This window comes from Pseudochaenichthys georgianus, chromosome 3 (genome assembly GCF_902827115.2).
Source record: "Pseudochaenichthys georgianus chromosome 3, fPseGeo1.2, whole genome shotgun sequence".
Lineage (NCBI taxonomy): Eukaryota > Metazoa > Chordata > Actinopteri > Perciformes > Channichthyidae > Pseudochaenichthys > Pseudochaenichthys georgianus.
Genome location: NC_047505.1, coordinates 3,217,789 through 3,289,877, shown reverse-complemented (window position 1 = coordinate 3,289,877; position 72,089 = coordinate 3,217,789). Strand labels below are relative to the sequence as shown.

General features: G+C 45.4%; 4 protein-coding genes across 7 annotated transcripts in view; all 4 read right to left on the bottom strand.

Moving 5' to 3' along the window:
- The window catches only part of celf1 (cugbp, Elav-like family member 1), a 31,443-nt gene extending 2,853 nt beyond the window's left edge, over positions 1-28,590 (bottom strand). The window contains exons 1-17 of one of the 4 annotated variants that reach the window (XM_071205973.1): positions 28,419-28,590; positions 23,958-24,080; positions 19,851-19,970; positions 17,420-17,521; positions 16,246-16,433; positions 15,648-15,730; positions 15,037-15,085; positions 14,582-14,716; positions 12,114-12,193; positions 11,862-12,023; positions 11,710-11,779; positions 11,371-11,487; positions 11,028-11,141; positions 9,991-10,176; positions 9,455-9,475; positions 6,065-6,208; positions 729-884 (exon numbers count right to left, since the gene is read on the bottom strand). In XM_071205973.1, the coding sequence (XP_071062074.1) occupies positions 757-884; positions 6,065-6,208; positions 9,455-9,475; positions 9,991-10,176; positions 11,028-11,141; positions 11,371-11,487; positions 11,710-11,779; positions 11,862-12,023; positions 12,114-12,193; positions 14,582-14,716; positions 15,037-15,085; positions 15,648-15,730; positions 16,246-16,433; positions 17,420-17,521; positions 19,851-19,970; positions 23,958-24,061 (1,803 nt within the window). In that variant the 5' untranslated portion in view covers positions 24,062-24,080; positions 28,419-28,590 and the 3' untranslated portion in view covers positions 729-756. The remainder of the gene's footprint in view (positions 1-728; positions 885-6,064; positions 6,209-9,454; positions 9,476-9,990; positions 10,177-11,027; positions 11,142-11,370; positions 11,488-11,709; positions 11,780-11,861; positions 12,024-12,113; positions 12,194-14,581; positions 14,717-15,036; positions 15,086-15,647; positions 15,731-16,245; positions 16,434-17,419; positions 17,522-19,850; positions 19,971-23,957; positions 24,081-28,418) is intronic. The other 3 variants (XM_071205976.1, XM_071205980.1, XM_034104310.2) reach the window with 3 other exon arrangements.
- Positions 28,591-30,496: 1,906 nt separating this feature from the next.
- LOC117442972 (methionyl-tRNA formyltransferase, mitochondrial-like) lies at positions 30,497-35,389 on the bottom strand. The gene is given in 9 exon segments (XM_034078935.2): positions 30,497-30,795; positions 32,077-32,150; positions 32,676-32,754; positions 32,837-32,928; positions 33,006-33,081; positions 33,148-33,250; positions 33,338-33,460; positions 34,696-34,893; positions 35,076-35,389. Coding segments are annotated over 9 exon segments (1,074 nt in total). The 5' UTR covers positions 35,234-35,389; the 3' UTR covers positions 30,497-30,624.
- Positions 35,390-43,681: 8,292 nt separating this feature from the next.
- LOC117444148 (methionyl-tRNA formyltransferase, mitochondrial-like) lies at positions 43,682-48,564 on the bottom strand. Its single transcript, XM_071205971.1, is given in 10 exon segments — positions 43,682-43,980; positions 45,870-45,948; positions 46,032-46,073; positions 46,075-46,124; positions 46,204-46,258; positions 46,260-46,280; positions 46,348-46,449; positions 46,538-46,661; positions 47,871-48,068; positions 48,251-48,564. Coding segments are annotated over 10 exon segments (894 nt in total). The 5' UTR covers positions 48,409-48,564; the 3' UTR covers positions 43,682-43,915.
- Positions 48,565-55,201: 6,637 nt separating this feature from the next.
- Positions 55,202-71,171, bottom strand: gpt2 (glutamic pyruvate transaminase (alanine aminotransferase) 2). Its single transcript, XM_034109170.2, has 11 exons — positions 70,732-71,171; positions 68,962-69,051; positions 66,710-66,818; positions 66,164-66,297; positions 65,467-65,710; positions 64,651-64,730; positions 62,107-62,243; positions 61,346-61,520; positions 59,490-59,645; positions 58,460-58,572; positions 55,202-56,246 (listed from the first exon to the last, which is right to left on the bottom strand). The coding sequence occupies exons 1-11, from the start codon at positions 71,032-71,034 to the stop codon at positions 55,547-55,549; spliced, it is 2,241 nt and encodes a 746-aa protein (XP_033965061.1). The 5' UTR covers positions 71,035-71,171; the 3' UTR covers positions 55,202-55,546.
- Positions 71,172-72,089: the final 918 nt, after the last annotated feature.

Genomic DNA, 72,089 nt, shown 5'->3' with positions numbered 1-72,089 from the left:
GTTTTAGGACTCACTCCTGCACACGCTATCATATCAGCAATGTTTGATTACAGCTCACACACACACACACACACACACACACACACACACACACACACACACACACACACACACACACACACACACACCACACACACACACACACACACACACACACACACACACACACACACACACACACACACACACAGGACTGATATGTCTAAACTCTCTAAGCATGTTTGAGTGGAGCTCCTCCTCTAATGTAGGCGCATATCACACACACTGTCTCTATTTTAAGAGATAATACAAGTGTTTCATATAAAAGCAGGTTGGAGAAAATGTAAAGTGAACGTAGTTATGATTTCTGTTCATCGGCCTGTTTTCAGGAGCATACTGCTCAGTCTGGGTGGGGGGGTGAACAAGAAGGACACAAAGATGGATTTGGCACGGCTCTGACCACACTGTCAATGTGCAACACGTCCTAACAATCAACTCATATGTATATAAAGTACCACAGCAAACTGATAACATTTCAACTTAAAAAAAAACACCCGTCTGTCTTATTAGTGAAAGGAAAACAAAGTGCACAAACCACAACATAGCACATGAACAATCCAGTGCAGCCTGAAAGCTCTTCGTCATGTGACCCGCTGGACATGTGAGTGCCCAGAGGCAGAGCAGCGTCACCCTGTAATGCATAGACCAGTTCTGAGTGGGCCAGGCTCCGTTATTCATACTCCACTTACCATAACAGCACCCTGCCTAGCTAAGTGTTCAGTACGGCTTGCTGTCGTTCTTTGAGCGCTTCAGCTGCACCTTCAGCCGCTTCATGCCGATCTGGAAGCCGTTCATGGACTGGATGGCGGCCTGCGAGGACACGGGGTTGTCATAGCTCACAAACCCTACAGGAGAGATACGGAGGAGAACAGCTTTAAACCCTCAGGGAATGTGCAGTCTGGTAAGCTGGGTGTGGCAGAGCGGAGGGAGCGCTGTAGCCCCATAGCTCACACTAGGTTATTAAGGTTAGAGATTTGTATTACACGGGTAATTGAATTACTCGCCACATAATGACCGTTGCTATGGAGGATCAAGGGAGAGAAAGAGGTTAAAAGACAGGGTGTTGGACGTCAGAGAAATCACCAGAAGAAGACAGACAGGAAGTAAACACTTAAGGGAACAGCAGAAGAAGACAGACAGGAAGTAAACACTTAAAGGTGACATGTCATGCTTTTCCGGTTATTACCCGTCCCCTTGTTGTTATTTAGGTTTTTATGCATGTAAACGGTCTGCAGAGTCAAAACCCTCAAAGTACACCATGTAGGGAGTAAAACTCTAACACAGAAAATACCTCCCCAAAACGCCTCGTTGCAGATACGTCACTGTCCATTTGATTCTTCCCGGTACATCATGATGTCATGTCGTCCCCGGAACAAAATGGACCAATCCGTGGAGCCGTTACGTTACATCCGCGCAGCTGTTACGTTAAGCCCCCGCTGATTGGTCCAAATTGACCAATCCACGGACTTCCTCACACACTCAGTGCAGGCAGCTCTGCTGATCTCTCCTCCCTGGCTGCAGGCTGATAACAGACCGTTGGGATCGCGGCGAAATTCTCTCTGCAGACCCATTCTCTCAACCTTTTTCTTACTCAATATCAAGCCACACTTATTGTTTTTACTTCGGCTGTGACTTTGTGTGTGCTCAGGGTGAGTTTGGCTGTGTTTCGCTGTGTATCGCTAAACAAGGAAATCACACCTCCACGGAGCTCAGCGCGATTCACAACGTCCCGACTGGTCCGACCAATCGGAGCACACTGGGCTCACAGAGAGGGGGGGGGGGCAAGAGCTGCAACGAGCCGTTTAGTGGAGAGAGTGAATACTGCTGAATACACATACTTTACAGAGATGCTGTGCGAAACCAATGTGAGTTTGGAAAATTGCACAGTATAAATCTATTCTAGTAGACCTCAACAATGGAATTATGATCAGTGGAAATGGCCATGACATGGGACCTTTAAGGGAACAGCAGAAGAAGACAGACCGGAAGTAAACACTTAAGGGAACAGCAGAAGAAGACAGACCGGAAGTAAACACTAAAGGGAACAGCAGAAGAAGACAGGCAGGAAGTAAACACTTAAGGGAACAACAGAAGAAGACAGGCAGGAAGTAAACACTTAAGGGAACAGCAGAAGAAGACAGACCGGAAGTAAACACTAAAGGGAACAGCAGAAGAAGACAGGCAGGAAGTAAACACTTAAGGGTACAGCAGAAGAAGACAGGCAGTAAGTAAACACTAAAGGGAACAGCATAAGAAGACAGACCGGAAGAAAACACTTAAGGGAACAGCAGAAGAAGACAGGCAGGAAGTAAACACTTAAGGGAACAGCAGAAGAAGACAGGCAGGAAGTAAACACTTAAGGGAACAGCAGAAGAAGACAGACCGGAAGTAAACACTAAAGGGAACAGCAGAAGAAGACAGGCAGGAAGTAAACACTTAAGGGTACAGCAGAAGAAGACAGACCGGAAGTAAACACTAAAGGGAACAGCAGAAGAAGACAGGCAGGAAGTAAACACTTAAGGGTACAGCATAAGAAGACAGACCGGAAGAAAACACTTAAGGGAACAGCAGAAGAAGACAGGCAGGAAGTAAACACTTAAGGGAACAGCAGAAGAAGACAGACCGGAAGTAAACACTTAAGGGAACAGCAGAAGAAGACAGGCAGGAAGTAAACACTTAAGGGAACAGCAGAAGAAGACAGACCGGAAGTAAACACTAAAGGGAACAGCATAAGAAGACAGACCGGAAGAAAACACTTAAGGGAACAGCAGAAGAAGACAGGCAGGAAGTAAACACTTAAGGGAACAGCAGAAGAAGACAGACCGGAAGTAAACACTAACGGGAACAGCATAAGAAGACAGACCGGAAGTAAACACTTAAGGGAACAGCAGAAGAAGACAGGCAGGAAGTAAACACTTAAGGGAACAGCAGAAGAAGACAGGCAGGAAGTAAACACTTAAGGGAACAGCAGAAGAAGACAGACCGAAAGTAAACACTTAAGGGAACAGCAGAAGAAGACAGACAGGAAGTAAACACTAAAGGGAACAGCAGAAGAAGACAGGCAGGAAGTAAACACTAAAGGGAACAGCAGAAGAAGACAGGCAGGAAGTAAACACTTAAGGGAACAGCAGAAGAAGACAGACAGACAGGAAGTAAACACTTAAGGGAACAGCAGAAGAAAACAGGCAGGAAGTAAACACTTATGGGAACAGCAGAAGCAGACAGACCGGAAGTAAACACTTAAGGGAACAGCATAAGAAGACAGGCCGGAAGTAAACACTAAAGGGAACAGCAGAAGAAGACAGGCAGGAAGGAAGTAAACACTTTTAAGGGAACAGCAGAAGAAGACAGGCAGGAAGTAAACACTTAAGGGAACAGCAGAAGAAGACAGGCAGGAAGGAAACACTTAAGGGAACAGCAGAAGAAGACAGACAGACAGGAAGTAAACACTTAAGGGAACAGCAGAAGAAAACAGGCAGGAAGTAAACACTTATGGGAACAGCAGAAGCAGACAGACCGGAAGTAAACACTTAAGGGAACAGCATAAGAAGACAGGCAGGAAGTAAACACTTAAGGGAACAGCAGAAGAAGACAGGCAGGAAGTAAACACTTAAGGGAACAGCAGAAGAAAACAGGCAGGAAGTAAACACTTAAGGGAACAGCAGAAGAAGACAGACAGACAGGAAGTAAACACTTAAGGGAACAGCAGAAGAAAACAGGCAGGAAGTAAACACTTAAGGGAACAGCAGAAGAAGACAGGCAGGAAGTAAACACTTAAGGGAACAGCAGAAGAAGACAGGCAGGAAGGAAACACTAAAGGGAACAGCAGAAGAAGACAGGCAGGAAGGAAGTAAACACTTAAGGGAACAGCAGAAGAAGACAGGCAGGAAGGAAACACTTAAGGGAACAGCAGAAGAAGACAGACAGACAGGAAGTAAACACTTAAGGGAACAGCAGAAGAAAACAGGCAGGAAGTAAACACTTAAGGGAACAGCAGAAGAAGACAGGCAGGAAGGAAACACTTAAGGGAACAGCAGAAGAAGACAGGCAGGAGAGTAAACACTTAATGGAACAGCAAGAAGAAGACAGGCCAGGAAGTAAACACTTAAGGGAACAGCAGAAGAAGACAGGCAGGAAGGAAACACTTAAGGGAACAGCAGAAGAAGACAGGCAGGGAAGTTAAACACTTAAGGGAACAGCAGAAGAAGACAGGCAGGAAGTAAAACACTTAAGGGAACAGCAGAAGAAGACAGGCAGGAAGGAAAACACTTAAGGGAACAGCAGAAGAAGACAGGCAGGAAGGAAACACTTAAGGGAACAGCAGAAGAAGACAGGCAGGAAGGAAACACTTAAGGGAACAGCAGAAGAAGACAGGCAGGAAGGAAACACTAAGGGAACAGCAGAAGAGACAGGCAGGAAGGAAACACTTAAGGGAACAGCAGAAGAAGACAGGCAGGAAGGAAACACTTAAGGGAACAGCAGAAGAAGACAGGCAGGAAGTAAACACTTAAGGGAACAGCAGAAGAAGACAGGCAGGAAGGAAACACTTAAGGGAACAGCAGAAGAAGACAGGCAGGAAGTAAACACTTAAGGGAACAGCAGAAGAAGACAGGCAGGAAGTAAACACTTAAGGGAACAGCAGAAGAAGACAGGCAGGAAGTAAACACTTAAGGGAACAGCAGAAGAAGACAGGCAGGAAGTAAACACTTAAGGGAACAGCAGAAGAAGACAGGCAGGAAGGAAACACTTAAGGGAACAGCAGAAGAAGACAGGCAGGAAGTAAACACTTAAGGGGAACAGCAGAAGGCAGACCAGGCAGGAAGTAAACACTTAAGGGAACAGCCAGAAGAAGACAAGGCAGGAAGTAAACACTTAAGGAACAGCAGAAGAAGACAGGCAGGAAGGACAACACTTAAGGGAACAGCAGAAGAAGACAGGCAGGAAGGAAACACTTAAGGGAACAGCAGAAGAAGACAGGCAGGAAGGAAACACTTAAGGGAACAGCAGAAGAAGACAGGCAGGAAGGAAACACTAAAGGGACAGCAGAAGAAGACAGGCAGGAAGTAAACCTTAAGGGAACAGCAGAAGAAGACAGGCAGGAAGGAAACCTTAAGGGAACAGCAGAAGGAGACAGGCAGGAAGGAAACACTTAAGGGAACAGCAGAAGAAGACAGGAAGGACGGAAACACTAAAGGGAACAGCAGAAGAAGACAGGCAGGGAAGGAAGTAAATACTTAAGGGAACAGCAGAAGAAGACAGGCAGGAAGGAAACACTTAAGGGAACAGCAGAAGAAGACAGGCAGGAAGGAAACACTTAAGGGAACAGCAGAAGAAGACAGGCAGGAAGGAAACACTTAAGGGAACAGCAGAAGAAGACAGGCAGGAAGGAAACACTTAAGGGAACAGCAGAAGAAGACAGGCAGGAAGGAAACACTTAAGGGAACAGCAGAAGAAGACAGGCAGGAAGGAAACACTTAAGGGAACAGCAGAAGAAGACAGGCAGGAAGGAAACACTTAAGGGAACAGCAGAAGAAGACAGGCAGGAAGGAAGTAAACACTTAAGGGAACAGCAGAAGAAGACAGGCAGGAAGGAAACACTTAAGGGAACAGCAGAAGAAGACAGGCAGGAAGGAAACACTAAAGGAACCCGGAATGGGCTCTGCAGTGTTGAAGGACTGGTTAGTGGAACAGAAACTGTGAACAGAGTTGGACAGTTACAGAAAACATTGTTCAGTGTTGCTGTCAGTTTAAATCACGTTGCTGTTGTCTCAGTTCCAGCCGTTGGTTCGTGAACAACTGATCATTTTTTTCTTAGCAGAAGAGATATGATCATTTTTAAGTCAATACAAATTCTTTCAAGTCGTTAGTTATTTAGAATGTGGCCATGTAATAATAATGTGCATCAAGGCGGTCACTAATGAAAAGAGAACACCCTTGCTGAACATTCTCCCTTACCTACAAGGGGTCTGACTCAGATATGATATTGATCAAAAGCTTATCAGCTGAAGTACTTTGCGTAACTCACCAAAACACTTGCTGAGGTTTGTCTGTTTGTCGATGAAGACTTTAGCAGAGATGACGTTTCCAAAGGGCATGAACATCTGGAGCAGGTCCTGGTCTCCAAACTCCTGCGGCAGGTGGTAGATGAACAGGTTGGCACCTTCTGGACCTGCCAAGAAAACAGCAGTGATCAGTTAACTCATGACTGACGGGAAACCTGTGTAAACTTCATTTATCTTTCACCACCGTCCCAAACCAGTACACCGTCTACTGCGCTTCATTTGTAGGGAAAGATCTGTTCATTTTCAAATGTGGTTAGTACCTTCCTGTGTTATTAGATGACTATGAGGTGTAATTGTTTGAAAGGGTGATGTGAAATACTTCACTAAGGAGTTCATGCATGTCGAAGGTTAAGAAAACCTGGTCTGAATAAGAAACTGTAATCCCTCACTCCAGATAGTGACTCTATCAACACAACACATGTCTCTGTTTCACAGTCAAACTGTATGTTCTCTAGTCATCTGAGAGGGTATCAAACTGATCATCTGGAGCTTTGAAAAACATTTCACAGCATAAATATATCAAAAACAATCTGACAAGTAAAAACGTTCCAAGAAGTACAAAATATATAGGTTCTTCTGTGAGACATGGAGTACAGTCCTCACAGTAGCTGCTGATACTTTAGTTACTTTGTTTTATAGAAGATTACTCTCAGCTTCATCATCACATATCTCTTCACAACTAATGCTTTCTTTTTTTCCAACAACAAGTTCCCTCCGTCAATACTGTCACCCGCACACTGGGCTGTGTAGAGACTGTGTGCTGCCAGAGAGTTGGGACTCTCCCAGTGTAAAGAGCCATAGAGCGAGCGACATGGCTTCTGAGCAGCTGAACACAAGACAGTCCTGAGTGGCTTCTGAGCAGCTGAACACAAGACAGTCCTGAGTGGCTTCTGAGCAGCTGAACACAAGACAGTCCTCAGTGGCTTCTGAGCAGCTAAACACAAGACAGTCCTGAGTGGCTTCTGAGCAGCTGAACACAAGACAGTCCTGAGTGGCTTCTGAGCAGCTGAACACAAGACAGTCCTCAGTGGCTTCTGAGCAGCTGAACACAAGACAGTCCTGAGTGGCTTCTGAGCAGCTGAACACAAGACAGTCCTGAGTGGCTTCTGAGCAGCTGAACACAAGACAGTCCTGAGTGGCTTCTGAGCAGCTGAACACAAGACAGTCCTCAGTGGCTTCTGAGCAGCTAAACACAAGACAGTCCTGAGTGGCTTCTAGCTGCTTTGCTTCCAGCATGTCCAAGAAACTAAGCTTTCAATTGGAAGAAAGTCTTTTGCAGATGTATAGATTTATAGATGTATGTATGTATAGATTTATAGATGTATGTATGGATGTATAGATGTATGTATGTATGTATGGATGTATAGATGTATGTATGTATAGATTTATAGATGTATGTATGTATAGATGTATAGATGTATGTATGTATAGATTTATAGATGTATAGATTTATAGATGTATGTATGTATAGATTTATAGATGTATGTATGTATAGATGTATAGATGTATGTATGTATAGATTTATAGATGTATAGATTTATAGATGTATGTATGTATAGATTTATAGATGTATGTATGTATAGATTTATAGATGTATGTATGTATAGATTTATAGATGTATGTATGTATAGATTTATAGATGTATGTATGTATAGATTTATAGATGTATGTATGTACACAGGAGTGGGCACATTTTTCAAATATTGCCCCAGACAAGCTTTTTTCAGTTTTTCCTGAAAAATCTATTTCAACTGTCTTTATTCAACAACTTTAACAATTCTCAATCTTATGCTTTTACTTTTATACATGAATCAACACAATGCATTAACTCATATACTCAAATGTTGAAATGACACAGTTGGCAAAGTTGTTGTATTGAAAATAAAGCGCCGCTTTGGTGTTAAATAAGGAGGTGTGTTTATTTGTTTGTTTGTTTGTTTGTTATCCATACATAGTAATAGTAAATAGTAGAGTTTATAGAGAGGCTTCAAACTCTGGCACAGAATACAGATGAGTGACAAAAGGAATCCCCTTTAGTATAGTTTCTTGATGAAAGTCATTATTGCCTAGGTAATGTGTAGCCTAGGTAATGTGTAGCCTAGGTAATGTGTAGCCTAGGTAATGTGTAGCCTAGGTAATGTGTAGCCTGAGTAATGTGTAGCCTAGGTAATGTGTAGCCTAGGTAATGTGTAGCCTAGGTAATGTGTAGCCTAGGTAATGTGTAGCCTGAGTAATGTGTAGCCTGAGTAATGTGTAGCCTAGGTAATGTGTAGCCTAGGTAATGTGTAGCCTGAGTAATGTGTAGCCTAGGTAATGTGTAGCCTAGGTAATGTGTAGCCTGAGTAATGTGTAGCCTAGGTAATGTGTAGCCTAGGTAATGTGTAGCCTGAGTAATGTGTAGCCTAGGTAATGTGTAGCCTGAGTAATGTGTAGCCTAGGTAATGTGTAGCCTAGGTAATGTGTAGCCTAGGTAATGTGTAGCCTAGGTAATGTGTAGCCTGAGTAATGTGTAGCCTAGGTAATGTGTAGCCTAGGTAATGTGTAGCCTAGGTAATGTGTAGCCTGAGTAATGTGTAGCCTAGGTAATGTGTAGCCTGAGTAATGTGTAGCCTAGGTAATGTGTAGCCTGAGTAATGTGTAGCCTGAGTAATGTGTAGCCTAGGTAATGTGTAGCCTAGGTAATGTGTAGCCTGAGTAATGTGTAGCCTAGGTAATGTGTAGCCTAGGTAATGTGTAGCCTAGGTAATGTGTAGCCTGGGTAATGTGTAGCCTGGGTAATGTGTAGCCTAGGTAATGTGTAGCCTGGGTAATGTGTAGCCTAGGTAATGTGTAGCCTAGGTAATGTGTAGCCTAGGTAATGTGTAGCCTGAGTAATGTGTAGCCTAGGTAATGTGTAGCCTAGGTAATGTGTAGCCTAGGTAATGTGTAGCCTAGGTAATGTGTAGCCTGAGTAATGTGTAGCCTAGGTAATGTGTAGCCTAGGTAATGTGTAGCCTAGGTAATGTGTAGCCTAGGTAATGTGTAGCCTAGGTAATGTGTAGCCTGAGTAATGTGTAGCCTAGGTAATGTGTAGCCTAGGTAATGTGTAGCCTAGGTAATGTGTAGCCTAGGTAATGTGTAGCCGTCACACAGAGTACCTACAGCCAGTTTAGCAGTGTCATTCTAAATATAGAAAATGGTTTTGGACAGAGAGAGAATGGAATGTATATGGACTTACTTTAACACACAAACAAACGTATTTGTGTGTTAAGGTTAGCTCTTCTACATTCCATTCCTGTTATGGACTCAAGCTATAAGGTGGAGCAGTGACATGCTGCCATGAGGCCGCGTCAGAGAAGGTGGAGACGTCTTACCGGTGCTGCGACTGTCGCCCGCTGACGCAGCAGATTTAAAACAAGACACAATGCTTAGAAGAAGGTCAACACACATCACACACACACATCACACACACATCTGTACCAAACAACACAACTTCAAATCAAGTCAGGAGACAAGCACGGAGTATGCTCCCACCCTGTTAGCTCTCTTTCTGGAAGCATTCTCCATTAACTCATATTTCAAATGTGGATAACTTTGAAGAATGCTCATACATTAAATCAATTGAATAGTAAATATTCCACCACTCTTTGTAAGTGGTGTAAGAAAATATTGTTGGCGTATAGTATCGCAATATTATGTTGTGTGACTGCACTGATTCTCAACAACACTATATCACATTTGATCCAGCTTAATCTGTTTGAATGCAGAACATCAAATGTAACAGTGTTCCATATATTTGATTTTTGAACATGCAATGAACCTTCTTGAATCAACCCCTCATGATAACCTCACTTTAAGCCTCTGCAGCCCTTCCTCTGCCCCCCCCCTCCTCTCAGCCCCCAGAACCCACCTTCCTTCTGGCTGCCTGCGGCGGACACGCTCTGCTGGGACAGCAGGCTCTGGTTGTAGAGGCTGGGCAGGGCGGCGGCGGCGTACTGCTGGATGCCGGAGTACGCCTGGCTCAGAGCCTCCATGGTGTTTCCTGAGCCGTTAGACAGAGCTCCAGAGCCCAGGCTGCCATTCAGAGCTGCCATGCCTGCATCAGGGACAGCAGCCAGAAACCAGTCAGTCACTGCAGTCACTGTCCATGTTATGGATATCAATGTTTAGGTCAGTTGTAAAAATTCATAATAACAAAAATGTAATGTATAAGGCAGTTTTGAGGATACTCAAAGATGCTTCACACGAATGAAATAAAAGGACTTCAAACACAGTACAGGCGCACGGACCGGTATACCTGTGATGTTAGACAGCTAATAACGATACCAGCAGACAGTGTGGAGTCGAGTCCATATCGCTGTCCTGTCCTGGCAGCATACATGTGCATGTGGAGCTACAGGCAGCTAACGTTCACATCCATTCCACTGGAATTACACTCACAGGGCAACCTCTACATTGCCCCCCTCTGGCTGGCAGAGAACACCTCACAGGGCAACCTCTACATTGCCCCCCTCTGGCTGGCAGAGAACAACTCACAGCACAGAGCTTTCTGTTTTCCCCTTGCAATAACCCTGAACTATTTCTACATATTATTACTCCCACTGCCTCACTGCATGTAGACTGCTAATGTAGATATCCTATGTTTACAGTTTCTCTCAGTGGTAGGTTGGTCGATATAGAGTGTGTTCGGACTGTCTTTAATTCTATTCACTCACTTTATGTTTCTCATTTTTATATTATTTAATATTTGTACGTTATTCTTTGTTTAATTGAGGTGCAATGCTGCTGTAAAAAAACAATTGACCAATTGGTGATCACTAAAGTATTTTTGATATTTATGTAATCTTTAACCCTGTCTGCTCTGTAACTTTTAGAGTTTCACATCAAGCGTACTTCCTGTCCGTGACCTAAGCAGTGCAGATGGACGGCTCCAGGGTAGGTCCGTACCTGCCAGGGAGCCCATGTTGAGGCCGGCTCCAGCCCCAGCAGCGAGGGACTGCAGGGCCCCCAGAGAGGCCATGGGGTTCAGTGAGGAGTTACTGCTGGAGGTGGGGGAGGAGCCTGCTCGGGGAACATGAACTGTTAATGCTGGAGCTACACATTATACTATGTTACAGCTCAGAGATAAACATTCTCACCGCGTCACTCTGACCTTTGTTATTCACAATACAAAGAAATCATAAAATATCAATCTGAGAAAAGTAGAGTTTGGTTTCCTGGACTCATTTGGATGTACCTTGACTATGTAACAGTATTGTATCATGTATTATTGAATGTCATATTGTTTTACCTGAGCTTGTTAGTGCACATAGTGGGCTACTAGAGGTTGTCATGGCGCTGGAGCCTGTGGGCGTGGCCTGTGTGGCAGCTGCTGCTAAAGCAGCCAGGTTCTGCATGGCATTAAGACCTGACAAACACACACACAGATAGTTCAACATGCAGCCCCCGTCCTGGGATCCCTATCAGCTGTGTTCTCTGGAGCGTGCTCAGTACAGGGTTGAGGCTGAAGCAGCATGCTCCTTATGACACCAGGGATCAGTGTTAAACACATATACATTCAATTGTACATGACGGCATGATAGTTCATATTGGACAGTGTATGAAGGCGTGTGTGTGAGTGTGTGTGCACCTGAAACTGGGTGCAGGTTGTTGAGAGCGTTCCCCTGGGAGGCTGACTGCTGCAGCAGCTGTAAGTAGAGCTGAAGGAGAGAAGGGAACACGCTGAGGGGGCAGTGGAGTTGGAACAGGCTAGTTGCACATGTTGCAGTAACACACACTCACTGCCAGATACTGCGGCCCCAGGCTGTTGAGGCCGGTGAGGTTCCCCCACATGGAGGCAGCACTGAGCTGCTGCATCTGCTGCTGCAGCTGCTGAGCCATGCGCTTCTGCTCCTTGTCCTTCTGAGTGTCTGCAAACTTCACCACAATGGGCGATGAGCAGCCCTGAGCACACACCAAGCATATACATGGGTTATTTGCAACTCAAGAGCATGTCTGATAATTGATGCTTTCTAAAAAGCAGTGCTGCTTTACCTCCATGGTCTGCGACTGGTGCATGGACTTGATGGCTGACTGGGCCATCTGTCTGGCTGTGAACGTCACAAATGCACAGCCTGGAAGAGAGAAACAAAAGGTGTCACAGAATTCTCAGTGCCTTGATTCAAAAGTGACGTTTTTACCAGCCCAGATAGCGATCACTTTCACCGTGTGCATCTGTGTGTGTCTTTGTGGGCAAACCATGATGTTGCAACAATGCAAGATGCAGGCTTCTTCTTAAGTTTGAATATGTATGTAGGCGCCATTCCCTTAGTTTGTATTCATTTATCATTTACACCATGAATTGTGTGGTGTGAGTTATTGAATGAATTAGTGTGTTATTAGTGTGGTCAGGTTTGCAGCATAAAGGAGAGGTGCTGCCGCCTAGAGGCGCGGCTGATTGGAGCAATACAGCCTTGAGACCTTGCTTCGTTGGCAGCGTGTGACAACTTGGGTCCTTATTGTGTTCGTTTGTGTTTAGAATACCAAAAAGTTTATTCAGGAAATCATTTATTTGAAAACGTTAATTTTCTGGACATTCCTTTTTTCTCAACAGCACGCGTCTACTTATCAATCAGCCTGCGTGCATCACCAAGAGAAGAATCAGACACATGCATATTGTGGTCACTACAGTTGAGCAGGGATTCCCCTTCCTTTAATGTTGGAATCCCTTTCTCCTGAGGTCAGGCCCATCGTCCGCCCTGATGATATACATGTGCACTACACGTATATCATCAGGGCAGGCCGATCGTCCGCCCTGATGATATACATGTGCACTACACGTATATCATCAGGGCAGGCCGATCGTCCGCCCTGATGATATACATGTGCACTACACGTATATCATCAGGGCAGGCCGATCGTCCGCCCTGATGATATACATGTGCACTACACGTATATCATCAGGGCAGGCCGATCGTCCGCCCTGATGATATACATGTGCACTACACGTATATCATCAGGGCAGGCCGATCGTCCGCCCTGATGATATACATGTGCACTACACGTATATCATCAGGGCAGGCCGATCGTCCGCCCTGATGATATACATGTGCACTACATGTATATCATCAGGTCTAGGCCCATCGTCCGCCCTGATGATATACATGTGCACTACATGTATATCATCAGGGCAGGCCCATCGTCCGTCCTGATGATATACATGTGCACTACATGTATATCATCAGGGCAGGCCGATGGTCTGCCCTGATGATATACATGTGCACTACACGTATATCATCAGGGCAGGCCGATGGTCTGCCCTGATGATATACGTGTACACTACGTGTTATTCCACTATTCATAAACATGCCGGATCCTCTGCTCTCCTCCTGATTCCTTCTCTCAGTGTGCAGAAGCCTAGAGTTACTATCTGCATTGCATGAAGGCTTTCTAAACTCCAGGTGCTTACTCTTGGAGTTGTTCTGGAGTTTTGTGAGCAATCCTAATGAACCTCAATATATTTGAACCACAGACATGTTTGTGTGTCTTTTGTGGCACCATTGTTGATGAGGTTGCTGAACAACCTTGGTATAACATTCATCTTACCCACCTGTATTCTACAATTGATTGAATGTCGTGTTTGATCGTTATCCAAGGTGCTTGACGACAGTTTGTTGAGATGGAGAGTAGTTCCATTCAATAATATGTGTTTTCTATTTATGTTTGTTTTGTATGTTGTTGTGATTTGATCCCAAATAGTTACAAAAGACATTGAGAAAAAAAAAGAAAAGACTAATTCAACAGCAAGAGGAAACATGTTCTCTCAAAAACATCTACATTGTCAGCAAACAGACCAATGATGTTCTTTCTTACACTTTGATCTACTTCAGATATTTATTTTGCAATGCAGCTTTCACTCGTGGCTCAACATAAGGGGCCAGGGAGGGTTCGTGGTAATGGGATCAGTGAAGTGGCATCGAGTCTTAAAGACTCTCCCATTAGACTCATCGGTTTGAACCTAATATTTTCAGGTATAACATTTGGAAATGTCCAACTAACACAATCAGCAGCATGTTCTGCATCAAGGCTGACAATGTAGCTTTAGTGACGTGTGCAAATGTCCTGCAGTGTGGAGGGCTTGGTTACTGCTATCTTAGATGTGATGGCCCTCCTCATCAATGCATGAGGTCAAACTGGAGTTGGTCTTCAGTCTCCTCATTTTCTCTTTTCTTCAGCTTGATTTCTGAGGTAAGAGTTCTCTACTGTGTGTCACAAGGCAGGTCAAGGCCCTGAGGGCGCTGTGGAGTACAGCATGTGACAGGGTTGCTCAAATCCCTCTATAATGAATTCATTGTGTGTGTGTGTGTGTGTGTGTGTGTGTGTGTGTGTGTGTGTGTGTGTGTGTGTGTGTGTGTGTGTGTGTGTGTGTGTGTGTGTGTGTGTGTGTGTGTGTGTGTGTGTGTGTGTGTGTGTGTGTGTGTGTGTGTGTGTGTGTGTGTGTTTAAGAGGAATGTATGCCTCACCCCGGCTGAGTCCGTCTGGGCCCCTCAGTATCCGGCACTCCTCTATCTGTCCGTACGGAGAGAACATCAGCCGGATGTCGTTCTCGTTACACTTCTTGGAGATCATTCCAATAAACAGCTTTCTGTCTTCCACTGCTGTTTTCAACACAACACAACATCAAACACACCTGCTCTGTGTCAAGGTACATGGTGCCATATTGAACATGCATACATGTTTTATTATGGCTTCTTTAGCAAGCCATGTTATGGACTTCAAAGCGCTCAGTTGAGGACCATGTCTTCTAACAGCTGAGCAAGGATGCTTATTGGTCATTCTAAAGACTGAAAGGTGTTGCTGGCTGTAAGCATTCATCCTGCTCGTCCCGAGCACCAACACATCCGTATCAGTCTGGATGCAGCCACTAAAGTCAACGGTAGTGTGTAATAAAGCAAAGAGGAGGATGTCAAGTCCTTACCATTGTTCTTCTCACTGTCAGCGGGCTTCATCTGGATTGGGTGGTGCATCTGAACAGGAGCAGATGACACATTAGTCTTTATTCAGAGTTCCACGTCTGGACTACAGGCCAGAGAGTAAAGTGCGAAGAAGGACACTTGTTCTTGACTCAATAAACACTCATTTGTTTTTAGGAAACAAAGGACAAATAAAAGAATGTTGGATTGTGACGAATAGCCGCCTGTGGTCAGATCCTGCGGGACAATGCTTTCACAGTATGCTATCTAGTGTTATAACAAGCATGTTGAGTGTGTTCCTGGGGTCCTCTGAGAAGACAGCAGGGCGCTCATGTCAAGTCCTCTCCTCTGAGTCACACACTCGTTCCGGTGGTGATGTTCAAAGGGATGTTGTGTCCCCATGTTCTCTCTATCTTTCCAAAATGTCCTGACTCCAGTTTTTTAAAAGTTGCAAACAAGACCATAAGCAACATTAAAGCAACTTGTTATTCCTTAAATAAAACACTTAACATCTACATTTAGTCAGATCCTTGAGTGCAACAGTTTCCATTGTCGACACACACTTTGTAAATGGTGTTGAAACAGTGCGGGGCACAGAGAGCAGGCGTCCACTCACCCCGGGGAGGATCTTCATGTTGTGCAGTGCATTCTGGGCTTCCAGGGCTGATTTGCGAGTGTAGTACGTTATGAAACAGCAGCCTGCAGGGGAGGGAAGAGACCTGAGTCACACACTCACTGCGTGCCGTGTGCTTCGTGGGCAGCCGCAGAGATCTGACCCAACAGGTGTGCTCCTCCAGGCACTCCCAAACCCTTTGCATCGCCAAGTGAAATGAAGGCTTCTCATGTCGTCAGGTGTTTATGTCGGATCATGCATGATGCAATATCCGCCCAGATGGTGTTGTGACTAACTCAAGAAGATGGCACACATATTCACATCGCAGATATACAAATGAAAATACAGAAAAACAAATCGAAGGCAAGTATTTGTCTGTGAGTAATAAAAGAATACGTGGAGGTTTCCATCGTGTGTCAAGGATCTGCTGGGCTGCAGTTAAGCTAGCAAACCAAGAGTCTGTGTGGATGGTTTAAGGTTACAATAGAGAAGAGACTCATCGTCAGCATCAGGCTGTTTGGGAGGCGTGTGAACCCCAAATGGCATGCTCGACTCCTTCAGACTGAGCGGTGTGTGTGTGTGTGTGTTCCTGAAGGCTGACCTTTGCTCTGCGGAGGGTTCTGGCTGCGGTCTCGGAGGACATTAATCTCGTAGACGGCTCCGTAGGGCTCGAACAGCTCCCGCAGCTGCTCCTCCGACCAGGAGCGAGGGATCTGCCCCACAAACATCTTGATGGCATCAACGTCCGGCTGGTCGGGGTGATCCAGAGAGCCGTTCATCTTCTTCCCACTGGAAAGACACATGTCCGTTAGACGCAACACCATATCAACTGATACTGTATTGTAACTCCAAGCACTATATCCTCCAACAGCCCAATGGGTCAGAACAGTCGGCAGGACACTGATTAGAAGGCAAGTAAGGATGCTCATAGTGTTCTTCTGTTATGAAACTATGATGCTGAGTATTAACGTCAGATACTAATCATCACGTATTGCACTCATTATGTCTATGACCTGAGTGTATATCACAGAGGCAGGTATTCCTATAGACACGATGGAGGTGGTTTCTCTGTGCACACGCCATGGTATCTATGAATACCCACACACTGTGACATGGAGGCGGGTGGAAACGATCTGTGATGGGATTATAACAGCAGAAGATACACGTTGGTAAGACTTTCTTTGAGTTTGACGCCACCCCGCGGTAACATGTCCAAGTGCTCTGGACGATATACTCCTGTCTTAAAGCATTAGCTCTGGCTGCGCAGTGTGCAGACAGTCATGTGACACTGACTACCCATACCATGGTTATGGATGAGTAAGTGCATGTGCTAGGACACGCACTGGTATATATAACATACATCTGCATGGCGCTGGCACAGACAAACTAAACCCTCTGATACTCTGCTGAAAAGTCAAGAGGAGACAATGAATACAGACAGATGATGGATGAAGAGCTGCCGTCAGAAAAGCACAGAGGGGTCAGAGGTCAAACACACTCATCATCCGATCAGAACGATCCCTCTTCCTGACGGGTCCGGGGAGAACTTGGCTCATTCAGCTGAAAGCAGTGAACTATGGCATAAAGGGGCCTACAGGGGGCGCTGATGATGTGAGCCCACCGGCTGCCTGGGGTCAGGGTCTGCAGGGCAGCGGGCTCAAACTGAGCCGTCCACTGCAGGCTAAGTCCGGTCCACTGGATGACTTTGCAAGAACATCTGAGATATGTCAAACTGGACCATACACACCCACAGGGGGCTTCCACTTGTTACTTACTATGCATAGGCTGGAGCAATGCTACCGTTAACGTGCGCATTCACTTCAAACCCCGAGAGGCTGCGGGGCTCGCACATGTCGACCCGGCACTGCAATTTGTTCCTATACAAATACAAGAAAGCTGCATCACTCTTCTGTCTTTCACAGCATGGTAAAAGCCATTCACTCGTAATGTACATGTCATTGCACTGTTCCTGTACCCGTTCCAAAGTGGATCTCACTTGGTGAAGTGTAATGTCACATGATGTGGCTTAACAATGTGTGTTCAGCTCTGGGATCACTTCCTCTAGGCTTAAAGTGGGTGCACAACAAACCAATGGGCGGTACGGTGAGGCGGAACATTCACACTACCAGGACCAGGTCAGTTCTGTACACGGATTGGACATCATATAACTTGTATATAATAGAACTTACTGGCTGCTTCAGTCACACATGGGTTTCCTATGATGCACAAATATAATATATACTGCTGTTTTATTGTATTCATAGATGTTCTGTGTGCAATCCCAACCAGCCTTTTCCAGGCACTACATCACCACTGGCAGAGAACGACCGAAGACCTCCCTGAGGAGACCGGGGTCTTGTCTGCAGGAACACATGCTGATTGCTCTGATCGGTTAGTACGATGACAGGTCAAGTGATGTGAGAGCGTTCAGGTGTCATCGTCACATCAACCCAACTCGTAATCAGTCTACTCTCTCACACTTCAAATAGTCAAATGCAAGATGTAATAGTCACAGAATGCATTTGGAGAATCAAACATGAAACGTTGGAAAACATTTAATAAAGTTAAGAAGGATTTGAAAAATGATCAATGAGATAATCCGACTGGTCCCGCAGAATATGGCTGTATATGCTTCCAGTGTGATGTGTGACAGGGGGGGAGCGGTGCCTCTCGATCAGAAGCTGGCCTTCACTGGTTGCCATGTTACAATGATGTATTATCATTCTAATGATGGCCCACGGAGCGACAGAGAGGCAGCAGAGGGCGGTTACACCACAAGCAGACATGGGCCCGTCTCATTTGAGAATAGGACACGTTTAAGTATCCAATACATCCAGCGCTCAGAGAGCCTTCACTATCCCTAGTCTTCAATGCATGGAGGTACTTCTGATGTGCTTTAAAGCGTATGACGAGTAGGTGTAGTGTTATGGCCGAGCGGTTCATTTCCTCCACGCTACATGTTGAAGCGGGTCAGCAGCGGCTTGATTCAGCTCTTGCCTCCCGCACGTTGTCGTGCCGTGCACCACAGAACCTCTGCCACACCGACAGGCCCTTCAGCAGAGCTCATCATTCTGGATGAAATATTTGCTGCATTTGTACCATTTATTTCCAGAATTGAAATGTTCAGTTCTGCTCTAATGGTGTTTTATTGATTTGGGCACTGCTTAGGTGCCAGAGCACGACGTAGCACCTCCACACGGAGGCTGGGGTGTGGCTGTCACAACGCCACCGATGCCAGCTCAGAACACAAAGGCTGAATAACTCCTGTGCCTGTTATACATGTGCATGCTAACTACGCACCATCCCAATGTCCATGGCTTAGACATTGAATACACTCAACAATGTAATCTTGCTTTTGTCAACATTTTGTTTTTCAAAATGAATCCTCTAGAGCCACGGTGTCAACACGCTTCACGCGGCGATGCTTCTAGTGGCAGAAGAGTGTTCTCCTTTGAGAGCTAGCCAACGCACGGCATGCCAGCCACAGAGGGAGCCGGGCCCCACATGTCAACACGCCGCAGAGCTACATGGTTTATACATGTGTGTTGTGTGTGTGTGGTTCTTTGGGTTACTTCACTCCCTGTGATGTTCCTGGTGTGCTTCCCTCTAAAGTGTGCGTTACGCCCGGCTCAGTGTTACGGCTGAGGCACTCGTTCAAAAGGCCCAAAGGTGGCAGTACCAGCACCAATCACTGGAGACTAAATACTTCATAAGCTGACATTACTGCAGGCTTGACAATCAATGTTTCTGATCAAATGAGCTTTTTCTGAAATAAAGACTGATAGAGTTATCACAACGAGTGCGAGAGGCATTCATTGTTTGGGGTTATTTCTTGAGCACATAACCCTTCGTGTAAAGAATAACAGACAGGTCTCCCTCCGAACAGCAGCCTGGTACCATCTGAGCTGGATCCACAACCAGTCAGAATAATACATCGCCTAAAGAAAGCTGTAGGAAGTCACTGCAACGCCTCTTCTTCACTGGAGCGCAGCGTGGAAGAACGTCTGACCAACTGGAGGGCTTCACCCCCACACACACACACACACACACACACACACACACACACTGCAACCCCGCTGCCCATGACCAATGCTGCTGCCACTCAGAACAAAGCCCTTCACATACACAAATCCATCAAACTGATTCCAGAACCAGAGGACAGCCCTAGGAAACATGAATACTCAGTGATCAGAGCGAGCTACTTACACAGGACTAGAGTTCAAAGAGCAGTGGTCCACCATCATCTCAGGGAGGAAGTCCAACTTAAAGGAAGCCATGACGCCAAGAGGTGTTTCCTTCTCCGTTGGACACAACAGGACAGCGGCACTAAACGGACGCACAGACCAGGTGATGGTGGTAAACTCCAGGTGGTGCACTTATTGGTAGGTCCCTGGCGAAGGGTGTAATAAGGGCAGTGCACAAAGGGAAGAGAAAAACAAACTAATGCACACGGAGACCCGTCCGGTGGAACACAGACACACACACACAGAGTGGCTGCACCGCCTTGGTTGCGATGGAGGAACAAATGACAGACAGAGTGACAGGCCTTCAGGTCGGCAGGTTCTGGGAAGGGGACTGACCGCTGCATGCAGACCACGGGGGCTGCTGGGATCACGGGGGCCAGAGGAGCAATGGCCAGTTGGGCTCCCACAATCAAAGTGCTGATGGTCCACGGCCTTTGTGAGCGTTTCTCCTAGGCCAGCAGATCTGGCTGCAGCGTCAGATAAACATGGTGTCAGATTGATGGTGATAAGGCCCAGTGCGCAGGGGGATGAAAGAGGGAGTGCATAGTACTCCCCAGCCAGTAGCTAATCCCTGGACTAGCCACACCAGGGGCTAACAATTAGGTTCCGGCCAGAGGGGGGGCCGTGTTTACCCTGTTGTCCTGCGGCCTGCAGGGGTGTGTGTGGGATTCATGTGTGTAAAAACAGAAGGAAGCCCATGTCAATGACTCTGGCTTTTGTCTCTGTGCGACCCACAGCACACACACACAGACCCCACACCTTCGCACTGAGATCAACTCTGCACTGACACCCGGCTTCAGGTGGCCGGTGGCTGGACTCGACCCCTTTGTTCCATCCACACTGGAGCCTTTTCATTCTGCAGCACAACCCAGGGAAGCACGGTGCTGATAAACAAAGTCTGTGAAATAACAAAACCATCTTTAAGATCTTTTCAGATAAATGAGATGGATAACTTTATCCCTTAAATGAGATGGATAACTGTATCCCTTAAATGAGATGGATAACTGTATCCCTTAAATGAGATGGATAACTTTATCCCTTAAATGAGATGGATAACTTTATCCCTTAAATGAGATGGATAACTTTATCCCTTAAATGAGATGGATAACTTTATCCCTTAAATGAGATGGATAACTGTATCCCTTAAATGAGATGGATAACTTTATCCCTTAAATGAGATGGATAACTTTATCCCTTAAATGAGATGGATAACTTTATCCCTTAAATGAGATGGATAACTTTATCCCTTAAATGAGATGGATAACTGTATCCCTTAAATGAGATGGATAACTTTATCCCTTAAATGAGATGGATAACTGTATCCCTTAAATGAGATGGATAACTTTATCCCTTAAATGAGATGGATAACTGTATCCCTTAAATGAGATGGATAACTGTATCCCTTAAATGAGATGGATAACTTTATCCCTTAAATGAGATGGATAACTTTATCCCTTAAATGAGATGGATAACTTTATCCCTTAAATGAGATGGATAACTTTATCCCTTAAATGAGATGGATAACTTTATCCCTTAAATGAGATGGATAACTTTATCCCTTAAATGAGATGGATAACTTTATCCCTTAAATGAGATGGATAACTGTATCCCTTAAATGAGATGGATAACTTTATCCCTTAAATGAGATGGATAACTTTATCCCTTAAATGAGATGGATAACTTTATCCCTTAAATGAGATGGATAACTTTATCCCTTAAATGAGATGGATAACTGTATCCCTTAAATGAGATGGATAACTTTATCCCTTAAATGAGATGGATAACTGTATCCCTTAAATGAGATGGATAACTTTATCCCTTAAATGAGATGGATAACTGTATCCCTTAAATGAGATGGATAACTTTATCCCTTAAATGAGATGGATAACTTTATCCCTTAAATGAGATGGATAACTTTATCCCTTAAATGAGATGGATAACTGTATCCCTTAAATGAGATGGATAACTTTATCCCTTAAATGAGATGGATAACTGTATCCCTTAAATGAGATGGATAACTGTATCCCTTAAATGAGATGGATAACTTTATCCCTTAAATGAGATGGATAACTTTATCCCTTAAATGAGATGGATAACTTTATCCCTTAAATGAGATGGATAACTGTATCCCTTAAATGAGATGGATAACTGTATCCCTTAAATGAGATGGATAACTTTATCCCTTAAATGAGATGGATAACTGTATCCCTTAAATGAGATGGATAACTGTATCCCTTAAATGAGATGGATAACTTTATCCCTTAAATGAGATGGATAACTTTATCCCTTAAATGAGATGGATAACTTTATCCCTTAAATGAGATGGATAACTGTATCCCTTAAATGAGATGGATAACTTTATCCCTTAAATGAGATGGATAACTGTATCCCTTAAATGAGATGGATAACTTTATCCCTTAAATGAGATGGATAACTTTATCCCTTAAATGAGATGGATAACTTTATCCCTTAAATGAGATGGATAACTGTATCCCTTAAATGAGATGGATAACTGTATCCCTTAAATGAGATGGATAACTGTATCCCTTAAATGAGATGGATAACTTTATCCTTAACCCAACCGTAACGGGGACCTGCTGCTTATCACAGCCTTATCTCCATGACAGCGCACATATTGTGATGGCTAGCACAACGTTGCAAACTCGTCCTGCCTTTGAATGGCGTACCGATGATGGTGTTGCAGCGTTATTCAAACTTGCAGTAGTGGAGGCCATATGATCACACCGCTGTGATGACAGACGATATGAGAAACACCGACACTGCACTTAGCGAAGCGTGCTCGCCCTCCATATCCGATCTGACGCTCTGCACTACAATAGGAGCTGTTGTTAGAAGAAGCAGAGTGGTCTATTCCTATATTTAAACAGGTTTGAACACAGGAAGTGGAATACTTATCATTACATCACGTCGTGCCTCTAGCTATTCAGTGGGAAGTATAAAGTTAGAGATGATGATCATAAAGACATTATAGCCTGTAGACTGTACAATGTGCCATGTTAGGCTTCTACTAAGTGTAAGCTAGTTGGATGGCAGTCTGAAGAGGAGTCCCACGTCCAATGGGGAGTGGGGCTCCCCTCCATCTTCCCACGGAGTGCAGAGGGGACCCTCTGCCGCTCTGAGAGGAAGCTGCTCTGACTATCTGGATGGAATGTTCCAGCACTGCTCCGAGTTTCCCAACAGGCCAGTTCGTCATGCGTCATGCAGGACCGTGAGGTTAATACCAACACACACACATCTCTGAGCAACAGTCACAACCCCCAGGCCTACTCCATTTGGAGTTTTGAGTTTGTTTTAAGCAATAACTACAACTCATTTGTAATGTAGCAAAGGAGTTGTATTAGTAAGACGCCATGACGATCAGCTATCAGACCATGCTACCTGGGAGGTCTCATTTGGCATTAGGTTACATTTGTACTTGCTGTGGCTGAGAGCTGTTGGTATGCATGTTGCTGTGTGCAGATGTACGGACCTGATATGGAGTGATGAAGAAATGAGTCCTAGAACCCAGACATGAGTTAGCATGTCAGCGCGTCGGGTTACGTCGCCTGAAGTCAGTGTTTTCTGAATTCGTTTTTTGATAAATGCCTAAAATAAGATATGTGGTTCACACAAGCTTAACAGATGTTCATGTTTTGTATTACATAAGTGGTAAATGTTGAAACCTTTTAGTGGTTGCTACAAGTTTAAATGATTCTACTAAAGGTCATCATGCTGAACATTAGCCGCCTTTAGCTTGGGAGTGGTGACGTGAGGTCCTGTGACCGTGCTGTAGTTTGTTTAGAACCGTTCAGTACATAACAGCACTTGGTGTGCTGCTAATATAAGAGATTCTTTTCTGTAATTTCCAACAAAAAAAAAAAAAAAAGGCTGAAAAATCTCAGAGCTTTTGTGGAGGGAGCCCTTGCTAACTCACGGTGGCTCCAATAATCTGTCAACACGTCCCTCTATTGACTGGGAGAGAGATACATGGCTGCATGGTGTGGGCAGGGGGTCCTGGGGGTCCACAGATTCTCCATAACCCCCCCAAATGGCTGTTGGAGCTTCTTACCCCCCTAGTGCCAAGTTGGAGACATCGGAGGTGGGGAGGGTGAGGTGGGGCTGTCCCGTCTGCTCTGGAGACGCATACAGGCTCTCAGGGTCCAGGCTGTCCATCGAGGGCCTCGCACTACGACTAATCACACACACACACACACACACACACACACACACACACACACACACACACACACACACACACACACACACACACACACACACACACACACACACACACACACACACACACACACACACACACACACACACACACACACACACACACACACACACACACACACACACACACACACACACACACACACACAACAAAGAAACACACCACAAATGTTTGCACATGTAATGAAGCTTAAGTGGAACACACATGTGAGAGCTGGGGGGTGGGTTATTTTGAATAAGGGTACATCACCACACCCCTGTGTCCTTTCAAAGTCGACAATACTATAAGGACCTCCTGAAGTAGACATTTTAACACAAGCCTTCCTTCTAAATTCAGATCATTCATGTTCATTTTGTGAAATATCCTTAAACGAGACGCCACAGCGATGACAGTAGTTTTCATCATCAGTGCCCAGTAAGAAGGTTCTGCCTGTATTTGACATTTGCATCGCTGTCGTTTAAAAGATTTGAAACAAATGTAGGTTTTGAATAAGCATCTGAATAGGGGTGTGACCAAGGTATTTGTGCCAAGACGAGGGCTCTGAATGTTTAGACGACTGTTGTTCCTCTCTGCGCTCTCTCACTATCTGTGTCAGCACCCGCCTACCTGCAGCTGTCCGTCACCTCTCTCCTGTCTGCGCTCTCTCACTATCTGTGTCAGCACCCGCCTACCTGCAGCTGTCCGTCACTCACCTCTCTCCTCTCTGCGCTCTCTCACTATCTGTGTCAGCACCCGCCTACCTGCAGCTGTCCGTCACCTCTCTCCTGTCTGCGCTCTCTCACTATCTGTGTCAGCACCCGCCTACCTGCAGCTGTCCGTCACTCACCTCTCACCTCTCTGCGCTCTCTCACTATCTGTGTCAGCACCCGCCTACCTGCAGCTGTCCGTCACTCACCTCTCACCTCTCTGCGCTCTCTCACTATCTGTGTCAGCACCCGCCTACCTGCAGCTGTCCGTCACCTCTCTCCTCTCTGCGCTCTCTCACTATCTGTGTCAGCACCCGCCTACCTGCAGCTGTCCGTCACTCACCTCTCTCCGCTCTCTCACTATCTGTGTCAGCACCCGCCTACCTGCAGCTGTCCGTCACTCACCTCTCTCCGCTCTCTCACTATCTGTGTCAGCACCCGCCTACCTGCAGCTGTCCGTCACCTCTCTCCTCTCTGCGCTCTCTCACTATCTGTGTCAGCACCCGCCTACCTGCAGCTGTCCGTCACTCACCTCTCTCCGCTCTCTCACTATCTGTGTCAGCACCCGCCTACCTGCAGCTGTCCGTCACTCACCTCTCTGCGCTCTCTCACTATCTGTGTCAGCACCCGCCTACCTGCAGCTGTCCGTCACTCACCTCTCTGCGCTCTCTCACTATCTGTGTCAGCACCCGCCTACCTGCAGCTGTCCGTCACTCACCTCTCTGCGCTCTCTCACTATCTGTGTCAGCACCCGCCTACCTGCAGCTGTCCGTCACCTCTCTCCACCCTGGTGGTTGGTTGGCTTTGTTGCAATATTTGGGCAAGTTGCGCCAGACTGAGAAGGGTTCAATCTTTTTACAGACAGACAACAATCCGATCAGGTTTGTGGTGTTAAATTAATGACTTCAAATCAACTGGTTCTCCTGCATTACTGAGCACCAAGTCCTTTGTTATCAGTTCAGACCACTTTAGAGCAAAAATGAAAACATGTTCGTCTTTAAAAAAGTTATCATACAATTTAAATCAGCATCTAGAGACCCATCAACACTCGCAACATTGTAATCTGTAAGGCCAAGTAGGACAGGTTTGAGACAGCCCTTTCTAAAGCTTCCCAGTCACAATGTAAATGAGGACTGATCTGTGATGACACTACAAGGATGTAGACTTCCTTCAGGAAAACATATGAGAGTGGAATCAGTTTGATCAGTCACTGTTTCTATATAACATCTCCACATTAATATACTGGCCTCTTCTCCTCCCATCTTGTAAAAGGTATGAAATAAGTAATACCAAAAAACCGATGGCCGTCACGTTAGCACATGTCACCTCTTTCTTTCAGAATGAGGCGAAAAGTATTAAAAGAGGTGAAAATCACTCCAAGTCTGGCCGTGTTGAGAACTGTGCATACACACAAGGGGAGTTAGTCGGTTCCGTAAGAGCCAGCATGCGGGACCGGCTACAAGGTGTTGGTGAGTAATACGAGTGTAATGTGTAACGTTAATGTACGCGACTCTGGGATTTCTAGTCTTTGTGGTTGCGTATTTTCCATAGTCTTATATTTCAACAGTTTTAAGACAAACTGTGACTTTTTGACATGGAAATGATTTTTTTAAGATTGACAAACATCATGTGTGTAATTCATGGCACAATTCAAACGGGATCGAAAGATGAGTTTCTCTCTCCATTGACTTCAATACATAATTTTTCAGAAATAAGGTCCCATGGGGCGGAAGTAGATGGGCGTGACTTCACCACTCTATACTACGAATCAGGATTTTCGTTTAGCAAGGTAACTTCAGGGATTTCCGGTCCTACGAAGCTGGTACACTTTTTAGCGGGCTAGATAACTTATGCTGAGCGGCTAGCCTGCTCTGGAGCAGGATAGGTTCCAAGATAAGAGATCGACTCAGTGAAAGCACCGCCTGCCAGAGGGGTGGACTCGAGTCACATGACTTGGACTCGAGTCACAAATGTGATGACTTGAGACTCGACTTGACAAAATCACACAACACTTGCGACTCGACTTGGACGTGAGCACCAATGACTCGGGACTCGAGCCTTCTGACTTGAGGTGACTTGATCATTTAATCCAGAGGTCTCCAACACGCCGACCGCGAGCTGCCGCTAGAAGAGCAGACTCCCGTCGGGGAGAGCAGACTCTCCAGCCGCTTCTACTCTTGCTGAGAATCCTTGCAGGCAGGGGCGGGTCTTTATTTAGCTTGGGCCACCATGCGGCCAATCATATGCGAGGACACACGAGGATCATACCATTATGTGAAAGAAGGGTGGGGGGCACAGCAGGTGTAGTGGCACAGGCCAGCTGCACAGAGCGACGGGGAGACGGATTTAAATGTAAGCGCGTCGGAAAAAGTCAAGAAATGAGCGAAAACCGAAAAAAGAAGCAGCACCTGCTGCTTTTCAGTGATACTGCAGAAAGCTAAGCTGAGTGCAGGATTTCTAAAATGAAAATAACCTTTTTTGGTTACTTTTTTTTGGTAACCACTCAGGATTTATTATCAGAGGTGGGAGAAGTTCAAATCTTGTACTTGAGTAAAGTACCAGAGTGTAGGAATACTCGGTTACAATAAAAAGTTCTGCGTTCAAAATGTTACAAGTAAAAGTACAAAAGTATTAGCATCAACATATAGTTAAAGTACCACCTGCAGAGGGATCTAGATGCAGGTGTTCTCTTCCCCATAGAGCCGCCTGGCTGCACATTATCCCTGGCATAAAGATAGATAGTGGGTCCCTCACAACATGTTGTACACAGTGGAAATAAACATTCTGTCACCTCTACAGCAGGGATCTTATCCACTAAACTCCCTCTGAATCAAACTGTCAGTAGCCTTACCTTACGGTCCCTCTTAAAATAGAAAAAACACGTTACTTTACCAGCAGAGAGAAAATGGATTATTAAATTATGAATGTGACTAATAAAGAGTGGTTTGATTATTACACTGAACACAAATATAAATGCAACACTTTTGTTTTTGCTCCCATTTTTCATGAGATGAACTCAAAGATCTAAAACATTTTCTATATACACAAAATAACAATTTCTCTCAAATATTGTTCACAAATCTGAAAAAATGTGTGATAGTGAGCACTTCTCCTTTGCCGAGATAATCCATCCCACCTCACAGGTGTGGCATATCAAGATGCTGAGTAGACAGCATGCTTATTGCACAGGTGTGCCTTAGGCTGGCCACAATAAAACAAGCGGCGAAGTGTTTAGAAAGTGTTTCGAACCAGCCTTTCAGCAGGGTCCTGTGAGGGACATGCTAACAGAGAGGAGTGACGGTGGCCACTTCCGGGTTTGGTAACATTCTCTTTAGCGTAACGTTACCGGGGCTGCTTCACGGCTCCTCAAACAGCTGACATCATACCCCACTGCTGTAAACCACAGCAACTCTAACATGACGTCATTTCATAAACACATTACTGTCATATTTAACTGCCGTTCAACCCATAACAGTAACAGTGGATACTACGCCGAGCTTTACACTCGCGCGAGCTTCATTATTAAGACAACAACTGACAGCTACACATTGGGACTGTTATGGTAACATTAGCTAGCTACAACAGCGTCTAATAATTTCAAACTTACCCGTGTTTCTACGCCACTGTTAATTTGACTTGTGCTTAAAACTAAATGTCGTGTTGGTCTGGTCAGCTTACAGTTTAACGCTAAGCATGCTGTCTCAGGAGAGAGGCGGGCTGCTACACTGGAGAAGTTGTGCTCTGTCACTTTAGGTTCAGCTAGCAGTCATCGTGTAAAATGGAAGTCTCTCTGAACCGTTACCACAGGGGGGGGGGGGGAGCAGAGCCAACATGATAAGGGCTATTTCCTTCAGCATAAGTTGTATTGACTTTATGTAGAGTTATACTTTAATGTTAAACATTGCGCATTACCTTTAATTGATTCGTAGTTGTCCTCAAAGGGAAGTGAAAGTGCACTTGACAGCTCCCTGAGTTAGAGTGGGACGTGGTACAGTCCAGACTAAGGAACAGCCTGATCATCTCCAGACAGTCTGTCCGGCTTCATGTTTTACTAAAAGATCAGATCACCTTTATTGATGGCCAGAAGGAAAATGTTGGTGTTGCAGCAGAGAAGATAAATACGTATCTTACATCGAGAAAGGTCAAAATAAAGAATACATTAATATAAAAGAGCCAAAACAAAAAAAAGTGTTATTAAATAGGAACTACAATAGAGCAATTAGACTCTAAATTGAAATGTAAGCATTATACAAGCAGTGTCCAACACCAGTTCAGTGTTCAGTGCAACATGTTATTATGCAGAAGCAACATCTTTACAAGAAAACACATGTACCAGCTAAAGTAATATTCAATATAAAAGTGAATTCTTCAGCACAAGAATTAAGTAAGTGAGTCATAAATAGCCAATCCCAAATGTGCCATGTGATCATTAAAAACTTAAACATAACTAAAAACATACAGCAGCTAATGTGGAGATGCACTACAAGTAGTGTTGTGTGCCTTTTCCTCCTGGATCCCGCGGTTAGGGTTGTCGATGCATTCTGTGCCAGCTTGTCCTTAAACCCTGAGCAGAGCCAGAGCTGCTCACGCTGAAACGAGTCTGTTTATGAACCTTTCCCAACACCTTGGCCAGACACCGAGGACACGAGACATGGTGCAGTGGCAATGGTTAGACCTCCAGTGAAACTAGTAAGCACGATGTCTTGAGCCAAACTCAGAGGCGCTGTCTCCGTCTGTGGTTGGACCTCAATCCCCTGCTATTTATGTACGTCATTTGCAGACAAACAATATACTTTTATGAAAATATGAATTTGATTGATGTTTGTGTATAAATGATGAACTCATGTTATGACAGAAGCGTGTGATGACTAGTCTGTGTGTGCTATGAGCCGACTTTGCCTACAGGGGTATTAGTCAGGAGGCACGATGTGCTTCAGAGCCAGAGTACTTGGACTCATCCCACAGAGGGGACATGGACAGGACCTTCACATGAAAGGTCAATGTGTTCGGGCCAGGGAGCTGCAGAGCAGGTCATCACGGTGAATGGTTAGCCACTTTACAAAGTGTGTGGGAAGTATGTTTCTGATGTTCATGATTGTGCCTCTGAACACGGTCTGTGAACAGGCACCATGTCATTCATGAAGACAATCCACTCACGATGAGAAGGACGTGTATTACATGTTACTTGTTAGACGCTTCCATACTCAGTATGTGTACCCCACAGGAGCACTTTGGGGCGAAGGGTCCCAGGGACTCAACGACATGCTGACTGCAGCGGGGTTTGAACCTGTGACCCCTGGTCCCAACGCCACAAGCCGCCTGTATGTTCCACAGGTGTCCCTCCACATAATGCTTGCCTCTAACATATGACCTTGCATCATGTCACAGCTGGCATATTGAGGGTAAATCATTCTTATAATACTTCTAACATTGTTCTTAATATTCAAAACGCAAGTGATTGCATCCCAAGACAATTAACAAAGCATGTTATGTAGCCAATCACAGAAGCCGAACATACATATATACACTTGTACAAAGTGTTGTCTTTACCAGTGTGAGTTCATGTGAGCGGATGCAGTCTCCAGCTGTCGGACCGTGGAGCTAGCATGCTCACAAGGCTCATGTTTGAAGGGAAATGGGTTTTCTGTCTTAGTTCTAATAGAAACAAACACTTCCTGAAATAAATCAGCAGCAATATCATTTATTGCAATAAAAGCAAAGTATAGCTCAACTATCCAGACGTCTCCAACAGACAGAGTAACACAGTGAATCCCAGCAGCCGATACGTGCAGTGTTCATATGCAGAGGCAGCCTCATGACGCAGAGTCCTCTCTCATGTCCTTTGCGTCTCCTCCATGCTTCCTGCTGATGAACTGTGCGCTGGTGAGGTCACAGGCTGACTTCCTGTGCAGGTAGCCGTTATAGAAGTCCCCTGCCGTCAGCCTCTTCTTCAGGACCACCGACCTGAAGCCCACCCAGCCGTCCTGCAGCAGGGAGCACACGTTAACACAGAGTGAAGGACTTCATCACATTGTTCAGCTTCAAGGCGAAGGGGAACAGCTGCCAGCGACTGAGAGGACACATGTGTGAGTTTGTTATCATTATAAATACATCACTGCGAGCTCACAATCTGACCCGGTGTTTGTGACAACCACACAATATATACTTTCCCATTACTCCCGTCACCTGACCGCTGCCTCCTCGTGTGCAGCATGCATTGGACCTCCGGCGTCTAGCGGCTTCTTCAGCTCCTTCTCGATAACACATTTAGTGTCCTCTGAAGTGCTGAACACCCAGTTTGCTCCTGTAAGTTTGAACTAACCCTGCTTTCTGAATCACGGCCCGGAGCATTCCGAACATCGCTGAATACAACATGTGTGACTTTGTGATTGTGTTTCAGTCCTTGAAACTGGGGAATTACATAAGTGCTGCAAACTCAAATTGAATAGAGTGACTGCAGCCAGGACGGCCTGATGTTGAAACACTTCCTGTTGTAACCACTAGGTGTCACGATTGCCATGGCAGCAGTAACAAGAAAGCAAACCGAGGACTCTGGCCGTTTCTCAATGTAGAGTATACTTGCTGCAGAGCCACTATTTCAAGTATTCTACGAGTTGAGTGGCGCCGAATGCTGGGCGTTTAACATGCATTCAAACAGTCCTTCGGAGCCACTACGTAGTACGTAGTGTACTGAAATAGTGGCTCTGCAGCAGCTCTACTCGACTAGAGACGCTAGTCGGGTGTGTCTGTTTCATTTGCCAAGAGTCCATGCTCTGATGGAAAAACATAAAGAAAAAAACATTTGTGAACTTATTGAAATAAATATATAATAAATGATGTTCATTTTTCCATTGGAGAGATCATCATATTGTTTAAAGAGGATCCTGGTGAGGCTGTGAGGGACTGAGCCCAAAGAGCACTCTGGGTAAGAGCCCAATCAGAACTCACATGTGGTTAGCGCACACATTGTGACGACTGCTGCTCTGTGTGTTCCGTGCGTGTATTAAGCGTGGCTCTTCGTATCGAGGACTCTTTGATGCAGTCCTTAAGCCGGACAGAGGGAGTCTGCAGTCAGCTGCTCAGTCACACACTGAAGCTTCACCTTTCCTTCCAATGCTACGTGGCCATGCTGCACACTCCACACCATGTACCAAAAGGCTTTACAGACATTATTTGATGGACATTTGGACATTATGTCAAAACACAAATAGAAATATAGCAATACAACTGTGCAGTAAAGAGGACAGGTGTGTGAGGGGACACACCTTGCAGCTCACAGCCAGAGTGTTGGACTCCTTCTGGTAGCTCACTGAGCCGGGGGCCGCCCTGCTCCCCTCACCTGCAGACAGAGGGGCCATGACACACCACAACACACTCTTCAGAGAGAGAGAACACAACATATTCGGCTACACTCGCAGACTGGTTCAACTCATGCTGTGCATGAACAAAGCACGGCAACTCTGTGTGCATCGTGTTGCTGAAAAGAAGCCTGATAGAAGATCACAGGGAGCAGACATTAATGTCCACATTATTATTCATCGGTATACATTTGATCTGTATATCAAATACACTTTAAATGCTCACTACTGATTGGCTACAGTAGTTTGACACTGCAGCGAACAGAACACGATGAGAGGACTGAATGACCCGTGTATCACATCGAGCTCTCTCTCAGCACGGTCAAGTGGAGGAGCAGAACCACGTGGAGCAGTCACTCTGGTATTCAACGGTTCACGCCAACAGCGTTGTGATGTGTACTTCTTCTCGGCAGAAGCAGCACGTGTGTCTGCCTTCTCCAGGGGAGAGCACAGACCCACTGCATCATCCAGGAAGCCAATGCTCCAACAGGATGACCCACACCTACCTGATGATGAAACGTGACATCGTCCCACAAAGCCCAGCAGAGTGAGGGTCCGGCCCCTCCAGGTGGTCCTCAGAGGGATCTGGTGGAGGAGAAGCATCATCAGACACATGCAGCGTGCCTCATCCCTCCCTCAAAGCCTACGTGTCTGCATGGTTCAATACCCGGGAGCCGATGGCGCACTGCAGCCAGCCGATCTGATCGCAGGTCTGCTCCTCCCACTGCACCCAGCTCATGGAGGCACTGACCTTGGGCGCTGTGTTTGGGAGTGAGCGTGTCAGTACCAACAGGTCCATGGAGCACGCTGTGTCTGTGTGGTTCAGAGCTACGTACCAAAGGTGCCCCCGCTCCGGCTCTGCTCTCTCCGATGAGCTATCCTCTCGGGCAGGGTCCTCAGGGTGTCGAGCAGCTGCAACACAAACACACCGTCAGCTTGCTGCGAGCAGACGGACCCCCACACGCTCAGCACACCCACCAGCTGGGCTCCTTTGGAGGAGAGGGCCGCTTCCAGCTGGTCTGCCGTGCAGCCTTCAGGGACCTGATGGAGCTCCTGCTGGAGGAGGGGGCCCACATCAAACCTGGGGGGGGGGGACATTCTTAGTGTCTGTGTGATGGCAGATGGGCAGATGGGGGGGTGTAGGACCAGGGCTTTGCCCTCGGGGTACCTGTGAGGGCGGATCTGGATGATGGAGACCCCCGTCACAGCATCACCATGCATGATGGTGTGGAAGATGGGGGCCGGGCCCCTCCACCTGGGCAGCAGGCTGGGGTGGACGTTCAGAATCCCACTGCAGAGCACACACACTTTATAAACAGGTACACACACACACACACACACTTTATAAACAGGTACACACACCACACACACTTTATAAACAGGTACACACACCACACACACACTTTATAAACAGGTACACACACCACACACACACTTTATAAACAGGTACACACCACACACACACACTTTATAAACAGGTACACACCACACACACACTTTATAAACAGGTACACACCACACACACACACACACTTTATAAACAGGGACACACCACACACACACTTTATAAACAGGTACACACCACACACACACTTTATAAACAGGTACACACCACACACACACTTTATAAACAGGTACACACCACACACACACACACACTTTATAAACAGGTACACACCACACACACACTTTATAAACAGGTACACACCACACACACACTTTATAAACAGGTACACACCACACACACACTTTATAAACAGGTACACACCACACACCACACACACACACACACACACACACACACTTTATAAACAGGTACACACCACACACACACACACTTTATAAACAGGTACACACCACACACACACACTTTATAAACAGGTACACACCACACACACACACACTTTATAAACAGGTACACACCACACACACACACACTTTATAAACAGGTACACACCACACAGCTGGAATATTAATTAAGAAAACATTATTTGTAATGCCTTTAGATAATAAACATCATCACATTCCAGGAGCTTAAAGAGGGACTAACCTGGGAATTCATTTAACCCGTCTTTTATTTTGTTAATGTTATTGATACTAGGGTAATTCTTTTTTTTTCTTGTTTAAAAAAATCTGTTACTCATAACTTCTTCTAGTTTTGAAATGATCATACAAATTGAAACATTATCTAAAAAGTATTCTTACAAAATGCAATAATTGTATGTTCAGATGAAGGCTATGATATGAGTAAATAATAAAAGTATTATTATCTATAGCAAGTTTTGTCTTGGCCATCATTTATAATAATAATGGCCCAAATGTAAAGTTAAATCTATTAAAGACGTGTCCACTGAGATCTCTGTTACTTTAGAATCAGAATATCTCTACAGCCATCATCATACTTAGGTATTCCATCTCCGAGGCTTCAGTGCAGGACAACGTTAAGAGGCCAGAGACACCAAACTGAAGGCTTTCATTCAGGGGGGCACTCTTCAGGTTTAGCTACATCACATGAAAGCAGCTCACTGTGGGAACTTGTTGATGAGCTTCTCGGGGAGCAAACAGCCGAAGGACACCACCACCCCCACATCAAACTGTCCATCCACAGGGTGGGGGGGCCAGCTGTGGACTGGGAGCTGGTTCTGTAGAGCGAACCTCTTCACCGGGACGTCCCCGGCAGAGCCACCACCTCAAGGGTCTCCACCACCCCCTCCACTGGAGCTCCTACACATTACATGGAGGTTGTGAACATTTCATCACTAAATTCTTTTTTTTCCTACAAGCTACAACACTTCAAGTGTGGTTCACAGATACGTGGACAAGCTCCATTTTTTTCTGCAAGTGCTCACATCAGGTTTTACACGCTCTCGCATTTTGCACCATATCTACCTTCATACAGGACTCACCTGTTGGATGTGAGCACTTTCAGAGACTCCACAGCGAAGTGGTCTGAGCCGAAGAACAGCAGCCTCCAGGGGGGTCCGGAGGAGGAGAGCCTGCTTGCCGCGGGCCTCCCCCCGGCCCGCAGGCAGCGCAGCGCCGCGGTCCTGCCCAGCAGCCACATCCTGACAGCGGCTCCGCTCACTGCGACATGTCTCCAGGGTCAGGGCGGGCTTTGGCTACGTTTCTGTCACTGTTGTTAGTTTGTCCTAAATGTGTGTATAGGACGCCGCCATGTTTTCCACTACACTTCCGCCTGCGTCTTCTTCTTCTTCTCTTGCTTTTCTTCTACTTCTTCTTTAGTGTTTATTAGCGGTTGGCAAACCAACTTTTAGGTGCATTACCGCCACCAACTGGACTGGAGTGTGGACAAGAGACTATGCAAAAAACATTAAACAAAAGAAAACAAAGCAAAGAACCAAAACTCTAGATTATTTTAAATGTATCAATTTATCTTAGAAACGTAATAATCTCACAATACATATTGCCTGATTGTTCCCCCTAACAGCCCTGATAGCGACAAGTCATGGAATGTTGCTTTCTTGAGTGTCTGGAAAAGCACATTTCTCTGAGTACTATATTTCCTGCAAAGCCGTAACACATCCTCAACAGTTACAACAGTGTACAATTCTCCGTTATCCAATGGGAATGGACGCTCACATTGCCTTTAAGGGCAGCCGAAATAAACGAATGCCGTGCTTCCATGAGCGTCACATCCCGACGCAGATGGGAATACATTGCAATCAGTTGAAAGCTATTTGCGTCCCTTTATGACGCTGAAGGAGCCTAGGAGCGTCACAATTGGACGCCACGGACACTGACCAAACGTCGCTATTGGACGCTTAGGGAGTGAGAGTGTGTTGTGCTGAGTGGAACTTCTATGTCTATGTTCATACTTCTGAGTGTTTGTTTGGCCAGAATATCCACCTGTTGAGCCTCCACACCAACATGAGCAGGAACCAGAGGAAACGAGTTGCTATGCCTTTGTTTTGCATTTTATACAAAATTAGAAATATTTCATTTCTTATGTCCATTCTAGATGAAGATCTGCCTGATCGTATACTCGATAATGCTGAAAAGCTGTCAGATGCAATTATACTGTTACGTATTTCTTTCTCCTCTATCCATTTCAATGCCAACAACTCTGTGGTGTACACTGACACATGGTCTGTTACCCTTTTCTCTATATGTGTATTACTCACTGGGATATAAGCTGCTGCCCCTGCACGCCCTGTCTCTGGATCGTTGGAGCCATCTGTAAATATGATTGTTGAGTCTGAGTGATATCTTGCAAAGTGATTCTGGACTATGCGCCATACTGGTAGTTCTTTCTTTTCCTTGAACTCCTCTCGTATATTGAGGTCTTTGGCAATGGGAACAACCAGGGTGGAATGGACGAGATCGGAGCTGTGGGGCAATACTGTATTTGATTCAAACCTCTACTTGCTGCTTTAACATCGCCAATCCATCCAACACTTGTTAAATGTGACTCATCGTGCTCCCAGCAGTCTTTCAAGATACTTTTCGCAGGATGACTATCACTGTGCCCTGAAGGTTTACCCAGTATGCAACATTAACTTCACTCTTCTTATCCTTCAAGGCATTTCTCCCATTTCCACCTGCATTGCTGACACTGGAGATGTTTTAAAAGCTCCACTGCATATCCTCAGGGCCTGAGCTTGTAGGACATCCAGCTTTTTAAGGTTTGATTCTGCTGCTGCCATGAACGCTACACACCCATCATCGAATACAGGTCTCACGAGTGCCCAATATACATTCAGAAGTGATGACCTACTCGCTCCCCACTCCTGTCCCGCCAAACACCGAAGTACACTGTTGACCTTTTTACATTTATTTTGAACCTTTCCTATATGACTGCTCCATGTAGCTTTCCGTCAAACCAAACACCAAGACATCTTATTGTATTAACCTGTTCAAGAGGTTGCTCTTACAATTTTAACGATATAGGAGCAATGTTATGGCGTTTGTAAAACAAATGACCTGCGTCTTAGCTACTGACAGTTTGAATCCACATTTATTTGTCCATTTCTCCACTTCAACTATTGCAGCTTGTATTGTCTTTCCAACATGTGCTACATTGCAGCCTTTGGCCCAGAAAGCCCCATCATCTGCATACAAAGATTTCCCCACCCTTGGATGAACTTGATTAAAAATGTCATGTTATATTGAACAGCAACGGACTGCACACACTGCCTTGCGGAGTACCATTTTCCACAGCATAAACACTTGAATATTCTGCACCTACTCTTACTGTATTTTCCTGTCCAGTAAAACATTCATAACCCAATTATATGCTTTACCACCATTTCCCAATGATTAGAACTTGATTAGTAGTCCTTCCTTCCAGAGCATGTCATAAGCCTTTTCAACATCAAAGAAGACTGCAGTCACTACTTCCTTGTTGGTCTGTGCTTTCCTGATGTCTGATTCTCAGCACAATATAGAATCCATTGTGTTCCGACCCCTCTGGAACCCACTTTGATATGGGGACAACAGAGCGTTACTTTCTAAGATATACGTTAACCTTTCTGTAACCATTCCTCTCCATGATTTTGCACAAATGAGATGTCAGGGCAACAGGCCTGTAGCTAGATGGGTCTGAAGGGTCTTTCCCTGGCTTCAGGATGGGCACTATTATCGCTTGTTTCCACACTGAAGGAAGTTGGCCAGAATCCCACACCCTATTAAACAACCTTAACACAATGACTAGAGTGTTATCTGTCATGTGTTCCAGCATTTTGTAACAAACACCATCTTTCCCAGGAGTGGTTTGGCGCAACCCAGTCTCACGGCATTTCGTGTTCACCAACACGATTTTTAATCTATTGATTCGTGTTCACCATCACGATTTGCCCCTTTTTTTCGTGTTGCACAGCACGATTTTAAAAGCAATGTATTTCTACTGGTAACGTGTTTCGTGCCTGCAGGCTGCAGCACGTCTTTTTCTCCGGTCGGGTCGTGGAAGACCGGAAGCTGTGTGGTTCATAAAAACATGTTCTTACTCAATATCAAGCCACAATTATTGCTTTATTTTAAATCGTATAATTTCGGACTTTTGTTGCCGTCTGTGAGGAAAATAAATGGGGCTCAGAGCCTCAGGATACTGAAATCTGTATTTTTAAATATTTTGTTCCTTCTAATTTGTTATTCTTTTCAAAATAACACACTGTTATTTACTCACCAATAACACACAATTATCCTTGCTTTTATTTATTGGTTTAATTCCATAATCTCGGGCTTTTTTGGTGTCCGTCAGGAACTGAATTTCAAAATAAAAATAACCGGAAACAGACGTAGGCCTATAAGGGACATTTCGAGCATCATTGCGATTGTCAACATTTCTGAGTTTTGGATGGCCGAAGACACTACACTACCCATAATCCCCAGCTATCTGTTTAGGACTACAGTTCCCGTAAAGTTACGCAGAGCGTCAAAACAGCTGTGTGAAATGGAAAACCACGCCAGACTATCCAAAACTGGAATCGAACACCCCTCCAGAACTACACATGCTGGCTATTGTTTTTCGCAAAATGTTCGTATGGAACGTCTCTACTGAACGTTTTCGTTTTTCCCACAATTAGAAGTTGCCATTATTAAACACATTGGTGTTATCAAATGTAAAACATATAATTAATAAATGGGTGAAAATCACTTGTGTCCATAATGCGCAGCATTATATTAATGCCATATACCCACATGACAGCTCATTGCTACTTTGTAATTCTACTCCACTACAATTCAGAGGTTAACCTGGTATTTTTACTCCACTGCATTATTTGAGTTACTTTGCAGATTCTGATTAATCATGTGGAATATAAACAACCCTTAAATCAGACTTTAGTTACACCTGAGTAAAATTCAGGTAAGGTGATTGTCAAGTGCCAACAATCAGGAGAGATATTTGATAGTTGGTGCTTGAGAAGACTAAACATGTATCTGCAATTGACATGAATGGAAACAAGTAATAAAGTATATTCATTACTCGTTATTCTCTACTAATAGTTAATTAAAGACTGTATATTATGGCTATTTTTCACATCCCTTTCAAGATTTTCAAAGGTTTATTGACATATCATACACTCTACGGTGTAGTTATGCAATGAATGAAAACTTGGGTCACAGGTTCCTCAACAGTGCATTACAAGACATCTATCAATATGTGTACCTCCACCATTAAACTGTCATATTCTGCACATTTCTTATTCTATCTACATACATAAGAGTATAATTAATGTGTATAATATCAGTTAAAATAAGTGCTTCAACATTTAACATTGCAGGAAAGCAATATATTAGACGTTAATTACTTTGTCAGGCTTAATATTTAATATTTAATATTTAAATAAAGGTTAATCCGTTTTTCTGTTTTGCACCTCCTCCTATTAATATCTGTGTACATCCTGCACTAAACTGTTTTATTGTAGAGATCACTTATAGTATCTTCTTGATTTTTTATATTCTTTATTTCTATATTTATACTTCTTTCCCCCTATGAAAGTATGTACTCTTAATATTTTTTTAATCAAATATAACACATAAAAACAATAATTAATAACGTGCTTTAACCACTAGGAGGTGCACACAAGGTGCACACAGCCATAATAACTTTGTATTATTAGTGTGTATGTACAACATCTGAAGATGTATAGTTTTATGCATTCTTTCACATCATTTTACAGCATATTGCTATACTATTTCAGACTCAGTATTTACATTCTTACATTCAAAGAAAATCAGTAATATCTTTAAAAACTACAGTCCTTTTCTATCAGCTGTGCACCGTTATGGTGTAAATATAACCTATCTATGATTAGATCAAATGTAAAAGTCAGCCGAATTAGTGTTGATACTGCAAGGAGACGTATTGTGTGAAGAGAAATTGAATGTTGTTTAATTGTTGATATATTTATGATCCACGTCAAGTATTCAGTTTCGGCGACATTCCTTCCAGTTTTCCAAAGGTCTTCTCATCAGGGCGCTATAAATAAAGAACTACGGCAGATCTGTAATATGTAATGCAGCCGAACCGTGTATTACAATGCCGTTATGTGATGACTTTCAAAGAGAAAAGCAAGAGCACTCGGAATTAAGTATTATTTTATACTTTTAAAATGTTTTCCGGATTTCATATAATATAAACACACAAATCCCAGCATGCATTGCGGCTAACACATCCAATCAGCGAGCTTAAAACCATAGCTGAGGATCTTGGGTAATCGCTCGAAATGCCTGTCTGTTTCCGGTTATATTTATTTTGAAATTCAGTTCCTGACGGACGCCAAAAAGCCCGAGATTATGGAATTAAACCAATAAATAAAAGCAAGGATAATTGTGTGTTATTGGTGAGTAAATAACAGTGTGTTATTTTGAAAAGAATCAAAAAGATTTAAAAAATACAGATTTCAGTATCCTGAGGCTCTGAGCCCCATTTATTTTCCTCACAGACGGCAACAAAAGTCCGAAATTATACGATTAAAATAAAAGCAATAACTGTGGCTTGATATTGAGTAAGAACATGTTTTTATGAACCACACAGCTTCCGGTCTTCCACGACCCGACCGGAGAAAAAGACGTGCTGCAGCTTGCAGGCACGAAACACGTTCCCAGTAGAAATACATTGCTTTTAAAATCGTGCTGTGCAACACGAAAAAGGGGCAAATCGTGTTGGTGAACACGAATCAATAGATTAAAAATCGTGTTGGTGAACACGAAATGCCGTGAGACTGGGTTGTTTGGCGAGCAGGTTTGCTCTTCTCAACTCAAAACATACTAATGCAGGTCCAACTGATCTCCTAACACTTCTACTCTATCCAATATTCTCGGGTTTTCCATTCGTGTATTATTCTGCACTGCCTGGCTTCCTCTGTAAGGTTATCTGAACTATGAACTTTCCTAAATGTTTGAGCTAGAAGTTCCGCCTTTCCTACGTTTGTGACAGCCATTTTGTCCCCTCTGCTCAAAACTGGCAACTCATAATTCCTTCGAATTCCCCCCATTCTCCTAATCATGCCCCAAACACTGCAAGCTGTACTTCTCTTCCAATACTATTGCAATATTGCCTCCAAAAAGTGCGTTTTTGCGTTCTTATTGTTCTCCTCACTATAGCCTGGGCCCTTTTACCCTGATTCAAAGCTTCCTGAGAATGGAGTTGTTTGAGTTGCCTGAATGCTTTATTCCTGTCTTTAATGGATTCACTGCATTCACCGTTCCACCAGGGTACACTCTTGGTGCGCCTAACTCCTGCACTTTCTGGAATTGTTTCTTTAGCTGAATGAATGATAACCTTAACCAGCTCATCATTGCATTTATTTATATCATCATTTTCCTCTTGAAGTGTTTTACATCTATTCGTACTTACAACTTGGAAGGCATCCCAATCAGCCTTTCCCAGTTTCCATCTAGGACTTTTCTTTTCCTTTTCAAACCTTATGTTGGTCCCAACTTTAGTCATTACCGGATAATGATCGCTGCCCACTGTAGTATGCTTCACCACATTCCATGTACTTATACCTGCTAAAGCACTAGATACAAATGTCGAGTACTGTTTCTATATTCTTCGTGCAATTATATCGTGTTCCTTCTCCAGTGTTAATGCACACTAGCCCGAGGTCATCTATAATTCCTCAACTACTGCCCCATTTGCATCTGTGCTCCTGCTTCCCCATAGCGAGCTATGGGAGCTAAACCCCCCCACCATATGACTTTGTTGCAGTGACCCCCCAGCACCCTACCAACAGCTTCCGATTGAGTAGCATCCAACCGAGCTTTAAAAACATTTAGTGGCACCAGATTGCTCAGTTTTCCTTTTTTCATTGAGTTTCTTACTTCTGTATCTCCATAAACTGAACTCTACTAACAGTGACAGACACGATTAGAGTAAACAAAGCCTTTAATATTATAGGACAATAGCAAAACAAACAATAAAACAATCAATTACTTTGATCACCTTTATTGATGGCCAGAAGGAAAATGTTGGTGTTGCAGCAGAGAAGATAAATACGTATCTTACATCGAGAAAGGTCAAAATAAAGAATACATTAATATAAAAGAGCCAAAACAAAAAAAAGTGTTATTAAATAGGAACTACAATAGAGCAATTAGACTCTAAATTGAAATGTAAGCATTATACAAGCAGTGTCCAACACCAGTTCAGTGTTCAGTGCAACATGTTATTATGCAGAAGCAACATCTTTACAAGAAAACACATGTACCAGCTAAAGTAATATTCAATATAAAAGTGAATTCTTCAGCACAAGAATTAAGTAAGTGAGTCATAAATAGCCAATCCCAAATGTGCCATGTGATCATTAAAAACTTAAACATAAAGCAGCTAATGTGGAGATGCACTACAAGTAGTGTTGTGTGCCTTTTCCTCCTGGATCCCGCGGTTAGGGTTGTCGATGCATTCTGTGCCAGCTTGTCCTTAAACCCTGAGCAGAGCCAGAGCTGCTCACGCTGAAACGAGTCTGTTTATGAACCTTCCCAACACCTTGGCCAGACACCGAGGACACGAGACATGGTGCAGTGGCAATGGTTAGACCTCCAGTGAAACTAGTAAGCACGATGTCTTGAGCCAAACTCAGAGGCGCTGTCTCCGTCTGTGGTTGGACCTCAATCCCCTGCTATTTATGTACGTCATTTGCAGACAAACAATATACTTTTATGAAAATATGAATTTGATTGATGTTTGTGTATAAATGATGAACTCATGTTATGACAGAAGCGTGTGATGACTAGTCTGTGTGTGCTATGAGCCGACTTTGCCTACAGGGGTATTAGTCAGGAGGCACGATGTGCTTCAGAGCCAGAGTACTTGGACTCATCCCACAGAGGGGGACATGGACAGGACCTTCACATGAAAGGTCAATGTGTTCGGGCCAGGGAGCTGCAGAGCAGGTCATCACGGTGAATGGTTAGCCACTTTACAAAGTGTGTGGGAAGTATGTTTCTGATGTTCATGATTGTGCCTCTGAACACGGTCTGTGAACAGGCACCATGTCATTCATGAAGACAATCCACTCACGATGAGAAGGACGTGTATTACATGTTACTTGTTAGACGCTTCCATACTCAGTATGTGTACCCCACAGGAGCACTTTGGGGCGAAGGGTCCCAGGGACTCAACGACATGCTGACTGCAGCGGGGTTTGAACCTGTGACCCCTGGTCCCAACGCCACAAGCCGCCTGTATGTTCCACAGGTGTCCCTCCACATAATGCTTGCCTCTAACATATGACCTTGCATCATGTCACAGCTGGCATATTGAGGGTAAATCATTCTTATAATACTTCTAACATTGTTCTTAATATTCAAAACGCAAGTGATTGCATCCCAAGACAATTAACAAAGCATGTTATGTAGCCAATCACAGAAGCCGAACATACATATATACACTTGTACAAAGTGTTGTCTTTACCAGTGTGAGTTCATGTGAGCGGATGCAGTCTCCAGCTGTCGGACCGTGGAGCTAGCATGCTCACAAGGCTCATGTTTGAAGGGAAATGGGTTTTCTGTCTTAGTTCTAATAGAAACAAACACTTCCTGAAATAAATCAGCAGCAATATCATTTATTGCAATAAAAGCAAAGTATAGCTCAACTATCCAGACGTCTCCAACAGACAGAGTAACACAGTGAATCCCAGCAGCCGATACGTGCAGTGTTCATATGCAGAGGCAGCCTCATGACGCAGAGTCCTCTCTCATGTCCTTTGCGTCTCCTCCATGCTTCCTGCTGATGAACTGTGCGCTGGTGAGGTCACAGGCTGACTTCCTGTGCAGGTAGCCGTTATAGAAGTCCCCTGCCGTCAGCCTCTTCTTCAGGACCACCGACCTGAAGCCCACCCAGCCGTCCTGCAGCAGGGAGCACACGTTAACACAGAGTGAAGGACTTCATCACATTGTTCAGCTTCAAGGCGAAGGGGAACAGCTGCCAGCGACTGAGAGGACACATGTGTGAGTTTGTTATCATTATAAATACATCACTGCGAGCTCACAATCTGACCCGGTGTTTGTGACAACCACACAATATATACTTTCCCATTACTCCCGTCACCTGACCGCTGCCTCCTCGTGTGCAGCATGCATTGGACCTCCGGCGTCTAGCGGCTTCTTCAGCTCCTTCTCGATAACACATTTAGTGTCCTCTGAAGTGCTGAACACCCAGTTTGCTCCTGTAAGTTTGAACTAACCCTGCTTTCTGAATCACGGCCCGGAGCATTCCGAACATCGCTGAATACAACATGTGTGACTTTGTGATTGTGTTTCAGTCCTTGAAACTGGGGAATTACATAAGTGCTGCAAACTCAAATTGAATAGAGTGACTGCAGCCAGGACGGCCTGATGTTGAAACACTTCCTGTTGTAACCACTAGGTGTCACGATTGCCATGGCAGCAGTAACAAGAAAGCAAACCGAGGACTCTGGCCGTTTCTCAATGTAGAGTATACTTGCTGCAGAGCCACTATTTCAAGTATTCTACGAGTTGAGTGGCGCCGAATGCTGGGCGTTTAACATGCATTCAAACAGTCCTTCGGAGCCACTACGTAGTACGTAGTGTACTGAAATAGTGGCTCTGCAGCAGCTCTACTCGACTAGAGACGCTAGTCGGGTGTGTCTGTTTCATTTGCCAAGAGTCCATGCTCTGATGGAAAAACATAAAGAAAAAAACATTTGTGAACTTATTGAAATAAATATATAATAAATGATGTTCATTTTTCCATTGGAGAGATCATCATATTGTTTAAAGAGGATCCTGGTGAGGCTGTGAGGGACTGAGCCCAAAGAGCACTCTGGGTAAGAGCCCAATCAGAACTCACATGTGGTTAGCGCACACATTGTGACGACTGCTGCTCTGTGTGTTCCGTGCGTGTATTAAGCGTGGCTCTTCGTATCGAGGACTCTTTGATGCAGTCCTTAAGCCGGACAGAGGGAGTCTGCAGTCAGCTGCTCAGTCACACACTGAAGCTTCACCTTTCCTTCCAATGCTACGTGGCCATGCTGCACACTCCACACCATGTACCAAAAGGCTTTACAGACATTATTTGATGGACATTTGGACATTATGTCAAAACACAAATAGAAATATAGCAATACAACTGTGCAGTAAAGAGGACAGGTGTGTGAGGGGACACACCTTGCCAGCTCACAGCCAGAGTGTTGGACTCCTTCTGGTAGCTCACGTGAGCCGGGGGCCGCCCTGCTCCCCTCACCTGCAGACAGAGGGGCCATGACACACCACAACACACTCTTCAGAGAGAGAGGAACACAACATATTCGGCTACACTCGCAGACTGGTTCAACTCATGCTGTGCATGAACAAGCACGGCAACTCTGTGTGCATCGTGTTTGCTGAAAAGAAGCCTGATAGAAGATCACAGGTAGCAGACATTAATGTCCACATTATTATTCATCGGTATACATTTGATCTGTATATCAAATACACTTTAAATGCTCACTACTGATTGGCTACAGTAGTTTTGACACTGCAGCGAACAGAACACGATGAGAGGACTGAAATGACCACGTGTATCACATCGAGCTCTCTCTCAGCACGGTCAAGTGGAGGAGCAGAACCACGTGGAGCAGTCACTCTGGTATTCAACGGTTCACGCCAACAGCGTTGTGATGTGTACTTCCTTCTCGGCAGAGAAGCAGCACGTGTGTCTGCCTTCTCCAGGGGAGAGCACAGACCCACTGCATCATCCAGGAAGCCAATGCTCCAACAGGATGACCCACACCTACCTGATGATGAAACGTGACATCGTCCCACAAAGCCCAGCAGAGTGAGGGTCCGGCCCCTCCAGGTGGTCCTCAGAGGGATCTGGTGGAGGAGAAGCATCATCAGACACATGCCAGCGTGCCTCATCCCTCCCTCAAAGCCTACGTGTCTGCATGGTTCAATACCCGGGAGCCGATGGCGCACTGCAGCCAGCCGATCTGATCGCAGGGTCTGCTCCTCCCACTGCACCCAGCTCATGGAGGCACTGACCTTGGGCGCTGTGTTTGGGAGTGAGCGTGTCAGTACCAACAGGTCCATGGAGCACGCGCTGTGTCTGTGTGGTTCAGAGCTACGTACCAAAGGTGCCCCCGCTCCGGCTCTGCTCTCTCCGATGAGCTATCCTCTCGGGCAGGGTCCCTCAGGGTGTCGAGCAGCTGCAACACAAACACAACCGTCAGCTTGCTGCGAGCAGACGGACCCCCACACGCTCAGCACACCCACCAGCTGGGCTCCTTTGGAGGAGAGGGCCGCTTCCAGCTGGTCTGCCGTGCAGCCTTCAGGGACCTGATGGAGCTCCTGCTGGAGGAGGGGGCCCACATCAAAACCTGGGGGGGGGGGACATTCTTAGTGTCTGTGTGATGGCAGATGGGCAGATGGGGGGGTGTAGGACCAGGGCTTTGCCCTCGGGGTACCTGTGAGGGCGGATCTGGATGATGGAGACCCCCGTCACAGCATCACCATGCATGATGGTGTGGAAGATGGGGGCCGGGCCCCTCCACCTGGGCAGCAGGCTGGGGTGGACGTTCAGAATCCCACTGCAGAGCACACACACTTTATAAACAGGTACACACACACACACACACACACTTTATAAACAGGTACACCACACCACACACACTTTATAAACAGGTACACCACACCACACACACACTTTATAAACAGTACACAACCACACACACACACTTTATAAACAGGTACACACCACACACACACTTTATAAACAGGTACACACCACACACAACACACACACTTTATAAACCAGGGACACACCACACACACCTTTATAAACAGGTACACACCACACACACACTTTATAAACAGGTACACACCACACACACACATTATAAACAGGTACACCACCACACACACACACACACTTTATAAACAGGTACACACCACACACACACTTTATAAACAGGTACACACCACACACACACTTTATAAACAGGTACACACCACACACACACTTTATAAACAGGTACACACCACACACACACACACACACACACACACACACACACACTTTATAAACAGGTACACACCACACACACACACACTTTATAAACAGGTACACACCACACACACACACTTTATAAACAGGTACACACCACACACACACACACTTTATAAACAGGTACACACCACACACACACACACTTATAAACAGGTACACACCACACAGCTGGAATATTAATTAAGAAAACATTATTTGTAATGCCTTTAGATAATAAACATCATCACATTCCAGGAGCTTAAAGAGGGACTAACCTGGGAATTCATTTAACCCGTCTTTTATTTTGTTAATGTTATTGATACTAGGGTAATTCTTTTTTTTTCTTGTTTAAAAAAAATCTGTTACTCATAACTTCTTCTAGTTTTGAATGATCATACAAATTGAAACATTATCTAAAAAGTATTCTTACAAAATGCAATAATTGTATGTTCAGATGAAGGCTATGATATGAGTAAATAATAAAAGTATTATTATCTATAGCAAGTTTTGTCTTGGCCATCATTTATAATAATAATGGCCCAAATGTAAAGTTAAATCTATTAAAGACGTGTCCACTGAGATCTCTGTTACTTTAGAATCAGAATATCTCTACAGCCATCATCATACTTAGGTATTCCATCTCCGAGGCTTCAGTGCAGGACAACGTTAAGAGGCCAGAGACACCAAACTGAAGGCTTTCATTCAGGGGGGCACTCTTCAGGTTTAGCTACATCACATGAAAGCAGCTCACTGTGGGAACTTGTTGATGAGCTTCTCGGGGAGCAAACAGCCGAAGGACACCACCACCCCCACATCAAACTGTCCATCCACAGGGTGGGGGGGCCAGCTGTGGACTGGGAGCTGGTTCTGTAGAGCGAACCTCTTCACCGGGACGTCCCCCGGCAGAGCCACCACCTCAAGGGTCTCCACCACCCCTCCACTGGAGCTCCTACACATTACATGGAGGTTGTGAACATTTCATCACTACATTCTTTTTTTTCCTACAAGCTACAACACTTCAAGTGTGGTTCACAGATACGTGGACAAGCTCCATTTTTTTCTGCAAGTGCTCACATCAGGTTTTACACGCTCTCGCATTTTGCACCATATCTACCTTCATACAGGACTCACCTGTTGGATGTGAGCACTTTCAGAGACTCCACAGCGAAGTGGTCTGAGCCGAAGAACAGCAGCCTCCAGGGGGGTCCGGAGGAGGAGAGCCTGCTTGCCGCGGGCCTCCCCCCGGCCCGCAGGCAGCGCAGCGCCGCGGTCCTGCCCAGCAGCCACATCCTGACAGCGGCTCCGCTCACTGCGACATGTCTCCAGGGTCAGGGCGGGCTTTGGCTACGTTTCTGTCACTGTTGTTAGTTTGTCCTAAATGTGTGTATAGGACGCCGCCATGTTTTCCACTACACTTCCGCCTGCGTCTTCTTCTTCTTCTCTTGCTTTTCTTCTACTTCTTCTTTAGTGTTTATTAGCGGTTGGCAAACCAACTTTTAGGTGCATTACCGCCACCAACTGGACTGGAGTGTGGACAAGAGACTATGCAAAAAACATTAAACAAAAGAAACAAAGCAAAGAACCAAAACTCTAGATTATTTTAAATGTATCAATTTATCTTAGAAACGTAATAATCTCACAATACATATTGCCTGATTGTTCCCCCTAACAGCCCTGATAGCGACAAGTCATGGAATGTTGCTTTCTTGAGTGTCTGGAAAAGCACATTTCTCTGAGTACTATATTTCCTGCAAAGCCGTAACACATCCTCAACAGTTACAACAGTGTACAATTCTCCGTTATCCAATGGGAATGGACGCTCACATTGCCTTTAAGGGCAGCCGAAATAAACGAATGCCGTGCTTCCATGAGCGTCACATCCCGACGCAGATGGGAATACATTGCAATCAGTTGAAAGCTATTTGCGTCCCTTTATGACGCTGAAGGAGCCTAGGAGCGTCACAATTGGACGCCACGGACACTGACCAAACGTCGCTATTGGACGCTTAGGGAGTGAGAGTGTGTTGTGCTGAGTGGAACTTCTATGTCTATGTTCATACTTCTGAGTGTTTGTTTGGCCAGAATATCCACCTGTTGAGCCTCCACACCAACATGAGCAGGAACCAGAGGAAACGAGTTGCTATGCCTTTGTTTGCATTTTATACAAAATTAGAAATATTTCATTTCTTATGTCCATTCTAGATGAAGATCTGCCTGATCGTATACTCGATAATGCTGAAAAGCTGTCAGATGCAATTATACTGTTACGTATTTCTTTCTCCTCTATCCATTTCAATGCCAACAACTCTGTGGTGTACACTGACACATGGTCTGTTACCCTTTTCTCTATATGTGTATTACTCACTGGGATATAAGCTGCTGCCCCTGCACGCCCTGTCTCTGGATCGTTGGAGCCATCTGTAAATATGATTGTTGAGTCTGAGTGATATCTTGCAAAGTGATTCTGGACTATGCGCCATACTGGTAGTTCTTTCTTTTCCTTGAACTCCTCTCGTATATTGAGGTCTTTGGCAATGGGAACAACCAGGGTGGAATGGACGAGATCGGAGCTGTGGGGGCAATACTGTATTTGATTCAAACCTCTACTTGCTGCTTTAACATCGCCAATCCATCCAACACTTGTTAAATGTGACTCATCGTGCTCCCAGCAGTCTTTCAAGATACTTTTCGCAGGATGACTATCACTGTGCCCCTGAAGGTTTACCCAGTATGCAACATTAACTTCACTCTTCTTATCCTTCAAGGCATTTCTCCCATTTCCACCTGCATTGCTGACACTGGAGATGTTTTAAAAGCTCCACTGCATATCCTCAGGGCCTGAGCTTGTAGGACATCCAGCTTTTTAAGGTTTGATTCTGCTGCTGCCATGAACGCTACACACCCATCATCGAATACAGGTCTCACGAGTGCCCAATATACATTCAGAAGTGATGACCTACTCGCTCCCCACTCCTGTCCCGCCAAACACCGAAGTACACTGTTGACCTTTTTACATTTATTTTGAACCTTTCCTATATGACTGCTCCATGTTAGCTTTCCGTCAAACCAAACACCAAGACATCTTATTGTATTAACCTGTTCAAGAGGTTGCTCTTACAATTTTAACGATATAGGAGCAATGTTATGGCGTTTTGTAAAACAAATGACCTGCGTCTTAGCTACTGACAGTTTGAATCCCCGTTTATTTGTCCATTTCTCCACTTCAACTATTGCAGCTTGTATTGTCTTTCCAACATGTGCTACATTGCAGCCTTTGGCCCAGAAAGCCCCATCATCTGCATACAAAGATTTCCCCACCCTTGGATGAACTTGATTAAAAATGTCATGTTATATTGAACAGCAACGGACTGCACACACTGCCTTGCGGAGTACCATTTTCCACAGCATAAACACTTGAATATTCTGCACCTACTCTTACTTGTATTTTCCTGTCCAGTAAAACATTCATAACCCAATTATATGCTTTACCACCATTTCCCAATGATTAGAACTTGATTAGTAGTCCTTCCTTCCAGAGCATGTCATAAGCCTTTTCAACATCAAAGAAGACTGCAGTCACTACTTCCTTGTTGGTCTGTGCTTTCCTGATGTCTGATTCTCAGCACAATATAGAATCCATTGTGTTCCGACCCCTCTGGAACCCACTTTGATATGGGGACAACAGAGCGTTACTTTCTAAGATATACGTTAACCTTTCTGTAACCATTCTCTCCATGATTTTGCACAAATGAGATGTCAGGGCAACAGGCCTGTAGCTAGATGGGTCTGAAGGGTCTTTCCCTGGCTTCAGGATGGGCACTATTATCGCTTGTTTCCACACTGAAGGAAGTTGGCCAGAATCCCACACCCTATTAAACAACCTTAACACAATGACTAGAGTGTTATCTGTCATGTGTTCCAGCATTTTGTAACAAACACCATCTTTCCCAGGAGTGGTTTGGCGCAACCCAGTCTCACGGCATTTCGTGTTCACCAACACGATTTTTAATCTATTGATTCGTGTTCACCATCACGATTTGCCCCTTTTTTTCGTGTTGCACAGCACGATTTTAAAAGCAATGTATTTCTACTGGTAACGTGTTTCGTGCCTGCAGGCTGCAGCACGTCTTTTTCTCCGGTCGGGTCGTGGAAGACCAGAAGCTGTGTGGTTCATAAAAACATGTTCTTACTCAATATCAAGCCACAATTATTGCTTTTATTTTAAATCGTATAATTTCGGACTTTTGTTGCCGTCTGTGAGGAAAATAAATGGGGCTCAGAGCCTCAGGATACTGAAATCTGTATTTTTAAATATTTTGTTCCTTCTAATTTGTTATTCTTTTCAAAATAACACACTGTTATTTACTCACCAATAACACACAATTATCCTTGCTTTTATTTATTGGTTTAATTCCATAATCTCGGGCTTTTTTGGTGTCCGTCAGGAACTGAATTTCAAAATAAAAATAACCGGAAACAGACGTAGGCCTATAAGGGACATTTCGAGCATCATTGCGATTGTCAACATTTCTGAGTTTTGGATGGCCGAAGACACTACACTACCCATAATCCCCAGCTATTGTTTAGGACTACAGTTCCCGTAAAGTTACGCAGAGCGTCAAACAGCTGTGTGAAATGGAAAACCACGCCAGACTATCCAAAACTGGAATCGAACGCCCCCCCAGAACTACACATGCTGGCTATTGTGTTTCGCAAAATGTTCTATGGGACGTCTCTACTGAACGTTTTCGTTTTTCCCACAATTAGAAGTTGCCAGTATTAAACACATTGGTGTTATCAAATGTAAAACATATAATTAATAAATGGGTGAAAATCACTTGTGTCCATAATGCGCAGCATTATATTAATGCCATATACCCACATGACAGCTCATTGCTACTTTGTAATTCTACTCCACTACAATTCAGAGGTTAACCTGGTATTTTTACTCCACTGCATTTATTTGAGTTACTTTGCAGATTCTGATTAATCATGTGGAATATAAACAACCCTTAAATCAGACTTTAGTTACACCTGAGTAAAATTCAGGTAAGGTGATTGTCAAGTGCCAACAATCAGGAGAGATATTTGATAGTTGGTGCTTGAGAAGACTAAACATGTATCTGCAATTGACATGAATGGAAACAAGTAATAAAGTATATTCATTACTCGTTATTCTCTACTAATAGTTAATTAAAGACTGTATATTATGGCTATTTTTCACATCCCTTTCAAGATTTTCAAAGGTTTATTGACATATCATACACATCTACGGTGTAGTTATGCAATGAATGAAAAACTTGGGTCACAGGTTCCTCAACAGTGCATTACAAGACATCTATCAATATGTGTGTACCTCCACCATTAAACTGTCATATTCTGCACATTTCTTATTCTATCTACATACATAAGAGTATAATTAATGTGTATAATATCAGTTAAAATAAGTGCTTCAACATAGTTAACATTGCAGGAAAGCAATATATTAGACGTTAATTACTTTGTCAGGCTTAATATTTAATATTTAATATTTAAATAAAGGTTAATCCGTTTTTCTGTTTTGCACCTCCTCCTATTAATATCTGTGTACATCCTGCACTAAACTGTTTTATTGTAGAGATCACTTATAGTATCTTCTTGATTTTTTATATTCTATATTTCTATATTTATACTTTCCCCCTATGAAAGTATGTACTCTTAATATTTTTTTAATCAAATATAACACATAAAAACAATAATTAAATAACGTGCTTTAACCACTAGGAGGTGCACACAAGGTGCACACAGCCATAATAACTTTGTATTATTAGTGTGTATGTACAACATCTGAAGATGTATAGTTTTATGCATTCTTTCACATCATTTTACAGCATATTGCTATACTATTTCAGACTCAGTATTTACATTCTTACATTCAAAGAAAATCAGTAATATCTTTAAAAACTACAGTCCTTTTCTATCAGCTGTGCACCGTTATGGTGTAAATATAACCTATCTATGAATTAGATCAAATGTAAAAGTCAGCCGAATTAGTGTTGATACTGCAAGGAGACGTATTGTGTGAAGAGAAATTGAAGATGTTGTTTAATTGTTGATATATTTATGATCCACGTCAAGTATTCAGTTTCGGCGACATTCCTTCCAGTTTTTCCAAAGGTCTTCTCATCAGGGCGCTATAAATAAAGAACTACGGCAGATCTGTAATATGTAATGCAGCCGAACCGTGTATTACAATGCCGTTATGTGATGACTTTCAAAGAGAAAAGCAAGAGCACTCGGAATTAAGTATTATTTTATACTTTTAAAATGTTTTCCGGATTTCATATAATATAAACACCAAATCCCAGCATGCATTGCGGCTAACACATCCAATCAGCGAGCTTAAAACCATAGCTGAGGATCTTGGGTAATCGCTCGAAATGCCTGTCTGTTTCCGGTTATATTTATTTTGAAATTCAGTTCCTGACGGACGCCAAAAAAGCCCGAGATTATGGAATTAAACCAATAAATAAAAGCAAGGATAATTGTGTGTTATTGGTGAGTAAATAACAGTGTGTTATTTTGAAAAGAATAACAAAAAGATTTAAAAAATACAGATTTCAGTATCCTGAGGCTCTGAGCCCCATTTATTTTCCTCACAGACGGCAACAAAAGTCCGAAATTATACGATTAAAATAAAAGCAATAACTGTGGCTTGATATTGAGTAAGAACATGTTTTTATGAACCACACAGCTTCCGGTCTTCCACGACCCGACCGGAGAAAAAGACGTGCTGCAGCTTGCAGGCACGAAACACGTTCCCAGTAGAAATACATTGCTTTTAAAATCGTGCTGTGCAATACGAAAAAAAGGGGCAAATCGTGTTGGTGAACACGAATCAATAGATTAAAAATCGTGTTGGTGAACACGAAATGCCGTGAGACTGGGTTGTTTGGCGAGCAGGTTTGCTCTTCTCAACTCAAACATACTAAGATGCAGGTCCAACTTATCTCCTAACTAACACTTCTACTCTGTCCAATATTCTCTGGTTTTCCATTAGTGTATTATGTCTGCACTGCCTGGCTTCCTCTGTAAGGTTATCTGAACTATGAACTTTCCTAAATGTTTGAGCTAGAAGTTCCGCCTTTCCTAAATTTGAGACAGCCATTTTGTCCCCTCTGCTCAAAACTGGCAACTCATAGTTCCTTCGACTTCCCCCCATTCTCCTAATCATGCCCCAAACATCTGCAAGCTGTACCTCTCTTCCAATACTATTACAATATTGCCTCCAAAAAGTGCGTTTTTGCGTTCTTATTGTTCTCCTCACTAGAGCCTGGGCCCTTTTACCCTGATTCAAAGCTACCTGAGAATGGAGTTGTTTGAGTTGCCTGAATGCTTTATTCCTGTCTTTAATGGATTTACTACATTCACCATTCCACCAGGGTACACTCTTGGTGCGCCTCACCCCTGCACTTTCTGGAATTGTGTCTTTAGCTGAATGAATGATAACCTTAACCAGCTCATCATTTCATTTATTTATATCATCATCATTTTCCTCTTGAAGTGTTTTACATCTATTCGTACTTACAGCTTGGAAGGCATCCCAATCAGCCTTTCCCAGTTTCCATCTAGGACTTTTCTTTTCCTTTTCAGACCTTATGTTGGTCCCAACTTTAGTCATACCGGATAATGATCGCTGCCCACTGTAGTATGCTTCACCACATTCCATGTACTTATACCTGCTGAAGCACTAGATACAAATGTCGAGTACTCTTTCTATATTCTTCGTGCAATTATATCGTGTTCCTTCTCCAGTGTTAATGCACACTAGCACGGGGTCATCTATAAATTCCTCAACTACTGCCCCATCTGCATCTGTGCTCCTGCTTCCCCATAGCGAGCTATGGGAGCTAAACCCCCCCACCATATGACTTTGTGTTGCAGTGACCCCCCAGCACCCTACCAACAGCTTCCGATTGAGTAGCATCCAACCGAGCTTTAAAAACATTTAGTGGCACCAGATTGCTCAGTTTTCCTTTTTTCATTGAGTTTCTTACTTCTGTATCTCCATAAACTGAACTCTACTAACAGTGACAGACACGATTAGAGTAAACAAAGCCTTTAATATTATAGGACAATAGCAAAACAAACAATAAAACAATCAATTACTTTTGAAAAACATTGAAGCTGCACTTTAATAGAGGCATAAACTCCTCATTCGCATAGCATTCCATAACCTGATGTTTGAGGTGCTCGGCTCAGCATCATTAGATGAGTGTGATGGGAGAAAGCACTGAGAGCATGATGCACTCTGGGAGATCAGTCACTGCTCTGCGTTGTCTTTATCTGGTAGAGGACCATGTGGCAATGAGGAGGAGAAGGCACAGTATTTCTGTAACACAGGTTCAAACCCAAAGCACTAATAAGGTGACACTCTCAGCCTGAGCCTCAGTGAGCCCCCTCCTCTCTGTGAAGCCTGCTGCTCTGAGCCCCCTCCTCTCTGTGAAGGCTGCTGCTCTGAGCCCCCTCCTCTCTGTGAAGCCTGCTGCTCTGAGCCCCCTCCTCTCTGTGAAGGCTGCTGCTCTGAGCCCCCTCCTCTCTGTGAAGGCTGCTGCTCTGAGCCCCCTCCTCTCTGTGAAGGCTGCTGCTCTGAGCCCCCTCCTCTCTGTGAAGGCTGCTGCTCTGAGCCCCCTCCTCTCTGTGAAGGCTGCTGCTCTGAGCCCCCTCCTCTCTGTGAAGGCTGCTGCTCTGAGCCCCCTCCTCTCTGTGAAGGCTGCTGCTCTGAGCCCCCTCCTCTCTGTGAAGGCTGCTGCTCTGAGCCCCCTCCTCTCTGTGAAGGCTGCTGCTCTGAGCCCCCTCCTCTCTGTGAAGCCTGCTGCTCTGAGCCCCCTCCTCTCTGTGAAGGCTGCTGCTCTGAGCCCCCTCCTCTCTGTGAAGGCTGCTGCTCTGAGCCCCCTCCTCTCTGTGAAGGCTGCTGCTCTGAGCCCCCTCCTCTCTGTGAAGGCTGCTGCTCTGAGCCCCCTCCTCTCTGTGAAGGCTGCTGCTCTGAGCCCCCTCCCGGGAATACTCCTCCAGGAACCGCAGGTGGAACTCCTTCAGCTTCCCGAGGAGGACCGTGAGCTTCTCTGGGCTCGGCAGGATGGTCATTCTAACGAACAAAGACACACAAACACATATTTTACACCCTCAATCTTTCTCACTCTAACCAGCATTTATGACAATGAAATACATACAATAATCATCACACTGCAGAGCATAACGCAGCAGACATGTGGTGTGGTGTGCAGAGGAATATTAACACAATAACATGTTTTTTATCAGTCTTTCTTCAAAAAGAGAGCAAGGGAGCAGTTATTCAAATATGTCAAAGCTTCACATATCCGAGGACTACACTCTTTGAAGTGTTTTTCATTTGTACATTTTTAGTGTTAGCTGTTTTTTAGATTCCATGTTTTCACATGCTCTCTCTTCATTTTATTAATGTTAATGAAATATATTTTCTATTTAGTGTCTGGGCCCCTATTCTCAAGCTTGGATAGTTCATGGGTGTGTCTCATCTCACCATGCTGTTGTATGATTGGACTCTAACGGCCCGTCCACACTACAGCTTCGACAGCTTCAAAAACGGTTTCCAACGCGTCTGTCCATTCTGTCCAAAGCAATTTTCCATTACTTTGCAATACGTGGATTCAAAACTTGAGGCAGTGAATGTTTTCCTTGCGTTTGACAGTGCACCTGATTCAACTGGAGACACACTTTTTTCTTGCATAAAGGATGTTTTTCTGCACTTGAATTTCCCACTGGAGCGTCTCAGGGGATTTTTCTCCGATGGTGCTGCGAACGTCAGGCCGCAACTCGGCCGTGCAAGCCAAACTGAAAGGGCAGTGTCCATCTGCACTATACGTGCACTGTAGTAACCATGCACTTGATCTGGTATTACAAGAAGTGGTGAGGGAAGTTCGTGTTGTTGCAGACACATTACACTTTGTACGGAGTGTCTCAGTGGTGGTCGGGGAGTCATCAAAGCGCAAGATGCTGTTCCAGTCCATGTTTGGTGATGATGAGGCGCTTTGCAACTTGCTGTCATTATGCCCGACTCGGTGGGCCGTACGCACAAGGGCCATTCCACATATACATTGTGACTGATGGAGGAGAGCAGCAGTGTGAGTTCTATGAGGCCTTGGATCTTGTGACAACCGCAAACGGAGAATACTCAGGCATGAGGGAGATCACTGCTGCACAGGTCCCCGATCAGTTCGACACATCTCGTCTACATATGCAGCTCACATTGCTGGGTAACCTCTCCAAGACAAAAGGACTCGAGACAGCTCAAGACGTTGCAGCCTCAAACCAGGGAGCTCCTGACAGAAGTGGGAAAGTTGATCGAACTTTGTCTATGTCTACCTGTCTCTGCTGCTTCCTCTGAGCGTTCCTTCTCCACACTTCGCCGCCTCAGAACCTGGCTTCGGAGCAACATGACACAGAGACGACTGACACACCTGGCCGTAATGCGTAACACAGTGACATTCTTGATCGGATGGACATCCAGCCACTGATGAAAAGATTCATCGACAACACCCCTGAACGGAAGTGCACATTTCAAATAGATAAGACATGCATTATTAATCATTGTTGGTTATTTGCTGCCGCCGTGCAGAATCTGTCACTATAAAGATGTCAAATATTATTTTAGCAACAATGTGAAATGTACAGTCATTGAAGTAGGCTATCAAGGCATTGCTAATTCCTGGCTACATATTACACAGATTCTGTATGGCGGCAGCAGCAATAACCATAACATAATAATTCAAATACCACAAACATGATATTGACCAGTATGTGTGTGTGTGTGTGTGTGCGCGCACTTTTGTGCGTGCTTTTGTTTTGTGCGTAATAGCGTGCACCGGAGTCCATTGTTATGCCACTGTGTGGGTGGTTTTGCTCGGTGTATGTCAACGTCAAACCCCCCCCCCCCCCCCCGTGCGCAATAATTAGCACATCGGACAGCACCCCCACTCAAAATACCTTCCCGCGCCTCTGGTCAGTTTATTCAGACCTCAACACTGTGATCTGCCACTGAGCTGTGCTGACTGGTGGTGAGCAGGCTTTCAGTGCCACCTCTTTTGAGAGGATAGGCGGATGCATTTGAATGTCTATCTTCTTTAGGGCGGTGCAGTAGTAAAACATAATGGGTTTATTTCTTATGCAGCCTCATTTTTTAAATCACAATCAAGTTTGGAAACCAAGACAGATTAGTTGCTTGACACTTTAAAAAAATGTCTTTATGTAATGATCCTATTGGTCATGATGCCATCTTGTTAACAGTATGAATAAAAGATGAAGGAAGGCTTCCTGTTCAACCTGAAGTGATACGTCCCCTCCCTCTGGCCGAAGCCACTTCCTGGAACCACGCAGATCCCTGTCTCCTCCAGCAGCTTCAGACAGTACAGCATGTCAGGAGCCATGGAGCGGGCCTACACACACACACACACACACACACACACACACACACACACACACACACACACACACACACACACACACACACACACACACACACACACACACACACACACACACACACACACACACACACACACACACACACACACACACACACACACACACACACACACACACACACACACACACACACACATCTGCTCAGCTTCAGGCATCAGACTGGAAACATGTTCAGGAACATCCACTTCCTGCTTCTCAATGCATGCTGGGATACACTCTCAAGATAATTTCCTATTTATAGAGAAGTGCAGGACAGAATCATTAAATATGGAAATGAGTTAGAATTGTACGACAAACTGAAGAGATTTCACGTTTTTTCTACGACATAAAGTACGTCAGTAAATACGTCCCACTGGTGGATCTAAACACGGCGTCTGCTAACTAAATCAGACGCCTAAACGTCATCACGCCCAACATTACCTGCCTTTAGCTTAGCGCTGGTGAAGTCATGTGACCGTGCTGTAGTTCCTTTATAGCCCAACTTTAGCTTTTGACTTCTGCCCATTGTATTTATGCTTCAAAAAACAATAATTCGTGGAGATTATCCTGCTGAACAAAACATTTAAGTATTATAAACATTTGTTTGCCTCAGATTATATTTTCTGCAATGTTCCAAACCCGATGGAAAACTCCCATTGCTTTTTGTTCAGGGAGCCTTTGTGAAGCTAACTTCCTATAGAAATCATCTTTGCTGCTTTGTTATGTGAATAACACATACCTGAATGAACAACTTCCCTATTGAACACAATATTGTTGTACACAAATATGAACCAAATATGTTTGTGTCCCTGCATTGGAAAGGCAGTGTGTGGATAGTTTGTGTTGTTGTGGTGTGTTTTTGCATATTAAAGTACATGCTGTTACTGACCTTGGCTTCCTGAATGGCTCGGGGGGGAATGAATATCCGAGGGAAGGCGTACATGGCTCCTTGGACCGGGTTGCATTTAATCCCAGGAACAGAGTTCAGGATCTGCGCCGTCAACCGGGCCTTCTGAGCCAGGACGTCCAGGACCGAGCTCTTCTCCTGGAAAACACAACCCATAATACACAAGGCTGAGGCCAGAACACACGACTGTGTGTTGGTCAGGGACACACACCAGCTGGAAGTCATGGGAAGAAGAGGGCGCTGCCAGTGTCAGTGCTTCAGTAAAACATCTTACCGTCTTTAAACCGTTTCTTCAATGGTATTATCAATGTAAACAGGGTTCATATGGCTGAGATCCCTGTACTAAGGGAACAGCTTAAGGCCCCTACACACCGAGCCCATTTTCGGCGTCGATAGATGTCGGGCCTTCGATGAGCGTCGTGTCGCTCTACTCAGATTGGTGTGTACTGCTCCGTCGTGTCTTTACGGCCGTGCCGACACCTTCCGCCGCCGATTCGACATGTTGAATCGGGAGGCTGTCGGCTAAAGGCTGTCGGCAAAATAAATCACTCTGATTGGCTGTTCAGCTAGCGAATCAGTGCATGAGAAGCGAAACGGAAGTGAGGGACCCAAACAAACTATGAAGAAGGCAAATCTGAGATTTAATTTAACTCCAGCTCTCGACTCAGGTTCTGGAAAGCCCCGTGAGCTTCTCGCTGTAGAGGGAAACTGGAACGCACGCTATTTGTTGTTTGTTTATATCACACAGTCTGTTCTTCTTCTCTCGGTTATCACACAGTCTGTCTTCCGGTTGTTGCCTCTTTTGAATGACGAATACACACTACCACCGCCTGCTGGTAAGGAGAGGTATTGCCACTCACGCATGCGCAGTTCATACGTGCTTCTTGGCCGTCGGCTGAAGTCTTTGCGGTGTGTTCCAGTGCGACACATGGCCAAGACGTGAGACGACGTTCCGTCGGGACGTGTTCTTTGGTGACAGTTTGGTGTGTACGAGGCTTTAAGCTCCTTGGAACTGAAACAGCTTGTGGGTTTCCTCAGGATGACTTCTTTAATTATTTATCATCCAGCCCTGTAATGGAGAGGACTGCAGCATTGGCCTCTTGTTACATCAGGGTTCAACATAGTGTAGGAACACTACTGACTGACCAATGGAAACTCTGTTAGATGGATCCCTGTCAGCCTGTGCCATACCATATATCAGGGGTATTCAACTCAAATCCAACGAGGTCCAGTTAGAGAAAATGTCCCCATGCAAAGGCTTCAAAATGTTTAGTTAATTAGTGTGATATATATTGAAGTAGCTGCAGCTTTATCAACGTCGGCATGTAATCAACAGCTGACTGCCAATCAAATAAAGAAAGTACAATTCATAAACAACAATATTTATTGTCAATGAACATTGAACTACACAGATATACTGTGGATATGTGTAATGTTCCTCTCTGGCTGCATTTAAAAATAAAATAGAGAAAAAAAATAGCTCTTGAAAATGTGTGCATCTTAAAAGTGCTTAATTTTAGATAAATAAAATAAAGTGTAGCAGCAGCTTGAGTTTCCCTTTTTCCTTGTTAAGCGTTTCACATCATGACTCAACAGTTCCAGTCAGTGTTTCCGCCAGACCAGCGCTGAGAGCGCGTCCACCCGAGAGGTAAACTATACAGTCTCAAAAGGTAATGAGATTTTGGGTTAGACGTGTACTCTCCTCAGAGACGTCTCTAATGACGCCAACGTCCTCAGGTGTAGGTTTCAATGAGCCGTTTCTCTGGACGCGTCATCTCTAGACGGACCGCTCTGTGCTCTCAGTGCTGCTGCCTGTCACTAAGCAGCTAAAGACTCACCTTGATGAACTGAGCGTACGAGGGCTCATGCTCTCTGGGGGGGTTTACGATGACGTCCATGGCTGCCTGTCCCGGGACGGGGGGGCAGAGGCGTACAGACAGCAGTTTGACCAGCTGCTCCTTCACCCGGGGGTCCATGTTCAGCACCTCCATGTAGCCCCCGCGGAAGCCACACCTGGGGGACAAACAAAGAGAAGCACATTTATAAGATGAGAGAAAAGTGATGGTGACGTCACCGATAACCTTTGAGAAAAAGCTTGTGTTTGGCCGCGTCTTTCAGACAGACATTATCATAACTAACACTGAGAAGCCGATTGGCTGGTGGACTCTGAATGTTGCTGCTGCTGAGTGGTGTACTTGTGTCTCTGTGCTGGTTGTCCTCCTGGCTCTCCAGCGATGATGGATCACTCATACAAAGCATGTGGTTACTTATGGTAATAAAGCAATGTCAATCAAATATAAAGAGGCCTAACGAGATGGATAAAAGGCAACAGGGCGAGGCTAGTGTGTGATACGGTGATGTGTTGTCAAGGTAACCTTTGAAAACATTGAAAAACTGCCCTGCTGCCAAATAAAGAAATATAAAATGATACAAACACAGACTATTCAGCCACAGTCAGTTTCTGCTGCTGCACCGTTCGACTACAGAGCAGCTTCTCTCCTCTTCATCCTCCGCCATGACACATATTCACTTTTCAGAGTGGACGTACTACCACCTGCTCCTTGTGTTCCCAGAGTGGGGCTCAGTGTCAGATACTCACTCTCCGGTGTAGCCCTTGGAGGTGGAGTGGAAGGACACCAGCTCCACGTTGTTGAAGTACTCAGGGCCCATCTCATACAGGACCTTCTTGAAGGAGTGGAAGTGACAGTCTGCTGAGTACACGTTGTCCTGGTACACCTGGAGGACAGACGCAGGTTCAACTCCAGAGCTCCACCTGCAGCTCCTTCAGCCCCACCTGCAGCTCCACCTGCAGCTCCACCATCAGCTCCACCATCAGCTCCACCCTCAGCTCCACCATCAGCTCCACCCTCAGCTCCACCCTCAGCTCCACCCTCAGCTCCACCATCAGCTCCACCCTCAGCTCCACCATCAGCTCCACCTGCAGCTCCACCATCAGCTCCACCATCAGCTCCACCCTCAGCTCCACCCTCAGCTCCACCATCAGCTCCACCCTCAGCTCCACCATCAGCTCCACCTGCAGCTCCACCATCAGCTCCACCCTCAGCTCCACCCTCAGCTCCACCCTCAGCTCCACCATCAGCTCCACCCTCAGCTCCACCATCAGCTCCACCCTCAGCTCCACCATCAGCTCCACCTGCAGCTCCACCATCAGCTCCACCCTCAGCTCCACCCTCAGCTCCACCCTCAGCTCCACCATCAGCTCCACCCTCAGCTCCACCCTCAGCTCCACCCTCAGCTCCACCATCAGCTCCACCCTCAGCTCCACCATCAGCTCCACCTGCAGCTCCACCATCAGCTCCACCATCAGCTCCACCCTCAGCCCCACCATCAGCTCCACCATCAGCTCCACCATCAGCTCCACCCTCAGCTCCACCATCAGCTCCACCTGCAGCTCCACCATCAGCTCCACCATCAGCTCCACCCTCAGCCCCACCATCAGCTCCACCATCAGCTCCACCATCAGCTCCACCCTCAGCTCCACCTGCAGCTCCACCATCAGCTCCACCCTCAGCTCCACCTGCACCCTCAGCTCCACCATCAGCTCCACCCTCAGCTCCACCTGCACCCTCAGCTCCACCATCAGCTCCACCCTCAGCTCCACCTGCAGCTCCACCTGCAGCTCCACCATCAGCTCCACCCTCAGCTCCACCTGCAGCTCCACCTGCAGCTCCACCATCAGCTCCACCCTCAGCTCCACCTGCACCCTCAGCTCCACCCTCAGCTCCACCTGCAGCTCCACCCTCAGCCCCACCATCAGCTCCACCCTCAGCTCCACCTGCAGCTCCACCCTCAGCCCCACCATCAGCTCCACCCTCAGCCCCACCATCAGCTACACCCTCAGCTCCACCTGCACCTGCAGCTCCACCCTCAGCCCCACCATCAGCTCCACCCTCAGCCCCACCTGCACCCTCAGCTCCACCTGCAGCTCCACCTGCAGCTCCACCCTCAGCTCCACCCTCAGCTCCACCATCAGCTCCACCCTCAGCTCCACCCTCAGCCCCACCATCAGCTCCACCCTCAGCTCCACCCTCAGCTCCACCTGCACCCTCAGCTCCACCCTCAGCCCCACCATCAGCTCCACCCTCAGCTCCACCTGCAGCTCCACCCTCAGCCCCACCCTCAGCTACACCCTCAGCTCCACCTGCACCTGCAGCTCCACCCTCAGCCCCACCCTCAGCCCCACCCTCTGCTCCACCCTCAGGTGCAGCTCCACCATCAGCTCCCTCAGCTCCACCCTCAACCTGTAGCTGCTGTCAGTTGCACCCTCAGCTCCACCCGCAGCTCCACCCGCAGCTCCACCTGCAGCTCCACCATCAGCTCCCTCAGCCCCACCCTCGGCTCCACCCTCGGCTCCACCCTCGGCTCCACCCTCAGCCGCTGTCAGCTGCACCACAACTGACCGTGCAATGTTACATAAATCCATATTTTAGGACACAGTTACAGATTAAAGACAGATCAATCACTCTCGTAAGGGCATTAGTTGTCATTCCTAAGCATTTCCAAGAAGCCACTTAAAGCACAACATAATCATTTAATTTGTTTTATACGTTACAATAGTCTTGTTTTTATAAAAGAACTATTTTTTGCTCCGTTCTTTTAAAAATGTAAAAAGGATTCTTCTTTCTGTGCCTTCGTATGCACCCTTCGCAGCAAATTCCTAGTATATGTAATAAAAGAGATTCTAATTATTATAGGAACATACTGGGTTTTTTTCTGTGTGTTATCATTAAAAATAATTCTTGTCAATATGGTGAGAAAAGAATTCAGTAGCCTGGCTCCTTTGGTGGATGGTATGTGAATTACAGGAAGGGGTCAGACAGCTTGGTGACTCAGATTACATGACTCTGGTTGGTAGCTAAAGCCTGGTTGTTATTTTACACAGACCGCACTCCAAGGACACGGTCACTGTGAACACCACTAACTCTGAGGGGGGGGTCTAATTTCAGCAGACTGGCTCAAATCAAATATCTTGGATACTGCACACACATATGCATCGCACATAAGCAACAACACAGGCTCTGAACACTTTGACATTTCAAATTAATGGATAACAATTTCTTAATATGCTTAAAAGTGGATTTCTCATGAGCAGGTGTACTATGCACTCATCATCCAGACTTACCTCATCAGCCATGACGAACAGGTTCTCCTCATAGGCGAAGTGCAGCACCTCCTCGATACACTTTTTACTCTGCACCTGGCCTGAGGACAGAGGGAGACAAACTGCTGTCAGAGCTGAAGCTACTCACAGTGGACATGTTACACAGATACAGGTCAGCCCTCAGAGTCAGCTTTTAGGCTCTGAGCCAGTCATTAGCAGAAACTCAGCCTCTCCAAGCAAAGCCTATATGAGAGCACACTATAGTAAAACTATATGTAGCGCAGTATAAATGTGAACACAAATGGATTATCTAACTTCCACGTGTCTTCAAATGTATGAAATGTAACAATAATTACAGTCAGGTTTGTTATAGCTGGGTTATACTATCGTGGCGGTCAGAACACATCAACTAACTATTCATACTATATTCATACACTGTCCTTGTGGTTGCTGTCATCCAATCATATGATCAGAATGTGACTGACTACATGAAATCCTTCTATTGTTTACTGTAATGTGTATTAGAGCATTTACTTTATAAAATATAATATCATTTATATTGATCTGAAATAACCACTTTATTGAGTTATTCACCAAAAATTAGATTTGACAAGATTTCCCTTCAACATGTCTCGATGTTGTAATTGATATATAACTAATCATCCTTAACTCAAGATAACTAATATTATAATGTGATGTATGGAATGTGGGTCTGGAGCCGGATCTGATGACCCAGTTGTCACGTGGCTCACTCCTGAGATGACGATGCAGATGTGTGTTAACGTGTACTTGTTATGAGTGTGTGGCTGCTCTCTGGTCAGATCTGTGCGGTGTTACCGGTGGGATTCCCGGGGTTGATGATGCAGAGTGCCCGGGGGCTGCAGAGCTGCTTGGCGCTCAGATACGCTCTCTGCAGCTCCTCTATGTCCAGGGCCCAGCAGCGGTCCTCGTCCAGGTAGTAGTGGATGTGCACGGCGTCCAGCTCTGAGAGGGCAGCGGAGTACAGCGGGTACTGAGGGATGGGGATCAGCACCCCCGTCCTGCCGCTGCCCTCCCCCGACACCAGCAGCTTCAGGATGCTCTGCAACACACACTCCTGATGTCACACACTGCTGCTAACACAACACATGTATGTTAAAGCCTCCAACACACACACACACACACACACACACACACACACACACACACACACACACACACACACACACACACACACTCCTGATGTCACCGTCAGGCTCACACACTGCTGCTAACACAACACATGTATGTTAAAGCCTCCAACACACACACACACACACACACACACACACACACACACACACACACACACACACACACACACACACACACACACACACACACACAAGTTCAGGCAGACAAAAGCGAAGGGGGTGTGTATCATAAGGGCAACTGTGGCTCAGGGGTTATATAGGCATGTACCAATCACATGGTCAGGGGTTTGAAGGTGCCATTACTATGACGACAACTGTCATTAACTCATAAAGCCCCCCCCCCCCCAGAGTGCTGCTCATACCATGATGCCGTCACTGGCCCCTGTGGTGAGGTAGATGTTGTTCCAGTCCGAGGGGACGCCCTGGTCTCTCTCTGTGATGAACTCAGCTACATGCTGACGGATGCACTCCACCCCCTGACTGGCACTGTACGAGCCTACACACACACACACACACACACACACACACACACACACACACACACACACACACACACACACACACACACACACACACACACACACACACACACACACACACACACACACACACACACACACACACACACACACACACACACACACACACACACACACACACACACACACACACGTCATGTTTTAGAGAGACTACATTCTGCTCTGATTTCAAATACTTCTTGGTAAATAGGACTGTATGTCCTCTGGGATTATGTCTGCTTACACACACACACACACACACACACACACACACACACACACACACACACACACACACACACACACACACACACACACACACACACACACACACACACACACACACACACACACACACACACACACACACACACACACACACACACACACCGAGGCTCTGTCCTCCACAGCCCTGCAGGATGCGCTGGGCGCGTTGCTTGGCGTCTTCAGGGAAGGAGGGACTCTGCAGCAGCTCAGGGTAGCAACACAGAGCCACCACCTTCAAACACACACAAGAAGACAGTATCTAAGTATTAGCTTAGTGTGTTCTCACTCAGAGGGATCACACGGTAACCATGGGACACATGCACATCAACAGTTTGAGAGTCACAACGGAACATGGAATGTGAAAATGAATTGCAATATTTAATTTTCAAATGACAGACAATGAACTAAATCCCGTTCCTGCTGACGCATGCTGCGTGCAGGGGACAGACGCATGCTGCGTGCAGGGGACAGACGCATGCTGCGTGCAGGGGACAGAAGCATGCTGCGTGCAGGGGACAGAAGCATGCTGCGTGCAGGGGACTGACGCATGCTGCGTGCAGGGGACAGACGCATGCTGCGTGCAGGGGACAGACGCATGCTGCGTGCAGGGGACAGACGCATGCTGCGTGCAGGGGACAGACGCATTCTGAGTGCAGGGGACAGAAGCATGCTGTGTGCAGGGGACTGACGCATGCTGCGTGCAGGGGACAGACGCATGCTGCGTGCAGGGGACAGACGCATGCTGCGTGCAGGGGACAGACGCATGCTGCGTGCAGGGGACAGACGCATGCTGTGTGCAGGGGACAGACGCATGCTGAGTGCAGGGGACAGACGCATGCTGTGTGCAGGGGACTGACGCATGCTGCGTGCAGGGGACAGACGCATGCTGCGTGCAGGGGACTGACGCATGCTGCGTGCAGGGGACAGACGCATGCTGCGTGCAGGGGACAGACGCATGCTGAGTGCAGGGGACAGACGCATGCTGTGTGCAGGGGACTGACGCATGCTGCGTGCAGGGGACAGACGCATGCTGCGTGCAGGGGACAGAGGCATGCTGCGTGCAGGGGACAGACGCATGCTGCGTGCAGGGGACTGACGCATGCTGCGTGCAGGGGGACAGATGCATGCTGCGTGCAGGGGACAGACACATGCTGCGTGCAGGGGACAGACGCATGCTGCGTGCAGGGGGACAGATGCATGCTGCGTGCAGGGGACAGACGCATGCTGCGTGCAGGGGGACAGATGCATGCTGCGTGCAGGGGACAGACACATGCTGCGTGCAGGGGACAGACGCATGCTGCGTGCAGGGGGACAGATGCATGCTGCGTGCAGGGGACAGACGCATGCTGTGTGCAGGGGACAGACGCATGCTGTGTGCAGGGGACAGACGCATGCTGAGTGCAGGGGACAGACACATGCTGCGTGCAGGGGACAGACACATGCTGCGTGCAGGGGACAGACGCATGCTGTGTGGAGGGGACAGATGCATGCTGCGTGCAGGGGACAGACGCATGCTGCGTGCAGGGGACAGACGCATGCTGCGTGCAGGGGACAGACGCATGCTGCGTGCAGGGGACAGACGCATGCTGCGTGCAGGGGACAGGCGCATGCTGCGTGCAGGGGACAGACGCATGCTGCGTGCAGGGGACAGGCGCCTGGTCCTCAGTCAGCTGACTTCAGCTGCATATAATCACCATGCATTTACAGAGCTGAAAAGCATTGACGTACAAATACTTTGTTACTGTACTTTAGTACATTTTTCTGGTATCAGTACTTACTCCACTATTTATTTTTCGTACAAATTTGACTTCTTACATTTTAAACACAAATACCTGTACTTTCTACTTCACACATTTTCAAAACAGACTCTTTTCTTTAGTTGAATCTGTGTTTGGTGCGGTGACGATTTGTATCTGGAAGGTCTGTTCACTGAGGACAGCCAGATATGAGGGAGGTGTCATGGCTACTTTTTACTTAAGTACATTTCAAAGCCCATACTTATTTACTTTTACTTGAGTAGAGAAGTGTAGTCAGAACTTCTACTTGTATTAGAGTACTTTTGAACAACAGTCATGAGTAACAATAATTTAAAGTCATGGGAAGTCAAAAACAAATGCTTACGCTATTTTATGTTTTACCATTTGTGAGACTCGGGATCAGAGGCACGGCCATACCGTCTGTCATTGAAGCCCCAGCTGCCGCGTGGGCCCCACCACTAACGACCCAGCAGATATCACCATCAACCCTGCGCCCTGCCCTGAGGACACATTCACCTCCGGCTGCACTCAGCCCTTCTGCTGGGGCTCACAGTAACAACTGATACAGTGAAGGACACGGTGTGAGCACGAGGACACACGGCAGGTCTGTCCCCTCACCTGACGGAGGAAAGTGATTGGCTGCTGACCCATGGCATGAGCATCCCCGATGTTGGCTTTGATGACCTCAGTGAAAGACTCTTTCCCTCCCTGGAGAGACAAGAAGAAAGGTCACAAAGCTCCATCAGCATGCTTTTGATACAAAGTCAAACACTGCCCCGTCATCACTGCAGTGGTGTGAAGTAACTAAGTAGATTTACTCAAGTACTGTACAATTATGAGGGACTTGTGTTTCCATTTTATGCTACTTTGTACTTCTACTACAATTCAGGGGATAATCGTGTACTTTTACTCCATTACATTTACGTACTACCTGAAGTTATTTTGCAGATTAATGATAAACAATATCAATCAATCAAAGTGTATTTATATAGCCCAATATCACACATGTTACATTGGTCTCAGTGGACTTCACAGTGTGTACAGAATATGAATATGACCCCCTCTGTCCTTAGACCCTCTGTCCTTAGATCCTCTGTCCTTAGACCCTCTGTCCTTAGACCCTCTGTCCTTTGACCCTCTGTGGGAGAAACCTCAGGGAGAGCAACAGAGGAGGGATCCCTCTCCCAGGACGGACAGACGTGCAATAGATGCCGTGTGTAAACTGAAAAGATAATACATTTGCAACATAGGTAGTCCAGATGTTTGGAAATGCATGTGTGTATAATAGGAAGATGAATCCACGAGGATGTCAGCAATCCTGTGGGAGCCATCAGGGAAGTAGGATGATGAGAGTCAGGCAGGACCGCAGAGACAGGTTCAGCCACGACTCAGGACTGCGACTCAGGATGCAGGACTCAGGATGCAGGACTCAGGTTGCAGGACTCAGGATGCAGGACTCAGGATGCAGGAGTCAAAACAATATGATCAACACTTAAATAAGACTTAAGTTAAGGAGTACAGCGACCCTCTTCAACCAGCGTTGAGGATACCAACAAACGGGGCATTGAACCGTTTCTGACTTTTGTTTGAAATGCACTCTCAATGTTCACTGTACGGTCTTACAAGAGGAACTATTACTTGAATATATTGACACAAAATGATCTGACAGGACGATACAAAACAGAAACAGACTGGAATCAAACAACTCGACTTTAACTAAACAAACGATACCAAAGTGACTCAGTGACCCAATTGTATTTATGTTTTCTTGTCTGTGCTTGTGTGTTCTTTCCTCTTTGTACACATGTAAAATAAAATTGACATGCTACCCAGAAGTAAATTAAGTAATTAAAATGTGTCCCACAAACTGTGATAAGCACATCGATACATCAATAACTTACATTCAAAACATATCATATATATTACTCTGAAATAGACCATCATCGCACAATGAGTAGCCTACTTTTACTTTTGGTATGGTAAGTATATTTTGATGCTGATACTTTTGTACTTTTACTTGAGTAACATTTCGAATGCAGCACTTTTAATTGTAACAGAGTATTCCTACACTCATGTAGTTCTACTTTTACCCAAGTACATGATCTGAATACTTCTTCCGCCTCTGCATCGCTGCAGTGTGGACCTGTAGCCGGTCAGAGCATCTTCCAGCCGGACGGCCTGCCTGCCTCCAGACAGGACCAGGATCCGGGATGATGCAACCTGTCCTGTGCTGCTCTGCTCCGCGCGCCGTTTAACCTGCGTATTACCCTTTGTGTGTTTTACTTAAAGCTTAATAATGAAGCGTTGAATAAAATATATTTTTGCCAGACTCCCATTATTCCGTCCTCCTCACACACAGATACGGTAATGTAACATATTATGGCCGACCTGCTGCAGCCTCTTCTCGATGTCCCCCGCCCTGATGACGATGGGCCCTCTCACAGCGTACTCCACCGCCTTCACCTGCGGGCTCAGGCTCGCCATGGTCAGGCTCTTCTCTCGCATCCGGCATGGGTGTCCAGCTCCGGTCTGCACGGTTGCTTCGGCCGTGCTGAAGCGCTTTAGCCCGGGCTGCTCGGTAACCTGAGGCCCGGGCTGCGTTTTATATCCAGCCCGCTGCCATAAACCGGAATTAAGCGGGGAGTTCCGAGGGGGAACAGACCGCTGTACGACGTCTCTCAGACGGAGCATGTTTCCTCAGGGTCGGTGCAGCTGGAGCCGTTAGTCAGCCATTAGTGAGGCAGAAAGCTGATACACGCACTGCTGCTCGCGCCTCAAGCAAGCTGTCTGACATCAACACTTCCTTTCCCCCCTGCGAACACTTAATTGACGTAGGAACCCCCGATTCAATGTAGCAAAGTAGACCGAATGCTGAAATAAACATAACGGTGTGTGGCATGTTACAGAAAAAAAACAAAGAACATAAAATACAAAATATCGATTAATGCGGTGATGGCTAACATGCGCCTGAAACATCTCAAAATGTTTCAAAGTGAGAGACACACATGTTATACAGTATAATACTAAATATTAAACATCCTATGAAGCCTACTCACTGACAATATAGTCTACTATAGGCTACTGATACTTTTCACAATGACAATGAGATAGACCAGCAGGTAAAGGGAAATAAAAGCACATTGCCCAGCTGCTTGTTTCCTCACTAACAGGACCCAGAGTCACGGTGAACTTTGGAATATATAAGACATATAACATTAGCCAAAACTAAATATACATTCTCTATATCACCCTCAGCACTGTCACTGCTCAACTCTTTAAAGTTCAGCTAGCTTCAATACATCTCCAACCATGCCTTTATTTCTTAATTTTTCACTCATTTTATGTTTCATGTTTTCAGATTTTACTCTTGTGTTGCCCTGCTGGTTTTGTTGCTACTGCAGCAGCACCAACCTGGGACAAATGATCAAAAATGATTAGATACAATAACATATAGGCTAAATCAATTTATAAAGTATAATGTTATTGAACCCAGCAGGATACAAAGTAGTTAAATTACTTATTGATATCCATAAATACAATTATGTATAATTGTGAAATGGGCCGTTCTCCATATTAAGTGATTTCTTTTTTTAAGCTTTACCCCCAGTTTCCACCGGGTCCGTTTGCGCCGCGTTGCGCCGCGCTGCGCCGCGTTACGGCCCGTCTACACTACAGGCATCAAACAATCTTGAAGCTGGGCGTGTCTGAGGCTTGGCGATTTCTCGCGCCCAAGGCGACCAACAACC

Bases quoted from the DNA above. Each gene is read 5' to 3' on its own strand.
- gpt2 (XM_034109170.2), bottom strand. From the start codon at position 71,034: ATGCTCCGTCTGAGAGACGTCGTACAGCGGTCTGTTCCCCCTCGGAAC. The intron at 66,298-66,709 runs GTGTGTGTGTGT...GTGTGTGTGTAG, and splicing joins CTGTGGAGGACAGAGCCTCG to GCTCGTACAGTGCCAGTCAG. The intron at 64,731-65,466 runs GTAACACCGCAC...CTCTGTCCTCAG, and splicing joins CAACCCCGGGAATCCCACCG to GCCAGGTGCAGAGTAAAAAG.